At 35.2% G+C, this 72,089-nt stretch overlaps 2 protein-coding genes and 4 pseudogenes across 2 annotated transcripts; all 6 read left to right on the top strand.

The window, feature by feature from the left end:
- The first annotated feature begins 8,405 nt into the window (after positions 1–8,405).
- Positions 8,406–9,350, top strand: LOC123827708 (olfactory receptor 5AS1-like). Its single transcript, XM_045852147.1, has one exon. The coding sequence runs from the start codon at positions 8,406–8,408 to the stop codon at positions 9,348–9,350; it is 945 nt and encodes a 314-aa protein (XP_045708103.1).
- Positions 9,351–15,944: 6,594 nt separating this feature from the next.
- Positions 15,945–16,933, top strand: LOC123827706 (annotated as a pseudogene).
- Positions 16,934–27,182: 10,249 nt separating this feature from the next.
- Positions 27,183–28,198, top strand: LOC123827711 (annotated as a pseudogene).
- Positions 28,199–41,794: 13,596 nt separating this feature from the next.
- LOC123827705 (olfactory receptor 5AS1-like) lies at positions 41,795–42,829 on the top strand. The gene has a single exon (XM_045852146.1). It carries the CDS (start codon positions 41,795–41,797, stop codon positions 42,827–42,829), a length of 1,035 nt encoding a protein of 344 aa, XP_045708102.1.
- Positions 42,830–49,639: 6,810 nt separating this feature from the next.
- LOC123827704 lies at positions 49,640–50,628 on the top strand (annotated as a pseudogene).
- Positions 50,629–51,391: 763 nt separating this feature from the next.
- LOC123827703 lies at positions 51,392–63,076 on the top strand (annotated as a pseudogene).
- The last annotated feature ends 9,013 nt before the right edge of the window (positions 63,077–72,089 follow it).

Below are 72,089 nucleotides of genomic sequence, written 5' to 3'. Positions count from 1 at the left end.
TCTCCGAGAAACAAATGTAGTATTCCTTTTTTTAATATGCATTTTTTAAGATTATTTATTTATTTATTTTTAGAGCTGGGAAGGGAGGGTGAAAAAGAGAGATAGAAATATCAGTGTGTGGTTGCCTCTTAGGTGGCCCCCATTAGCGACAGGGCCTGCAACCCACGAATGTGCCATGACTGGGAATTGAACCTGGGATGCTTTGGTTCACAGCCCAAACTCAGTCCACGGAGCTACACCATCCAGGGCTACCAATGTTGTATTTCTAAAAATTACTTTTATGTTCAGCCAATATAATGACAAAAATGTTGAAACTGATATTTATCCTAGTGTCATAATTGGCTAAATTACCCCTAATATTAAAAGGTAATCTAATTTATGAAAACACACACAAAAATTCTATTCAGTAATTGCTTCCACCTCTTTGGGGTTGTCTCACATTGAAATATTAAATATTTCCCATAATTATTGCCAATAATAGTGTATTTAGGAGCACATGGTCATCACTAAATACAATGAAATAGCACTCTTTAAAATTAAAATTTATGTATGATGGATAATATGCATTTATAATTCTAAATACTGGAAGAGCTAATTTTTAACAGGTCAATTTTTCCTTGTAGAGCCTCATACAAGACAAGAACATCAACAGTTTTCTCTAAAACAGAGAAAAAGCCAAATATGTGAATTGCCACAATTTGGAAAGGTAGCACAGGGCCTTACTTTCCTCAGGCTTCCCTTGAGCTGTGTTAGCAAAACTGAGTGTTCACAGAATTTTGGGGATTTTGTCCTCCAAAGGCCCTAAGTCAAATATGAGCATAAGTCAGAAGAGTAATAGAAAAGACCAGATTTCCTCTCTCTCCAGGTAGGTGTTGTATTTAGTGTTGTAACAAAGAAGTTACAAATGTGTTTCCTGAAAGCTTTTTAAAAACAACAGTTCTCAATACATGCTGTGAGTGGAATGTGCAGTAAACTAATCTGCCTCAAATACATTCCAATTATTGAGATGATTAGTGGCTTTATTCCATATTTCCTCAGTTCTCTATATTTAAAGCTTCATACATCTATCTATGTACATGTAATTATACCAACCACAAGACCTGAATTTACTTAAGGGAATTCTTTAACATCTAAGATTGACTATTACAAACCATTGAATTTTCCTAAACCTGAAGAAAGATTAAGGATTTTTTGGCCCTATTATCAGAGCTAATTATTGGACTCAAAAATTTATTGTATATAACAGACTTTACAGCAAAAGAACACACCATGGGGAATGCAGTCCAGATGAAAATTGTCATTTATTAAATTATGACTAAAGGAAAAAATATAGAATCAGTGAAATAAAAAGTCACCATCAAAGTAAAAAAAATGTTGTGTGCCCACCAGTAAATGAGGGGAATCAAAAATCTGTGGTACATTCACATAATGGAATACCACATAGCAGAAAGAAAGAAGGAGCTCCTAGCCTTCACTGTAACATGAATGGAACTGGAGAGCATTGTGCTAAGTGAAGTAAGCCAGGTGGTGAAAGAGAAATACCATATGATCTCATCTCTAAGTGGAACCTAATCCACAAAACAAACAAGTGAGCAAAACAGAACCAGAGACATTGAAATAAAGAACAAACTGACAGTAACCAGAGGGGAAGAAGGAGAGGGAAAATGGGAAAATAGAGGAAAGGTCATCAATGAACATGTATGAAGGACACACAGACAAAGCCAAAGATGGGTTGAATTGAGGGTGGGAGGTGGTATTGAGTCAGGCGGGGATGGAGTGGTGAGAGGAAAATGGAGAAAACTATACTTGAACAATAATAAAAAAAATAACAGTAAAGTACATCAAAGCAAAACTAACTAAATAAACTAAACCAAAAAATGCAAAGAACTAAAAACTATTTTAGTCAAAAGCCATTTGTCTAATGGGTGAACAGATAGTCCAGTCTCTATTTTCTTTACTTGTTTTACTTTGAATACACAGCAGTTACTTAGAGATGATCTATGGTGTGACAGACAGTTCTTACATATTTTCCTATATATTTTTTCACAGCTCACTTCTTTCAGAGAGGTTGATCAATGAAACTAAAGCTAGAAAACTAAGCCTTAGACTCTGAATCAAAGCTTAATGTGAAAAGTGACTAGTCATTCTTTTTAACCTCTGGATTTTCAGTAAAAGGGATGACACCAAAACTATTTTGTAGTTTGACTTGCAGTTTTTGAATTGAATTGTTATTAAATGTAAACATCAGCATGAAGGGTAGAAATCTGAGTTCATGTCTTTCTCACTGTCCCTTCCATAACAGGGAACTATTGTTCCCTCCGCATGGGATGGAGAATGCCATTTTCACAGGTGTTCAGTTAAAATAGATTCAACCATCAAGTTAATATGAGACATGTTCTGCATTATTTCTTTCTCTTCTTGGAAACTTTCAAAGAATAGTAGCATATTATATTTTCCTGTTAGTCCCACAGTAAAGAAAACTTTCCTTAAGCATCATTTAACCAAGTATTCCTCAAATTCATTAGCCATCAGAACCTTACTTTTCATGTATCTTGGGTAATGTATAAAGCCTGACTAAAATTAATTTAATTATCTGTCCTTTTGTGGATAAAAAGCTAGGTTGATATGTGAGTTAATATGCCAAAACCATATGCATTGTCCTGAAAATTAGGTTTGAGATTTTTTAATGGAAAGAATTGAAATATATTAAAAAGTTTCCTCATTCAATCTTAATTTAAAAAAGATCTCATGTAGACTAATATAAGCCATTGAATAAAAAATGCTATAGGAAATCAGATGATGAAGTGATAAATATCTGTTGAAGTAGCAAAGAATGACTTCCTAGAGCAAGCAAGTTTTAACAAATAAGTCATATTTTCATGAGAGAAAATATTTGATTATTTGTACTCTCTTCTCTGGACACCCTTGAATTGCACATTTCATTTTTATACATAATATATTATGTGTCATTAAATGCTCTATATATATCTGTGTACATACAACAGACACACATATTTACATATGTATCTATTGTTATTGTTTAATGCATTTGTCATGTGTGTTCATTGTCAAAGTTAAAAAGATGTCACAGAGAAAATTTTTCTAGATGTCTCAGAAATTTACCTATTAAATATTGAGTGTGTGTGCTTGATGTTAATGAGTGCTGTTCCTTGAAATATGAGGCCCTTGCCTTGTGTTCTGGGGTCTGGACTATACTGTTATCCAGGCTCCAGCTCTTGAACTCTGTCAAACATTCCTATTAGGGCTCTCCAAGTGTATTTTAATTTCTTGAGGGGCTCCTATGTGGTGCATAATGCCAACTTCTATCTCCTGGTGCAACTTTGAGCCAAGTAAACTTTTGAATCAGGCTAAGTTTTTATACTTGCGATAAATGGATTTACTGTGCATTATTATTGTTGATGTAAAACTATGCTGTTTTCTAAAGAAACTAGCGAATTGAATTCACATATTTAAGCTGTATCTTTGGTTATATTTCTTTTTTCTCTTATCTTCCTGCAGACCCTCTGCAGAGGAGTAACATAAATGGCTGACAGAAACGCCAATGTGGTCACAGAATTCATCCTCCTGGGCTTGACTGACAGCCCAGAACTGAATGCTGTCCTTTTTGTGCTGTTCCTCGTGATCTATCTCATTACTGTGGTGGGCAACGTCTGGGTTATGGCACTCATTATGGCTAGTGCCCAGCTCCATTCTCCAAAGTACTCTTTTCTTTGCCAGTTGGCTTTCTTAGATTTCTGCTATTCTTCAGTCTGTATCCGTAAAATGTTAGTGAACTACATAACAGGGCAGATGGTCATCTCCTATCTCGGCTGCCTCCTCCAGTATTATTTCGTCAGCATGCTCCTGACCACTGAATGCTTCCTTCTGGCTGCAATGGCATATGACCAGTATGTTGCCATTTGCCATCCCCCTTCACTACAGAGGTCTCATGACTCCCACATTGTGCATGTACCTGGTGACTGCTTCCTACCTTCTAGGTTGTGCTAACTCACTCACTCACCTGAGTAGCTTGCTCAGTCTGTCTTTCTGTGGGTCCAATGTCATTAACCATTATTTTTGTGATATTCCATTGCTCTTTCAACTTTCCTGTTCTGACACCCAGGACAGTGAGGTTTTGTTTTCTGTCCTCTCTGGAGCAACATCAGTGACTACCTTTCTGATAGTGGTTAGTTCCTATCTGGGAATCCTCCAGACTGTCCTGAAGGTACACTCAACAAGGAATATATGTAAAGCTTTCTCCACATGTGCCTCCCACTTAATGGTAGTGACTCTCTTCTATGGCACAGTAATATTTACTTACCTGGGAGCCAGCTCTCACTACCAACAGGATAGTGCCAAAATCCTGCCCGTGTTTTACACCCTTTTGCTGCCAATACTAAATCTTCTGATATAGAGTGTGAGAAACACAGAAGGCAAACAAGCAATGACAAGAATGATTATGAGAAAAATATTTGCTTGGTATCCATACATTTTCAAGCAGAAACATTTAAGAAATATTTACTGATGCTACAGGCAGGTACATTGTTAACTACCTGTGGGGCTTGGAGAAAGGGAGGATGGTATTTTCAAGGATTTTAGAACATGGCCATTAGACCAAAAATCAAGAAAACAGAAGCATATTAAATTAAAAATAAGGGTGAAATAAAAGGAAATGAGTATCCTAAAATATAAAATTACAAATGAAGGTATTATTTAGGGATGTCATGGTAAAACCAGGAGGAATCCAGATGTCTTCAGATATTTCTTACTCAAGCAGGAAATTGTTAAGGTGAACTTTCTCAATAGTTTTAGGCTATAATATAAAAGAACAACAAAAAGGAACTTCTCAAGTGTAGTAAGTCCTTATTTATATACAAAGATACTTTTTCCAACAGTCACTAAAGGACCATATACACAAGCAAGTATTTACCTGAAATTTGCTTCATTTGTTTCTGCACTTTGTGGTGATGTTGTTTCTCACAAGGCTTTTTGCTTTTGGGAATTAAACCAGTCATTTAATGGAATTTAATGGTATGTCAGTGAGTATGGTCTCTTTGCTTAGATCTATTACCAGCCTAAAGGTAGGTGTTTGATTCTGTTGCTATTAAAATACTGTTAGAAGTGCAAGGCTGTTAATAATATATATGAATGATGTGTTAATATACAGCTATATCTATATATCAATGTCTGTATATCTATCTACCTGCACACAGTTTGTTTAAGATTAAGGCATTAAGGTGTTGGATTCAACTTTAATTCATAGTGGCCAAACAACATAATATATGTAGGTATGAATACTACATATTTAAATATTCAATTTTTTTGCAGGGTTAAGCAACACAGTGATAAAAACATATTAGATAGAGAAATATGGAATTGAAAAGGTCAGGGCACATGTTATATTTCACTCATTATTGAAGAAAAGTCACAAAAAGAAGAGAAAGGAGAGATTAGATTTGTTTTTTAGAGGTTGAAGGAATACAGTTGTAAGAATTTTAAAAGTTTTACACTAAATGTACTTGAAAATCAAAGAAATATATCTTTAACAGTATCTTGATTACTTAGAATCTATATGAAAGCACATTTTGACTCAATGTAATGAGATTTTATAATACGTAACATACCAAGATCAAGTGAAATGTGAAAAAAATTATTTGGAAGATTCAACCCAAAGATGGATGAGAATTTGGTGAGACTTTGTAGGGAGCAGTTTCAGTATGAGAGAAATGGTTATGTGGTTAACCTCTAAGTGTTTTGTTTAGTTTTGTTTTTTCCTTAAAATTAGGCATTCTGCTAATGACTGTTAGATAGACTATAACTTATGAATTTTAAAGAGCCAGAAGGCCTGTTTTTGGCACCATGCTCTATTTTCAGAATCATAGATATTTGTTATTGAATGGAACCTTATAACCTGTTCAGAAAACCAAGTACTGAGGAGAAGAAAGAAACAAAAAGTTATATTTATATGTATAAATGGGCCTTATCACTCATTGGGTAATTAGTGGCATTCTGAATTCCAGCTCTCAGTTCTCTTTACCTGCATATGGTGTTAAATAGGAATTTTTACCACTGTGAGATATCTAAGAAAGTCTGAGTGAGAGACACATTTATACTTTTATCAGACATCTGACCATTTTATATTTCACCCAAGAAAACTAGTATTTTTAAGTTTCATTCAAATTTCTCAAATCCAGCATTTTAAACTAATCTCACTGCTATTCTTGTATTCAATTTCTATTTTTATATATTTTTTCTCTGGATAAAAGTATTTTGATATATTCGGGCAAACGAGACAATAGCTGGAAGTGAGACAAATAACATTAAAATAAGTTTCCTCTTTTTTGTATCATTGCTACTGTCTCAGTTCAGGTCCCCATTTTCTCTAACCCTAACTCATGATAAGTCTTCTGACTTCTTCCATTGCCTAGTTGCCCTTTAATACATTTCCATTTTTACTATCATGATTCATTCGTTAGTGACACATATTTTCTCTCCTTTTAATAAGAAATCCAAATTCTTTGGGCTGCTCATACAAATCATTTGATTTTACATCCACTCCTATTGCCCCTTCATTCTCCAACCACATACTTTAGATTCTGTGTAGGAAGTGGCTTACTGTTTTCAATTTAGCAGGGTGTAAATTTTTTACTCCCTACCCAAGCCTTGCATATGGCTTTATTTAGAATTCTTCCTCCTGCAGTACAATAATCATTCTCAAAGACCAATAAGAAGAATTTCCACCTCTTTAAAGATTTTTCTGAAAATTTCCTCAAGAATATTGGGCTCCATCTTCCATTGTTCTATCATTGAACATTGTACTATAAAAATGAATTATAAATTTTTGTTTTCACTTCCAACTCCTCTTCTGGGCTGTTCATTCTTGTAAGGAAAAGACTGCATCTTATTCATCTTCATAGCTTCAGGATTACTGGAAAAGTCAGTATCACATAAGAGGTGCTCATAGTAGGTCATTTATTACTGCCACAGATTATTTTCTTGCTTATAATGTATTAGCATATTTGATATTGAAATGTAAATAAATAAATTAAAATAATTTTAAAAATTCAAAGTTTTTCCATCTAGTCCAGTTAAAAAACTCAGCCACTGGTTGGAAGCAGGTTTTCAATATTTAAAGTGATGAGTATACACATAGTAAACAAGCATGAGGAAGCACCCCTCGTGTATAGTAATGAAATAAATATTAATAAGATAACTTGTGATTTATTAAAACTCTATTAAATATAGATCTTGGGAAGATGTAAGTGTAGGAAAAATTATGATGAAACCAATCGTGAGGGGAAATGCTCAGAGAAATAAAATTTTTCCTGACCAGTTTAGAATGCCTCACAGAGATATGTAGAGGAAAGTTGTAGTTTTGGCCCCAAAATACTACCTGTGGGTATTCATCTAAAGGAAACAAATCAATGTGTATTCTGCATGACATTTAAAAATGAAACAATGAAAACTTATGATTAATGGAATTGCCCAACAGTGGAGAAAATAATAAATGTGGATTAATGCCTGTAATAGATTACTATAATGTTATTTGTACTAAGAACACAAAACAAATAATGATTGACCACCTATTATATTATCAATAAAACATGTAAGGTGTTTTAAATACACGTAATTTAATATTATCTTCACAAACAAATGGGGCAGGTATTATTATCATAACTTTGTAGACATGGACATGGGATCAAAGAGATTAAGACATTTTCACTCGGCCATAATGCTAGTTACATAAATGTTCTATGACTATCTGCTGCTTTTTCCTCTAACCATCAGAGAGTTGTTAAATAACTTTATGGTCACTTGATCAATAAGTATCAAAGGTAAGATTTGAATCCAGTGAACTCTTCCATAACAACTGGGCTCTTAACTGGTGTGCTAAACTACCTTCCAAGATCACAGATATTCTTCTCTAGAATTATCTGGTTTGCAGGTGAGCTCCTTTTATTTTTCCCTGGGACTTCTCGCAACTCTACATTATTTTACATGGAAGAATATGACTGTAGAATTGAAAAACTTGAGATTTGCCTCTAAGAATTTTGCCAGTCCTCTTAATTCTAGCAGGTTCTTTCAACTGAGCCACACTCTTTCCCTTTCAGGTTGTAAGGAGCAAATTCACCTCTTGATGCACAAAGCTTCTGAAGTGTTACCACATCTCAAAACACCACCTCTGAAAAACATCTTCAGCTATCAACTATAACCTCTGTATAGAAAATGATGAAAATGAAAACAAACCAAATAGGTCATGAAAAATGTCATGACTATGATTTTATTATCATTCTATTTGTTGCTTTAGAAGGGTCAAGAAAGATATTATGGGTTCATTGGTCACTCAAGTGAACTCATGTATGCTGATACCATCTATTCTGGATGGGAAAAACAAGAAAAGAAAGATGTTGAAAAGTAATTATAGCATGCTAACTGAGTTCCTACATGTTGGATTCACCGATTATCTACCTCTCAGAGTCACTTTATTCTTGGTATTTCTCATAATATACACACTAACTGTGGTGGGAAATACGGGCTTAATAATCCTAGTTAACATCACTTCAAGCCTACAAACCCCCATGTATTATTTCCTCAGTAACTTGTCTTTCTTAGAAATCGGCTACTCCACAGCAATCACTCCTAAAACACTGGTGAATTTCTTAACATCCAGGAGAATCATGTCTCCCTATGGCTGTGCACTACAGATGTTTCTCTTTGGTTGTTTTGCTGATGCTGAGTGCCTTCTCCTGGCAGCAATGGCATACAACCGCTATGCAGCCATCTGTAAGCCACTGAGCTACCCTACACTAATGTCCAGGAGAGTCTGTGCCTGCTTCATTGTGCTGGCGTACTTCAGTGGAAGTGTGACTTCAGTGGTGCACGTCTGCCTCACATTCACACTGCCATTTTGTGGCTCCAATGTTGTCAACCATTTTTTTTTTGGTGACAGCCCACCTCTCCTGGCTTCATCATGTGCAGACACCCATGTCAATGAGCTTCTGCTCTTTGTCTCATGTGGCTTCATCCAGACTAGCACTTTCGTGGTCATATTCACCTCCTATGTTTGTATCCTCATCACTGTTTTGAGCATCAAGCCCTCATTCTCCACCTGTGCTTCCCATCTCATGGCAGTCACCTTATTCTATGGATCACTCCTGTTCACCTACTTACCTCCTGCCACCAGTTACTCTCTAAACAGTGATAAGATAGTGGCAGTGTTTTGTATGGTTGTTTTCCCCATGTTCAACCCAATCATCTACAGTTTCAGAAACAAGGATGTAAACAATGCCCTCAAACAAGCAATTAGAATGAAAGTGGATTTTCAGATGAATGAGAGCTTAAGTCACTGAACAAACTTTAAGGCATGGCCTGCTCTTCCAGTTTCATTATCGGAACTGTGCAGATGTGTCAACTGTTTTGAATTTATCTCCAACAATAAAGATACCTTTCCAACCTCACTCTTTTAAAATGTTTTTGTCCTCTCTCATGTTCCCTGTGAAATTATTCTATTCTGAAACATTCCTGAACTAAAAGAAATAATAGTCTTTACTCTCCAGTTAGCTTTGCACATTGATTTATCATACTATACTTTATCATTTTGTATTGAATGTATATGGTGACTTGTCTGTCAATGTCCTCATATTAAAAGTTCCTTGGCAGGAACAGATATATATTGGTTTATTTTTCAATAATTATATAACACCTGGTATACAGATATTTTGAATTATTCTTTTAATTTTAGTGTACTCTATGTTTAAAAAACATTGAAGAGAATATTGTCAAATGAGCTGACTTCTAATCATTCCTTTATTGAGTAGGGGGCATAAGTTTGCATGAGGAAGAACATTGGCTTTTTTAATAGGGACCTATTTAATGTAAGAGTTCCTTTTCATTTTCCAAGATAATTTAGTTTAAAATAAGCAAACAACAATGTATTTGAAAACCATAAGTTATCATGAGCTTATCTAACTCTGAACATGTAAAAGCAGCACACTTGACATTTTGGGCCAATACTTCTTTCTTGGGGGTGCAGGTATAGTGAAGAGAAGCCCACCCTGTACATTTTAGGGTGCTTAGCACTATCCCTTGTTTCTCCTCAGTAGTTGCCAGTAGCAATCCACCTACTTATGACAACCAAAATGTATCAAAATGTTGCCAAAGTTCTCTTCAGAGGCAAAATTTTTCTTGGGATGGAATCACTCATCTTGCTCAGCATCGTTTCTTTGACCATTAGGCAAATACAGCCATTAGAGGGAAGTCACTGCCTGCACATAAGTCAGAATAATAATTTGGGAAGAACATCTCAGATGTGATTTTGTTCATCTTGTTCTGCATTATCACCCTAATTCCCATTTATTTCTAAGATCTACTCTGATAATATCCAAAAACACAGTCAATTAACACATAATTTTAATAAAACAAATATAAAATTAAAGTTGAATGTATGTTTTACAAAATAAACCACACTTGAGAAGAAGTTAGAAGAAGGTAAGATATTTATGACAATTACATGTCACGAGATTTATTTCTCTGCTTCTATGAGGAGAGAGGTTGCTGTGAAGCTGTATTATGTTTTTAATCATAAAAATAATACACAAACTTAAAATACTACAACTGGTGTTTCCTTGCCCTGGCTGGTGTAGCTCAGTGGAAGAGCATGAGCTGTGAACCAAAGGGTTGTTTATTCGATGCCCAGTCAGGGCACATGCCTGAGTTGCAGGCCAGGTCCCCAGTGGTGGCCACATGAGAGGCAACCACACATTGATGTTTCTCTCACTCTGTTTCTCCTTCCCTTCCCCTCTCTTTGAAAATAAATAAATGAAATCTTTCTAAAAAATAAAATAAAACTGGTGTTTCCTTTATAAAATTATGTGCATTTAATTGAGGTCATGAATAAAGTGTATGGGATAACTGCACGTTTATTTCATTGACATTGAGCATTGGGGTGGGGCAAGTGAGTGAATGCAGAGTTGAATAATGCCAATTTTTCTAGTGTGATCAGACAAATAATCTGCAGATCATATTTAAAGAATATTTATCTTCAAAGGAATACATTCATAAATTTTTTCTCAGAAATAAAACTATTTTTTGACACAGATGAGCTAATGTTTGCCACATAGATGGCATAAAGAGGAAGATACGAAGTATTAATTGAGATTCCAACTTTTTCTGGGCTGCAAACACTGTTAAGTATGCTGGAGAAGTCTCTCAACATTTAACTGATACTTTGCTATTAGTTCTAATGAAGTTTTTTCTCTTATGCTATGGTAATATCTTTCATTTTGTATCTAAAGACATGTTCATGTTTCATCAGTATCTTCAGAACCATATAATAATGTCATAATTCTTTAAATTTGTACAATATTTGGATTGACCCAAGATTTCACACTTTATTTATCTGCCTACATTAGAACTTACTCTACTATTATGCTAAAATACCCAAGACATGTTAATGAATTGAGAGCAGATCTATACAAAACCATCTACAACATTTTCCAAAGACACAGATGTTTATATTATTTGTATGATTCAAGAGAGCTAAATATAAAATTATATAAAAAGCTAGTACACCTATGTGAAATATATGCAAAATTTCCACACTGTCCACAGATCCATGACACTTGTTGAATTATTAGACAGAGGGAGAACATACATTTTATATAAATTCTCCAAAAGGATAGAACACAGTTCAATTAATTCTATGTGTGTGTATACTCATAGCACTTTTATGTGAATGATTGTTAAACTATTCCGGATGTGATGTCATGCATAATTTACGTGAATTTTACAATGGATCAGTGAGGTAGCCACAGCATGCATGAATGTACCCACTTTAAAACAGAGAATCCAGCTTCACGTATTTCATCATCAGAACATCCAAACACTTGTCTGAGCAACATGCATGGGATTGGAACACATTTCTTTAATTCTTGCAATGGCATTTAGTCTCTGTATTGTGCTTTACTCAAGATGTTTGACTTTTAGGAAGCATGTTCATTTTTAAAATTGTTTGATTTCCAAAAAGGGTACATTTTATTCAAGTGAAAGCAGAGGCATCTACTGAATAACCTTTGAGAGCACCTGGTACTCTGATTAGCCCCAGTCCCAAGACACCTGAGAAGATGCTAATGATCCAACCTGTGGACATCTGAGATTCCATCTACACCAAGAGACACAGGTTGTGTCACCAAAAGAAAACAAAGCACACATAAAAATCACTACCCTCAGTAATAAGCCCTTTAAAGAATCATGATAATGTGGTCTTCTCTAGATACTCTGCTTACTCTTGCCTTTTCTGAGTTGTGAGTATGTTTAAGAGGTGATGATGAGGGTCTATTTTGGTTTTTGATATTTTGTGTTATCTCCACACTGCAAAAATTTCTTACCAGCTATTATGATTCCCAAAAAGACAGAAAATTTCCTAACCTGTGGTTTATTTTTCTTTCATATGTTCTTATTTTGTGAAAAGGGCAAAATTTTTCCATAATATCTCTATTTAATATCTGTGTATGTGAGAATGTCTGCATTTTATGTATTTAATAGTTGGTTTATATAGAGTCTAAAGCTACTTGTATATTTATGGCAAATTTCCGATATTCTATGCAAAATGGGATATCTGAGAACTGTCATGCATTTTAGCATATCACAAGGAAAATGATTTCATTCCAATCTTACATGATCATAATTTTTGGAAACCTTTTACATCCAGTTTTATTTTCTGATTCCACTAGTGATATTTGAAGAATTATTTTTAATCCCTGGACTATCACGATGCCTGCCCTATTGGCAAAAAATGTGGGTGTGCACACAGACACTCGAATCCCTGAGCACAAGACTGTTTTTGCCACAACAAGGTGTTAGTTCTTCCCAATACAACTTTGGTGGGCTTGAATAAAATAGTCCTCAAATCAGGATGCTTTGTTTTTAAGTCAGACTATCTAAGCTATGTAGTTTTGGATTTTTCAGTATGTCAAGTTTGTTGTTGATAGTGGGTTTTTAAATATTTTATCTGTGATGACTGTTTGTTAAATGTTCTGTTTGTCATTTGTTTTTTTTATCTTTAGACAATTTTAATCATAAATAACTCAGTATACATTACTTTGCATTATTGTACATTAATTTAAAGTATAAGTTTATGTACTTATAAATTTACATATACATATAACATACTTCATATAACAATCAGTTATATATTTATTTGTATATAATACTCTAAAATAACATGAGAAATACTATGAACAGTAAAGGATATATAATATACATTAAAATAAATTCATTTATAAATATTATGTTAACATAACAATATTTTGTGGCCAAACTGCATGAGACCATATAGCAAATTCAAGTTGGGTTAATGACCATGCACCTACAGTGTAGCAAGCTCATTATACTGAAAACCATTAGCTCTGTTGATAGGCATTTGCTTGGGTTCACTTTTCAGTAGAATGATAAATGCTGTACACTTTATGGTTTCTCTCACCAACATCTTTATCAGCAACTGTGTCCTTGATCACTCATTATTCTGTGTTTTCAAATGCCTTTTTGGAGTCATAATTCAAAATAAATGAGTATAAATGAATTTCATATGTTTTAAATAAATACCTTTTTTTCATCCTGGCATTTCAAGATATTCATCTGACAGTTGGGAAAACTGCATTTGAGCATACTCTTACACTATTAAAATGTGATTCAGGTATTTGTTTCCCTAAGAGAATTCTCATGCTTACCAGTATTCTAAAGCAGCCTGTTATTTTATCAGGAAGGTTACATGCAGGAGTATCAAAGCCCAGCATTTAGTGACAGAAGGAATCTGTGTTCTAGCTGTCATTCTAATGGCATAAGAGAAAATTATACCTTGATCCCTGGTAATGCTTTTCTGTATTTATAGTTTCCTATTGTGAGCTTGATAGATAAAGCTGTTACTAGAAATCCTACTACCAACTTTTTGAAGTCCTGTCTGTTTCAAATGTGTCCTGGTGTTGTTGAGTCTTGTCCATCAAAATCATGTCAGTTCACATACATTATGTGAAATCTATGGTAGTTCAATTGACAAGAACCCCAATTTTTCCCTTTTTTCTCTAAACAATCAATGGGAAAATTATATGAACTCTGTTGTGTTACTTTTTTAATGACTTATTGTAGAGAAGCAAAATATACAGCCGATGAAGGGCAGAATTATATTGGAACTCAATCTTGCCTAGCTCTAATATCCTCCCATGATGTGGTGTTCCCACTACCTTAAGGAGCCTTGGAGAAGAAACAGTGTGTCATTAAAAAGCACACAACATTTCCTTCACCTCCATTTTTTTAAATTGAGCTTATTTCTGGGTTCTGTATTTTTACATTCTGCTTTTATTACACATGTTTCTTTATGGCATTAAAAATGTTTCATTAAAAAAAATTCTTGCCACTTTCAATGTTATTCCCTCTTTTTCTAGGATACCGTTAATATGGATTTGTTGTGCTTCCCAAATCAACCCATCTAAAATAGAAACAGGATTATATATAAATAATACATATATATTAAAATCTCAGTTTTTGAGGTATCAGCTGGTATACTTATAGAATAAATATTTTGGTTTTGATTTAAAAGTACCCTGAAGACAACATCCCAAACTCACCCAAATCCTGACCTCAGTGGAGTTCCATTTCCATGAGAGCACAACTCATTCACCCTTCCTGAGGTGTCTGATGCATAACACACTTCTTTGCATAAAAAGCATGGTTGTTATTTTAAGCCACTAATTTTTGATGACTTGTTATAGTAGTAATAGGAAAGTTATATACTATATGGTAGAGTATCTACCATTACTTACTATTTACCATCCCATTCTTGACTCTTCTTCACAGTACTTATCATCTTTGTGGGCAGTATATCAAAAAGCATCTGTTTTCTTAATAAAACATAAGCTCTTTCAGAGCCTGACATTCTCCTTATTCACTGCTTCATCTTTAGCAAACAGCATTTTTTCGGCACAGAGTACTAATTAATATATTTTGACAGGACATATGAAAGTATACATGAATGAATTTATTACTATTTAACCATAAATATTGTTGTATGAATATTATGTCATCAAAAACAAAGTGAAACTAAGTTGAAGCCTACCTTTTTGAAAACAGAACATATCTGATATAGTTGTGTCATGAGAGAGATAATTTTGTTATCTCATAGTAACACTTTTCCTCTCTTCCCTTGGTTTCTGGATTTGTTGTTTTAATACTGAAGAAAACCAAAGATGTGAGAGTGAAGTGATGCAAATAGCAAAAGGAATAACTTTTCAGTTAAAGTACACTGCTATGTTTTGATTGGCCTTACTAGTAAATAGCAAATAAAAAGATTGTTCTAGCCCTTTTTCCTGTCTCAACTCTTTAGAGAGCACAGTCATTGATCTCCCAAGCAGAAGGTGAAGCAAAAAAGTTCTGATGCTTGAGATTTGTAAAGGAGGGGGTTGGATACTGTGAAAGTGGGTTTCATAAGTAAACTGGGTGTGAAAAATAGGAAGAGTTCAGGCACAGGAAAACAAAAATATTGCTGTCACAGAATTTCATTCATTTTGTGGTTCATTTGATCAGAGGACTTGTAATAACCATAGAATGAGCCAGAGGTCTGGCACAAGGCATATCTGAGTGTGAATATCAGTTTCAACAATTAATACTTTCATGATCAAAGAATTTCTTTATCCCAATTTCATGTTGCACAAACTGAGAAACGAAGAATAAAATAACTCTAGTTGCAGTGGGGTTAATCATTATAGATGGGTTATCTAGTACACAGAAAGTCCACTGCTTGAAGTTAATTTCTTCTCTTTCTCTAACTACAGGCTAAACCCAAATTCTCCTTGATATTATGGATACTGGATCATGGAGGAAATCATCATTTCTTTTTCATTTTAGTGATACTATTTTGTCCTGAAACTAAAGAGCTGAATAAACCTGCAAGCATGGCAGGTTGGAATCACACAGGTGTGAAGGAATTCCTTCTGGTGGGTTTAACTGAAAATCCTAATTTGCAGATTCCTCTCTTTTTTGCTTTTTCACCCTTATTTATTTCATGACCCTGGTGGGTAATTGGGGGATGATTGCCTTGATCAGGTTCAATGCCCAGCTTCATACTCCAATGTACTTCTTTCTCAGCAACCTCTCTTTTTGTGATATCTGCTACTCTACTGTCTTCACCCCTAAGATGCTGGTCAATTTCTTATCAAAACACAAGTCCAGCACATTTTCTGGCTGTGTTCTACAGAGTTTCTTTTTTGTAGTCTATGTAACTACAGAAGCTATCCTCCTGTCCATGATGGCTTATGACCGTTATGTAGCAATAGCTAATCCTTTGCTGTATACAGTCATCATGACCCAAAAAGTTTGTATTCAGATGGTCCTGGCATCTTACTTGGGTGGGCTCATTAATGCACTGACACACACAATAGGGCTGCTCCAGCTGGACTTCTGTGGTCCAAACATTGTGAATCATTACTTCTGTGACATCCCCCCTCTTCTCAAGCTCTCTTGCTCTGATGCACGTAACAATGAGATGCTGGTTTTGATCTTTACTGGGATTCTTGCAGTGTTCACTTTCATCATCATCATGGTCTCTTATTCCCGCATCATCATTGCCATCCAGAGAATTCGCTCAGCTGAGGGGAGGCGCAAAGCCTTCTCCACTTGTGCCTCCCACCTGACTGCTGTGACCTTATTCTACGGGTCTGGAACATTTAGTTACATGCAGCCAAGCTCTCGGTATTCCCTGGAACAGGAGAAGGTCTCTGCTGTGTTTTACAATTTTGTGATCCCCTTGCTAAACCCACTGATTTATAGCCTAAGGAATAAGGACGTGAAAGATGCAGCAAAAAGGTCAATATGTGGAAAAGAGCTCCAACTTCCCTTCTTTTTGTCTATGGCCTTTTCAAACATAACATTAACCTGCAAATAGATACTTTCTTTAAATTTAAATAGGATCCAAGTTGAACTACAACCAAGGTATCTTCCTACATGAAATGTGAGACATGAATGACAGTTACCTATTTTGAAATTTGTGTTGTTCTTAAATCTCTTCTGTTAGTTTAAAACATTTTGAAAAAGCATACATGGGACTAGAAACTATTATGCTAAGTGGAATAAGCTAGTCAGTGAAAGACAAATACCATATGATCTCATTTATAACTGGAGTCCAGTGAACAAAATAAACTTATGAGCAAAACAGAACCAGAGACAAGGAGACATGGTGCAGACTGACCGCTGTAAGAGGAGAAAAGGGGGATGGCAGAATAAAGGGGAAGGGATTAGTCAAAGAACATGTATGAGTGATCCATAGGCATGGACAACAGAGTGGAGACTGACTGAGGGAGTAAGTGGTAGGCTTAGAGGAGTGGAGCAAAGAGAAGAAATTAAGGCAACTGTAATAGAATAAACAATAAAAATGTTTCAGATCAAAACTTAGGAAAACATAGGAGAAAGGGCTTATAAAATGGTAAAATATTTTTACTTTTGGATGGATGGAGTAGCTTGTGATTAAAATCACATTTGTGCAAAAATAACAAGAAAAAGAAGACATGATACAGATTTTATCTGTTGATAAAATGAAGTAGCTCTTACAGAAATGGGGTGGTTCAGAACTCAGGGAGGTCTAGACATGGAGAGGTGAGCTGACTTTCATCTCACTGAGTCAGGGCACTCTCAGAAAGGCAGGCCTGTGGTGCATGGAGATTTCTGCAAGCTCTCAGAAACCAGTAAAGCTTGTGGCAGGTACTTTGTAGGTTTCTTCATATGTGATGATATTTCCTTTTAGGGTGTTAGCCATACTCTGGGCCAGAGAAGACCTGGGTCAAACACATAAAGAGAGACAGACAGACCGTGGATGACAGACAGGTGATAGATAGATGGATGGATACCTATTTGATAGATAGGTAAGCAGGTAGATAGATAGATACATAGATACATAGATGATAGATAGATGATAGATAGATAATAGATAGATTGATAGAGATAGACAACAGAGAGACAATAGATAATACATGGACAGACTTAAAAGGAAAACTTCTGAAATCAGGGAGGGGGGATTGGTGGTGTCCCAAACAATACAAATATTAAATAGTTTGATGGAGGACCTTCTGAATCTGAACTTGTGCCCTGTGACTGCTCTTGGGAAAAGAAAAACACTGGAGCTGTATGTAAGCAGTTACATAGGCTCAAAGATGGATTGAATTATATATAAGCTTAAACACACAGTTATTTTGTCCCACAAGAAATTGGAGGGAAGAGGGTGAGTGGAGAGTGCACGAAACTGGTTTGGGCCACAGAGGTAGGCTGAAATCTCCTTGTACTCTTGCTGTGCTTCGAAGACACACAGTCCTGCTAGCAGGGAGTCAGCAACAAACGTAATGTAGGTATCCCAAAAACACCTGCGAGACTTTGATGCTGTTCTAAGTCGGACACAGAAGTGCTAGAATTTTCCTTTGGAAGCACAAGATTCAGACTCCAGACATTCAGACTGAGCCAGAAAGACAGAGTGAAATTGTCCAGGCTGTATGGGCTTGTTTGGTGATGTCCCACCACAGCTAAAGGCCTGGGTGATGCAGGAGGCCAGCCCCTTCAAGGCATTTGCTGTGGTTTGAAGATCTACAAAGCAAGAGGCTAAGTTCACACCTCCAAAGAGTTAAAACTGAACTTCCTTCTATTTTTAAGGGCATGTGAAAAAGCAGAGTGAGGGCCAGAGACCCACCTCTTAACACCTTGGGAAATCTGCACAGTGGAAACAGGAACAAATCAGAAGAAATATGAGCTCTTTCTCCAAAGTCCAGTCTCTGTTCAATTAGTAATTGATTACTCATCTACCATCTCTTCCTCAATGCCTTTTTAAAGAGAAAAATGAAACACTCCTCCTTGGAAAGTAATATCATCTCCAGATTCTATGAAACTTGTGTTCATATGAAAGAGTGAGAAAGTGTAAAAACCTGCAAAAAGAACCACAAAGCATAGATGAGCTATATGGAGAGCTACAAAAAGACTTCAAAAATATTATGATTAACATATTAAAGAAAATGAAGAAAAAAGAGAAAACATTCTAAGATGAAATATTTCAAGAGAGAATTAAGTAAATTTAAACAGAAGCACTCTATAATGTGCTTCTATGAATTTGCTGTTTTAGAAACCTCTGCTAAGTGGAATCATGCTGTGACTGGCTTCTTTCACTTAGTGTAATGTCCTTCAGGTTAACCCATGTTATCACAAATGGCAGGATTTCCTTCCTTTTTAAGGTTGACTAATACCTTACTGTATGAATATACCACCTTTTCTTTAACCATTCACCTGATGATGGGCATTTGGGCTGTTTCCCTATCTTGGTTATTGTTAAGAGTGCTGCAGAAGACATTGAGTGTAAGTAACTCTGGGTGGTGGGGGAGGGATAGGGAGCTCTTGTTCCATGAGTATAAAGTTTCAGTTGTGCAAGATGGGCAATTCTAGAGATCTGCAGTATAATGCACTGTTCATTGTTAAAATACTGTAATGTGTCCTTAAAATGTGTGAAAAGGTTAGATCTCCTAGGAAGTGTTCCTATTCCAAGAAAACAAAACAAAGAGACATGAGGAAACTTTTAGAGGTGATGACTGTGTTTATCACCTTGACTTTGGTGATGGTTCCCCAGGTGTGTGCATATGTCCCAATGCACCAAATTCTATATATTAAATATGTGTAGTGTTTTGGACATCAATTATATCCATTAAAGCTCTTACAAAAGCAGAAACAAATGGTGTTATGAAAAAATCCCACAGAAGCTGAAAATAAGAACTCAAAAGAAGAATTTAGAGAGTATCAGACAAACCCTAAGATAGGATTAAGAATTTGAAACACAAGCCAATATAAATTAATCTAAACTAAAGCACAGAGAAGAAAAACATTAGAAGATAAAGCAGAGTATGAGAGATACATGTGTGATATAGTGAAAAGGTGTGAAATACATGTAGTTTAAGTCCCAGAATAAGAAGAGAGAATAGATACATAGAATATTTTAAGACAAAAAGACTAATTTTTTCAAAGCTGATAAATCTTCAACAGATATATTCAAGAAGGGCAGAATATCAAAGTCAACAAATGCAGAAAAACCCACATACACATGCTTCATAGTCAAAAAAGCAACAGGATGATATAGGGCCAATTTTTCAAAGAAATTATAAAATGTGGGGCAAATGAATTGACATTTTTAAAGTATGAAAGGAAAAGAAAGTAAATGTTGACAATTCTATTTCCAGGTGGAAAATCTTTTAAAATAGGCAGGAAAAAATAAAGATATTATCAACAAGCAAAAGCTGAGAGAATCTTTCTGACTATATAATAAGAAATAGCAAAAAAAGTTTTAAGCAAAAATAAACTATTCCAATGTAAATATAGAAGATAATAAAGAGAAGCATCCACAAAGGTAAATATGCAAAAATATTTAAAAATATTGACTGAATAAAAAGTATAAACTTCAAGTTATAAAGTAAGGCATGGGGTATGAAGCACAGCATAAGGGGTAGAGTCAGTAATATAATAACTATCCGTGTTGACGGACGTGCACTAGTATATAAATATCTAATCACTATGTTATAAATGTAACACTAATATAACATTATATGTCAAATATAATAAAAAATAAACTGAAAAATATTTACTGATTAAACCCACACTAAAATTTATTTTCTACACAAATTTTAACTGAGTGAAGCAAAATATAGGATGAAAATGACAAAAATGGTAGAAAAGAGTAAATAAACTGTTGAAAGTTTTTTCCCAGTGTTAGGTGTGGTAAATTACTATTTTTAGGAATATCCCATTCAGCCAGTCTTCAGTTGGTTTTCAGGTTGACTTTTCTATATTTTAGTTTTAATTCCAGTTTAGTTCTGGGAAGAGGTGAGTGTAACTTCCACCTACTCTGCTGCTATCTTGGATCCTCTTTAAAAAATTTTGAATAACAAAAAGACATATTAAAATTTATCTTGCAAGCTATACAAGCTTTAATCAAAATACCTAGATAAAAGACTAAGAAGATCAAATTTAATAGTGACATCTTGATTAATTTAATAGCATACTACAAGGAAGGAATAAAGGTGAGAAGGAAAAACATAAATGAAACAGAGATGCTCCATGAAAAATCAGCTCTGCCAATTATTATGTACAAAAACAAAGATTAGAAAACTCAATCAAGGTTTATTAATCTTGACATTATTGCCATTTTAGACTCAGAGCATTTTTGTTGTGTGGGCACCCTGTTCCTTGTGGGTTAACACAAGACAGCAGCAACATCCCTCATCCCCATTGAGGACAATCCAAAATGTCCCTAGACTTTGTCAAATATGCCCTGCAGCAGGGTGGGGGCAAAATGGCCTAAACTGAGAGCCAATGTGTACTGTTTATAGGAGATACAAGGACACAGACACATTGAAAGTGAAAAGAAAGAAAAAGTTACTTAGGGAAAGCTGGTGTCATTGGGTTCACATTTGAGAAAATCAAACATGAAAGGGATTATATTTTGCTTGCTTGTTTGTTTTGTTGATTAGTATCAAAATAGAGACCAAACTGACCATAACCAAAGGGAATCGGGGAGGGGGCTAAATGGGGGAACAAAAAAAACGGTCATCAAGGAACCTGCACAGAGGACCCATGGACAAAACCAAAAGGTGTAGGACTGAGGGTGGGGGAAAGTGGAGACAACTGTGCTTGAACAACAGTAAAAAAGTAAGAGATACACTATGTGAAAATTAAAAAAATAAAAAAGCTTCTAGGCAGTATTTAAAAAAAGAAGAAAAAAATCATGAAGTGAAAATTATTATTTTTAAAAAAGAATAATTCTTAGTGTTAAAACAAAAATAATTTTGTTTGGATTTACCTATTAATTTGCTTTAAAATATTTTTAGAAAGCTTATGAAAGTGAGATAGTAAATTTCATAGATCTAGCTGGAGGTTTTAAAAAGCTCTCTGAGATAATTGAAAGATCAAGCCCAATAAAAAATAAAATCACAACATGAACAATTTAGTTGACCTGGTTGAAATACATGGACCACCATGCCACACTACAGAATACTCATTCTCTAAATGCATATGAAACATTAAAACTTGACTATTGAAGTGTCATAAAATTTTTTCCTCTGATCACAGTATATTTATTTATTTATTTATTTTGATCACAGTAAATTTAAATAAGAAAAGTCAAGTAATCAATCTTTGTAAGTTTGCAGATAAATATACATATTCACAAATAAACTAAGTTTTAAAAATCAATATGGGAAATTTTTGAAATAAATCAAATTGAACAAAGTAAGAAGAATGAAAATAAATAAAAATAGAATATATAAATTAGAAATTACATGGCAAGAGAAAATCAATAACATCATTCTTTTAAAGGAATAATAAGTGATGAAACTGTAGCAAAACTGATCAGAAAAAAATGAGTAAAAACAAATTACTAATGTTGTTATAAATGAAAAGAAAAATACCATTAGAGTTTCTATCACTATTAAAAAGTTTATAGGATGAGATCTTAGCTGACATAAAAAGTTTCTTTTTATGGAAATCGGACAGAGCAACAAGACTTACCAAAACAAATACACACAAGAATATCCAAATATTTCTAAACATGCAGAGAGACTGAATTTATAATGATAAAACATATCCTAAAAGAAAACACCAGCTTTTCATGTTTCTCTGGTGATATGTTCCTGCTATATAGGCAATAAGAAATATCATTTGAAGATTCTTTCAGAAAGGAAGAAAAGGAAAAGAAAACTGATTTTATGGAACTGCTGAAAACACTGATCTCAAAACCTGAAAAGGACATTGCAAAGAGAGATAATTGCAGGTTGGTGTATCTTATGCCAGAAAAGCCAAAATTCTATAGAAAATATTTGTAAACATAAAGAAGGGCTTATTCTAGGAATAGATGGTAGTTTTGGCTGACCTAAAAGGAAAAAGAATATAAGTATCATAAGAGATGCAGAAAATATCTATACATTTTAATATCTAATAGTGATAAAAACTCAGCAAAGTACTTATAGAATATAAATACAATATAGCTAATGTTATAATGTTAAGAAGATATCCAGCATTACCACACCCATGCTTGATTTGGGAGCAAGATGGGAATATTCACAGTAACCACCTCTATTTGAAATTATACAGCAGATCCTAGGCAGCACATACAGTCTAGAAAACAGTATTGCCCTCAATAGTGAGCATTTTTGTTTCTGTACATTTGTCGACAGACACATTCATCTCTAAGCAGAAGTCCTGGGACATGAGCCAGGCACATACTCAGCTTAATGCCAGACAGTTCTCCAAAGTGCCTGCTCCATTTTCATCCACTTTGAGAAATGTATGAGTAAATTATTTTATTCATTTGGGTCCACATATAAGTGAGATCATGATAGGAGACTCAAGAGTTGGAAAATTTTAGTTTAAGTAAATAGTTAATAAGTCTAGTAGGTAATGCCTGTGTTAAAGCTTTTGTTTCAGAAACTACAGATAAGGCCCATCCTGGTTCCTGGGAGGGACAGCCAACCTCCTGGGGCACTGCTAAAGACCATTGCCTGGGGACAAGTGGAGGCATCCAGGCCATTGTGTTCCAGGGAGGGACACACAAACACCTGCCCCTGGGAACAGCTAACTGCCCAGAAGAGAATGCTGCAGTTTCTCTCACCTAATTCTTCCTGAATTTCAAAACCCCTCACCGCACTTTGTTTATTCTCTGTTATAGAAAACGTTGGCCTGGAAAGAAATTGTAAGACAATTTGTTTTAGGGTGCAAACCTGCTGTCTTCACAGATTTCCCAACCTCTGAATAAAGTGCCCATAAAGATTCAATTCCTGTCTCTGCTTATTGGGTTTAAGAGGCAGAAAGAATGCCAATGTCTTTTCCATTTTCAATCAGATGGTATTTGTCTTTCGCAAACTGACTTATTTCACTTGGCATAATGCTCTCCAGATCCATCTAGACTATTGCAAAAAGTAACATTTTCTTCTTTTTTGTACCTGAGTAGCAGTATTTCATTGTGTAAAGGTACCATGGTTTTTTCCCCCACTCATCTACTGATGGGCACTCAGGATGTTTCTGGATCTTGGCCATTGTAAATGACCCTGCAATGTGATGGATGCATATTAACAAATATATGCCAATTCTTTTTAAATAATACTAATAAAAATTTTTATGTGTAAAATTCAATTACAGAACTATATTCTAAATATAATACTTTTATTCAATATCAGTTTTAGTTAACATCACTTTTGTTACTAATAAAGCCATTAGGTCTGGATTTGGGGACACATTTAGGTATCTAATGATTGCTATGAAGACTTTTTAAAAACATGCCTTTAAACATGGTATTGCATGTACTTCAAAGAAATGATAGACCTATTGAAGATAAAGGACCTGACATGTACTTTTTGAATGTAAGTATTTGCTGTTTTCTTTTCAACTGAGTTTCTATATACATTGCTTTTATGTAATTTTTTGTACTTAATTTATAATTTTCTAAGAGAAAAAAATATTGGTCTGAGCATTTAAACTCTTTATATTAATTATGTATATTTCTTATATAATTCTTTATATATAGATTGGGAATCAATTATATGTTTTAAAAGAAACACAATGCACCAGATACTTAAAATGCTCTTGGCCTTTTACAATAATATCACAATTTGGCCTAACATATGCTTAGAACATAAACTAATTCTTACTTCTATCACTGCCCCATTAGCTTATAATTTAGGGCTTTAGGAAATTTGCATTTAAGGGAAAATATTTTATTTTTAGAAAAAAAAATAAAGAATGTAAGAGAACAGTATGAAATATTGCTACCCGAATCCCTCATCATTAATTTTAGGGTAAAGGCAAAAATCCCAAAATGTTCTGTCAGCAAACACATGCTAGAATGAAGAAGTAAACATTCAAGAGATAGACATCCATGTTCAGTCAAGTCAGTCTTGTGGAAGCAATAGATTTAATGTTCTTTTCTACCATTCTCAAAACCCAAGGAAATAAAGGGATAGCATTGCTTTCATCAGGTCTTACTGTACTACCTGAAATGCTATGTATGTTTGGGTTTTGATTTTGCTTGTGTGTGTGTGTGAGAGTGTGTGTGTGTGTGTGTGTGTGTGTGTGTGTTTCTGACTATGTGGCCCAGATCATGTGTTCTGAAAAGCTTCCCTTTTTAAAGCACAAAGCAGGCATCATTAGTAATTCTATTGCATTTTTTCAGAGACCTTATAGTCAGTTTTTTACTTATCCTTGCCCCATATTTTCTTCTACATATCATTACAATCAAGAAATTAAATGTCTTAAGGGAACCATTAAATTCTTGAGATTTTCTTAAATCCCTCAAGAAGCACACAGGAACTACACACATTCAAAATACCCTTTTAATCAGAAGATTACCTCCAGGGACCCTACTCCCCTTAGACTAAGGTAAACACAGAACTGAATGTGTTATCCGAATCTATCTTCTGAGATGATTGTGTTTGGATCATCTCATGCTTGCTTTCTCAACCTGGAGGTTACTTCTTTGGTTCTCATATATTAAACATGAAGCTGGAATTTCAATTCTGTTACCTAGAAGGTCTATCATTCACTTAATTTATGAATGACTATAAACATCAGACACATTGAACTGTTGTTTTATGTTTTGTTTTTGTCTTTGTTTGGGAGGTAATGCACAGAAATAAACCATGGGAATGAGAGATTATGAAATTCTTGCATGAGCTAAGGTGTTGGATACCTTTTCTTCCTTTGGTAAATTCTATTCCCTTACTTCAATATCCCGTCACATACATCTTGCATATAAGTGAAAAATACAAAAATGAACATAAAGATGGGAAGGAAGATAATGCCCAGATTGTAATCTGATAAACACTTCAAATGATGAGGAGTGGGAGCAGTTTGGAATTTGGCCACTTATTCCTACTCCTCACCCTAAATTATTTCATTTTCTACATGAACATCAAAACTGGTATGCAACTTCTAATGGGACAATGGAAAAGCAATGTTTTAATTCAGTTTTAAATATCCTTTCCTAAAGGATTCATTGCAATCCATCATAACTACATATTTGCTTGGGGATTACTCACCCTGTCAGCAACTAAGTCTAACATAGGCATCTGCTCATTGATTATTCTTGTGGTAATCTGGCACTGGGTTCTTTTATGAGTTTCTACTTACTCTCCTCAAAAGTAGTGTCTATGTCTCATAAGTGAATAGATGAACCCACCCAAATCAACATCCTTTATTTCATGGAGGTAAAGCTACCCTACTGTAAACCACTTAAAATATTTGTTTTATTTTGATATAAATGTGAAAACTATAGTTAAGTTATTCAGATAAAATGAAATAAAAACCAAATTTGTATTGACTTAGTAGGAAAGACATTGCATATTATAAGAAATGGATCACAACATAAAAAATACTGTGAGGAAGTACCTATACATTTTAAAGGTTTGTTTTATTTTATGGGTTTGCTCTGCTTTTTCTCAGAAAAAGTTTAGACTCTGTTCCCTGAGTTTCCAGCGTGATAATTTCTGTTGGACATGAAAGACCAATTACAAGCTCTTGTTATTTTCTCTGCTTCATATCCCAGCTCAGAGTGCCCTCTCCCCTTTTCCCAGTGGGCAGTCTTCTCCAAAGCCAATGCCCTCTGGCTGTTTCCCTAAGGATGGCTCAGAGATGGTGGAAGTCAGGACCCTGCCTTTCATTACATCAAGTTTTAAAAATGTGGAGTATCAACAAAAGAGAAAGGTATATGTCAACTATCTTGCTTTCAATGCCATAGTAGAGTTTGTTCTTTCATCCTGATATATTTGACATCAGCACTTTTAAATCCAAAATGGGCAGTTCAAAATAGTTTCATGGCAACATAGATTAAAATTTCAACTTTGAATAGTGTGCTTTCTAAACTGGATTTCTTTACATATTTTAGAATGAAATTTACTCATTTCCCACCCCTTTCTCATTAAAACCAGCATTTTAAATGCACCCTGAACCTGGAATGTTAATGTTTTCCTTTTTCTTCATGGGATTTCCTTATAGAACAGGAAAATCAGCACTGCTTGAAAAGACTAGAGACTTTCTAGTTAAAATTTTCTAATTTTACAGATAAAACAACCAGAGCAGAAAAGACAAGAACTCAAGCCACACAAGCTAGTTAGGGAGTATCAGTAGTCTGGGTGGTGCAGAATGATTATTCTCCATTTATTCCCATCTTCTTATCATTAACAGGTTTCGAGAAAAAAAACCACATGGCTGATGTTAATTTGACCATGGTTACTGAATTTATCCTTTTGGGGCTGACAGATCGTGCTGAACTGAAAGTGTTCCTCTTTGTGTTGTTTCTGCTCATCTATACGATTTCTTTGGTGGGGAATCTAGGAATGCTCTTTCTAATCCACATAACTCCCAAACTTCAAACACCTATGTACCATTTGCTAAGCTGCCTGTCATTTGTTGATGCCTGCTATTCCTCAGTCTTTGCACCCAAAATGCTGCTGAACTTCTTTGTTGAATGGGATACAATTTCTCTTTCTGCATGCATTGTGCAGCATTTTTTTTTTCGGGTCACTTGTTACCACTGAGGGTTTCTTGTTGGCAGCAATGGCGTATGACCGCTATATGGCCATTGTGAACCCTTTACTTTATACAGTGGCGATGATGAAAAGAGTTTGTGTTGCCCTGGTCATTGGATCATGTGTAGGAGGTTTAATCAACTCACTGACACACACAATCGGCTTGGTGAAATTGTCTTTCTGTGGGCCCAATGTCATCCATCACTTCTTCTGTGACCTTCCCCCACTGTTGAAGCTCTCATATTCTGATACATCCATGAATGAATTGTTGGTATTAATCTTCTCTGGTGTTATTGCCATGATCACTTTCTTGACTGTGATGATCTCCTACATCTTCATCGTTGCTGCTATCCTGAGGATCCGCTCAGCAGCAGGGAGACACAGAGCCTTCTCTACGTGTGGGTCACACCTCACAGCTGTGACTTTGTTCTATGGCTCTATAAGTTTCAGTTACATTCAGCCAAGCTCCCAATATTCCTTAGAACACGAAAAGGTGGTATCTGTTTTTGTATACCCTTGTCATTCCTATGTTAAACCCGTTGATTTATAGCCTGAGAAACAAGGAGGTGAAGGATGCAGTGAAAAGGGCTATAGAGATGAAATGTTTTCCTTGTTAACTTTATACCATATGTGTCCTAAAGTAATACACAAACAAGTGCTTTTGATAATGATATCTCTATGAATTTATTTAAACTTTGGTCCCAAAGGCATCTTAGAGTTTGTTTAATTGGAACCCTCTGTTTTACAGTAGAACAAAAAGACTATGAAGAATTACATGTTATAGTACACATACCTGGTCATTGTGTAAACTAACCTAAAAACTATATGAAGATCTAAGTTAGTTATGTCTGGACAATTGTTGACATTTTAATTCTTGCATATGGGTAGAAATGAACATATATATATAAGGATATATAGACACAAAATACAAAAATAGAGAGATACAAACAAAATTTATAAACAATAAAATATATTTTAACTTGGTCTGCTTTCTGCACAGAAAACAAATAGAATACTTTCAAGCAAAAAAAATATCACATTGAGTTGTTCAACAAAACTGAGAGATGCATGATCTTGAAATTAGCCTATACTCTTTCAGTCAGATATGGTTCAAAAGAAATCTAAACACTGGATGACACTCCAGAAAAAGAACTTGGTACTAGATTACCTCAACACTCACAGTAGTAAGTCTAAATCAGCAGTCCCCAATATCCCCCATCCCTGTCCCTGGTTTCTGCTGGCATTACTGCCTGAATTTTGCCTCCTGTCTCCCTCCCACCCCAACCTCAGTCTGTGGAAAAATTGTGTTCAATGAAACTTGTCTCTAGTGCCAAAAAGGTTGGAAATTGTGGGCTAAACCCTTTCCTTATTCCTGGACCCAGTTTACATTACCACACATGCAACTGAACAGGATGGAATGCCACTATTTTACCATTTCACGTGAAAGGGCCCCTAATTCTCAGATAAAACTTACCCTGAAAAATTTTAGAAAGGATGCCTCCATGGTAATTAGGGAATCATTAATAATCAGATGAATTTCCTCCTTTTCTTTAAGGATTTTCCAATATCTTAAAGAATATTTTTAAGGATATTCTTTAGACATGAAACAGAAAATTTCCTGAAGGTGTTCTAGAGAGGGGAAATATGTGAAACCGATTGTTTTCCCTTTGATTCAAACTATACATGCAGGTAGAGAAGATACAGTCAGCCCATAATTACTGATTGATCCATGGTGATCTTTTTTCCCTAACTTGTAAAATTTCCTATGTGGAAAATAAATATGGTATACTAGAGGACATCTTCATCTACAAATAAAATTAAATTTAATTTTGGGGGTTTGCTTTAAATACTGAAATAAGTACAGATCAATAAGCTAATCAGCACAATGGGACAGCTCAATGCTCTATAAATATTAGCTCATGTATTTACATAGCAACTAGATTGAAATTCTTTTCTCTCAGTGACAGCCAAAATCAAAAACATGAATGGCTCCCATATCCGTGAAGGGAGCAAACAGAAACACATATTATATTAGAAAATTATGCAAAGTAATTCATATAAAAGTTAGCCTCTTAGAATGAGAAAACAACATCACCACCATCAATGCTGAGAGCATCATATAACATTCATGTAGCTCTTCATCATTTTCTAAGACCATTTAATGCATTATTTGAAAATTAGGCCCATAAAGCTCTATATATGTGACTTTTATGTATGGTACATTCATGCAAATGTACTTGCAAAATGGAAGTTTTTATTTTAAGAATAAAATACAAATGTAAAAATAATAATTAGTAAACATGCTTTTATATAGTTCTTCAAACTTTTCAAAAGCACTCAATATCTTATATTTTTGAGTATGAAACACAAGCAATAACATACAATCAAGCAGATTAAAACTCAGACAAATAAATCAAAGTGTAATTTTATTAAATTCTCTTACAATATACACTCTGTAAAAGAAGGGTCTGGCCCACAGGGTGCAGATACAATAATAATTTATTAAGTGAGCATGTGTAGGGGAGGGGATTATTTTATGAAAAATGTGTTTAGATTTTTTCAAATACTGACATTAAACTTGTACTAAACTTGTATTATACTATTATACAGTAACTGGATGCTAAGATGAGAAATAAATTCTCTCTTCTAGGGAGAGAAGTTGTAGGGGAAGTTGCAGGGTGGAAATTGAAAAAGTAATACACCCTACATTCATATTCTGAGAATAAATGAAGCTCCAGTCAAAGAAAGATTCAAAATGTCCTTAAATGATAAGTATAATTAGTTCATGGGAAATAAATGAAGACTTTTTCTATAAAATATCTGATGCTATGTCATCAATTGTCATGTGCACAGATAAGAATTGAGAATGATACTTGTAGCTCCAATTCCCTCACTTCTTACATAAAATTGGTTACTGTTCAACCTCAACACTGGAGAAATCAGGACTCAGTAGAGGTCTGTCTCACAAAGTTTTCTTCTGAACCTTCAGAGAATCTATATCAAATATGTGTCCATTTTCTATTTCATGTGTGCAGCCTTGGGGCTTGTGATTTGGAAACTGGCCTGGCTCATCAGGAAAATGAGTTGCTGGTAGCATGAGGGTTGGGTGTGGCTCCATCTGCATGGTGGGGAGGTTTGACACTTACTGAGAAGAAACCCATAAGCCAATGCAACGAAATTGACATTCCTAAGATTTGAGATTTGGTCTTGTTCTGTGAGCACACAATGATTATATAAACCGAAGCTTCAATGACAGTTTTCAGTTGTCCTCAGTCAAATTGGCCTCTGGACAAATTCAAACTCCCAGAATCATGGGCACCTAAGGATCATACTGCCATCCCATCTAATCCATACTCTAATATAAAATAGTCCCTACAATACTCTCATGGTTGTCTACATTCCCTTACAAAATCAGCATTTATTAAATTTTACCAATTCTATGATCACTTTTTAAAATTTAAGCAAGACATGAATCACTCCTTAGAGTTTATGTCAATTGGTTTTACATGTTATGAAGTCTTAGAATTCACATATTCTCATTTTTCATCTTAGGCTTCTGACATGTTAAGGTTTTGCTAGAATATGATCCTGAGTCAATTTTTTGTCATTCTGGGTATTTCCTAACATTTCCACTATTCTTTATGCAGTACGGTTTCAAATCCCATTACGTTCACTTCTTACTGTGTCAATGTCAAAAGGCTGAATGCAATAAATGGTGAGAAATGATTTTTAAATCACAAAAGTATTGTATCAAAATTATTGTTCTAACACTTCCTAAAGTGAAAACTTGGAGAATTTCTTTAATTATTCTGAGCTACCCATAATATCAATCATGTGATTTTGGAATATTTAATTAAATAAAAGCACATAATGATTGGACACAACAATTGTGAAATGCCTGGAAAATACTAGGCATTTAGGCATTTAATAAATAGGAACAATTCCAGCTAGGATCCTTCTTTACATTTGATTGCTAAAGGAAAAGGAATACTCTTGTTAATAAAACTAATTTTAATATTCCCTGAGTATTAGTCTGTTGTCATGATTGCTTCATTTTAAAATGATTGTAAATTTTTACCACCTTTTATATCTGTGTGTTTTGGTTTGGATGAAGTCTGACCTAGCTCAGTGACCTATGTGTTGTGATTTGCCTCTTGCCCCTTTTAAAATGTAGCCTATTATTTTGCCCTGTATTTATTCCCTTTTATATTTTTATTCTTTTCCCCAAGTAACCAATGTAGTATTTCTAAAAATTACTTTTATGTTCAGCCAAAATAATGACAAAAATGTTGAAATTAATATTTCTCTCAGTGTCATAATTGACTAAATTACCCCTAATATTAAAAGGCAATCTAATTTATGAAAACACACACATGAATTCTATTTAGTAATTGCTTCCACCTCTTTGGGATTGTTTCACATTGAAATATTACATATTTCCCATAATCACTACCAATAATATTGTTTAGAAGCACATGGTCATCAAGAAATAAAATGAAATAGCACTCTTTAAAATTAAAAATTATGTATGATGGATAATATGTGTACATAATTCTTAATACTGAAAGAGTTCATTTTTAATAAGTCAACTTTTCCTTGTAGAGCCTCATATAAGACAAGAACATCAACGGTTTTCTCTAAAGCAGAGAAAAGGCCAAATGCATCAATGCTACAATTTGGGAAGTTAGCACAGGGCCTTATTTTCCTCAGGCTTCCCTTGAGCTGTTTTAGTGAAGCTGAGTGTTCACAGAATTGCTGGGGATTCCATCCTCCAAAGACCATAAGTCAAATATAAACATAAGTGAGAAGAGTAATAGAAAATAACAGGTTTCCTCTCAGTCCAGGAGTTATATTTAGTGTTCTAACAAAGAAGTCACCAAGGTGTTTCCTGAAGGCTTTTTAAAAACAACAGTTCTCAATACATGCTGTGAATGGAATGTGAAGTAAATTGATCTGCTTCAAATACATTCCAATTATTGAGATGATTAGTGGGTTTATTCCATCTTTCCTCAATTCTCTATATTTAAAGCTTCATACATTTACGTACCAATTGCAAGAGCTGAATTTATTTAAAAGAATTCTTTAACATCTAAGATTGATTATTACAAACCATTGAATTTTCCTAAACTTGAAGAAAGATCAGTGATTCATTTGGCCCTATCATCAGAGCTAATTATTAGATTCAAAAAAGTATTGTATATAACAGGCTTTACAGCAAAAGAAACACACCATGTGGAATGCAGTCCAGATGAAAATGATCATTTATTAAATTATGACTAAAGAAACAAATATAGAATCAGTGAAATAAAAAAATCATCAAAGTAAAAAAAAATGTTTGGTGCCCACCAGTAAATGAGGGGATCAAAAAACTGTGGTACATTCACATAATGGAATACCACATAGCAGAAAGAAAGAAGGAGCTCCTTCCTACCCTTGGCAGCAGCATGGATGGAACTGGAGAGCATTATGCTAAGTGAAGTAAGCCAGGTGGTGAAAGACAAATACCTTGTTATCTCACCTATAAGTGGAATCTAATCAACAAAACAAACAAGTGAGCAAAACAGAACCAGAGTCATCGAAATAAAGAACAAACTGACAGTAACCAGACAGGAAGGGGGAGAGGGAAAATGGGGGAAAATAGAGGAAGGGTCATCAATGAACGTGTATGAAGGGCACACAGACAAAGCCAAAGATGGGTTGGATTGAGGGTGGGAGGTGGGGATGAGTGAGGTGGGGATGCAGTGGTGAGAGAAAAATAGAGACAACTGTACCTGAACAATGATAAAAAAATTAAAGTAAGTGAAAGCAAAACTAACTAAATAAACTAAACCAAAAAAAGCAAAGAACTAAAAAAATTAATTTAATCAACAGCCTATAGGTGAATAGAAGGTCCAGTCTCTATTTTCTTTACTTGTTTTACTTTGAATACACAGCAGTTAGAGATGGTCTATGGTGTGGCAGACAGTTCTTACATATTTTCCTATATATTTTTCACAACTACCTCTTTAGGGATGTTTACCAATGAAACTAAGTTAGGCTAGGAAACTAAGCCTTAGACTTGAAATCACAGCTCAATGTGGTGAAAAATGAGTAGTCATTCTTTTTAACCTCTGGATTTTCACTAAAAGGAATGACAACACAACTATTTTGTAGTATGACTTACAGTGTTTAAATTGTTATTAAATGCAAACATCAAATCGCTGGTAGTAAAGGGTAGAAATCCAATCCCATGCCTTTCTCACTGTTCATTCTATATCAGGGAACTATTATCCCCTAGCTATGGGGTGTAGAATGCCATTTTCATAGGTGTTCAGTTAAAATACATTCAACCATCAAGTTAATATGAGACCCTACCCTTGCATATGGCTTTATTTAGAATTCTTCCTCTTGCAATACAATAATAATTCTCAAAGACCAATAAGAAGAATTTCCACCTCTTTAAAGATTTTCCTGAAAATTTCCTCAAGAATATTGGATTCCATCCTCCATCGTTCTATCATTGAACATTGTAGTATAAAAACGGATTATAAATTTTTGTTTTCACTTCCAACTCCTCTTCTGGGCTGTTCATTCTTGTGAGGAAAAGACTGCATCTTATTCATCTTCATAGCTTCAACATTACTGGAAAAGTCAGTATCACATAAGAGGTGCTCATAGTAGGTCATTAATTACTGCCACGGATTATTTTCTTGCCTATAATGTATTAGCATATTTGATATTGAAATGTAAATAAATAAATTAAGATAATTTTGAAAATTCAAAGTTTTTCCATCTAGTCCAGTTAAAAAACTCAGCCACTGTTTGGAAGCAGGTTTTCAATATTTGAAGTGATGAGTATACACATAGTAAACAAGCATGAGGAAGTGCCCCTCCTGTATAGGAATGAAATAAATATTAATAAGGTAACTTGTGATTTATTAAAACTCTATTAAATATAGATCTTGGGGAGATATACATGTAGGAAAAATTATGATGAAACCGATTGTTCAGGAGAAATGTTCAGAGAAATAAAATTTTGCCTGACCACTCTAGAATGCCTCACAGAAATATGTAGAGGAAAGTTGTAGTTTTGGCCGCAAAATACTACCTGTGGGTATTCATCTAAAGGAAACAAACCAATGTGTATTCTGCATGACATTTAAAAAATAAACAAAGAAAACTTATGATTAATGGAATTGCCCAACAGTGGAGAAAATAATAAATGTGGATTAATGCCTGTAATAGATTACTATAAATTATTTATACTAGGAACACAAAACAAATAATGATTGACTACCTTTTATATTATCAATAAAACATGCAAAGTGTTTTAAATACATATAATTTAATATTATCTTCACAAACACATGAGTCAGGTATTATTATCATAACTTTGCAGACATGGACACAGGATCAAAAAGATTAAGACATCTTCACTTGGCCATAATGCTAGTTAATATTTTTGGACATAAACTCAGAATTATGGTTCCCAAATCTAAACATATTTAACTACAGTGTTGAGTCTTCATTTGAAAAGTTATAATTACAAATATTTGGAAATTTAAAAGCACTGAAAATATGTGCGACAGAGTCTTTTTTAAATTAAACTTATTGGGGTGATGTTGATTAATAAGAGTGTATAAGTTCCAAGTGTTTTCTTAACAGAGAAATGTCAGTGTGCACATGAAAGTAGAATATGTTGTCAGACCCTGATTCTCAAATACCATCCTCCCTGGGGAAGTGATTGTTTCTGCAGCTGAATCTGGAAAAATATAACATGTGCCTGGAACATATTGTGCAACCAGAATTTAAGAAGTAGAAACAAGCAAACACAAATGACAAGAACATGTCCAAAAAGCAAAGTACACAGGAACTATTTGGTGATGGTTTCATTAGCAAAGCTAGAACAATTGGAGCAAGAAAAATGATGGTAGTATTGGATAACAATGCCAAAGAACAAAATCATCCTCAGCTAGTACACATTGGTCAAACCAGCTAACTCAATAAACACAAACATAGAAAAGAATGAAAAACTCTTCTTCACAGAATTATATCAGTGAAAATACATGGAGCTCAATCTAGGTAGGTCAGTTGGTGAGAGTGTCATCCTGATAGGCCAAAACTGCAGTTGCAATGCCTGGTCAGGGCACATACAGGAATCAACAAATGAATGCATAAATAAGAGGGACAACAACCCAATGATGGTGTTCATTTCTCTCTCCCTTCCTCTCTCCAAAATCAATAAATTTTAAAAAATTAAAAAATAAATGAAAAGAAAAGATATTGAAAAAATAAGGGAAGGAAATTTACTACCAAAACACCAGGGTAATAATTGGTGCAGACAACATATTGATGGATGCCATTAAGTATAAATAAAATAGTACATACTCTAATTTTTTTCCATATAAGGTGAGACATATTTATTTATAGCTATAGTTCTATAGATATAGTTCTGTACCACTATATAAGTTTATTACAATGTGAAGAAATTGAACTCTACATAAAGAAGTCTGGCAGACACTACTTTAACCACTTTTCCATCTGCCTGAATCTCACTTGCTCCAGATATTTTTATGGCTCTCTACTTCACTTTTACCAATGTGACCCCACCACTGCAGATGTTCCTGAAAAATAATTGTTTTTAAGAGATGAAAGTTCAGCTGACTTTAGGCACTTTGTCCATTTTGTTTTTCTCTGCAGCTCTTACCTCCATTGACATTACAGTTACCCTTCCCCTCCTTAGAACAACACTCTTCCTGCTCAAACAGCACAGCCCCTTCTACAAGACATACCCTCTGTCTGAATGAACACTTCCTCCCATATACTATACCTAAAGGATTCACTCTTCTCTCCTGAAAATATTTGTCTAAATGCCAATTTTATTTATCCTCACCTAAAGACATTTTTAATATCATATTTTATTGTTATTCTATTACAGTTGTCCCAGTTTTTTCCCACTTTGCCTTCCTCTGCCCTCATCCCAACTCAGCCTCCCATAGTCAATCTCCACACTGTTGTCCATGTCCATGGGCCCTTCATACATGTTCTTGGTCTAGTCCCTGCCTCTTCTTTACACCATTATCTCCCCCCTCCCCTCAGGTCACTTTCAGTCTGCCCCATGTTCCCATGCCTGCAGTTCTATTTTGTTCATTACTTTATTATTCATTAGATTCCTCTTATAGGTGAGATCATATGGTATTTGTCTTTCACTGACTGGCTTATTGCACTTAGCATAATACTCTCCAGTTCCATCCATGCTGTTTGTTGCAGAAGGTAGGAACTCCTTCTTTCTTTCTCCTAGCTAGTATTCTTTTGTATAAATGGACCACAGTTTTTGATCTACTCATTTACTGATGGACCCTTAGGCTGTTTCCAGCAGTTGGCTCTTGTAAATTGTGCTGCTATGAACATAGGGGTGCTAAGTTCTTTTAAATCAGTGTTTCTGGATTCCTAGGATATATTCCCAGCAGCATTATTGCTGGGTCAAAAGGCAGTTCCATTTTTAGTTTTTTGAGGAAATTCCATACTGTTTTCCACAGTGGCTGCACCAGTCTGCATTCCTACCAACAGTGCACTAGGGTTCCTTTTCTCCACATCTCACCAGTACTTGTTGTTTGCTGATTTAATGGTGGCCGTTTGGACTGATGTGAGGTGGTTTGGTTCCTGGTCAGGGCACATACCCAAGTTATGGGTCTGATCCACCATGGGGGTGGGTATAAGAAGGCAGTAAAGCCCTGGCTGGCATAGCTCAGTGGATTGAGTGTGGGCTGCAAACAAAGTGTCGCAGGTTCGATTCCCAGTAAGGGTACATGGGGTTTTAATTTGCATCTCCCTGATGACAAGTGATGTTGAGGATGTTTTGTCATGTCTATGGGTCATCTGTATGTCTTCCTTGGAGAAGTTTCTATTCAGATCCTTTGCCCATTTTTCAATTGGGTAGGGAGAGACAGAGGTTGGGTGGGGAGAGAGAAAGGCAGAGAACATCAATTAGAAAGGGAAACTTCCATTAATTGCCTTCTTTTTCTTTAAATATTTTATTTATTTATTTTTAGAGAGGGAAGGGAGGAAGAGAGAGAAACATCAATGTGTGGATGCTGGGGTTCATGGCCTGCAACCCAGGCATGTGCCCTGACTGGGAATCGAACCTGCGACACTTTATTTGCAGCCCATGCTCAATCCACTGAGCTATGCCAGCCAGGGCTTTACTGCCTTCTTATACCCACCCCCATGGTGGATCAAACCCATAACTTGGGTATGTGTCCTGACCAGGAACCAAACCCTTGATGCTTCAACCAGCTGAGCCACACTGGGCAGGGGGAAATGCCAACTTCTTACTGAAACCTACCTTGATCATAATTTATGATTATTTCCTCATGCCCCTATTTCAGAACTCCTATAATAATTTACATTTTATTGATTTTTATATTACTTTCACCTTCTTAACATGTTGTATCACTAATTTTGTAATTCATTTTGTATCTCCATGCCTCAAATTTATAATCTATAAGTATTATAAATGAGAAAACCAAACATTCATATCAACATTTGAATCTTTCTTTCCTAGAATCTATTAACTCCTTTATAGCTGTTGATGACAATCTATAGATTTCAATGAATTTATAAAATTTAGTATAAAAGGAGTTACCATTTCTAATTGCAATGCAATACAATTTGAAATTAATATTTTAAAGAAAACTAACTTTTCACTTGAAAATTAAACACATATAATGAGAAAATAATCTTAAGTAGTTCTAAGTTATATAAAAATTTAAAAAATTAATGTTCTTATGTATATAATGTATCACAATGTGAATAATTAATATTATGAAATGTGAGTTAAAAATAAAGTGACATGCAGATGAAATGAAATTGTTCTGGGATTTGATTCTCTCACTCAGTAAACCTTCTAAACAGGTTTCAGGTCTCTTGGGGTCTCAAGGAAGGAAAGGCAGACTCTGATGCCATAACCTGCTTATAGATAAAAGATACTGATTTACATCACTAGTGGATAAACAAGTCATTTGTTGGATGCTCCTGTGGATGGGACTTAGTCACCCAACCTAAAATATAAGGTGTGGACTAGATTGCTGAGGTTCTTTCTATCATTAACATCCTATTTATAGGTAATATCAGATAACATTCTTACAGCAGTAGAAAATATTTCAACATCACAATATGGTCATATTTCAATACCATAGTATTTTGGTTATGAAGTGAGACCCGGAGTTTTTCTATTTATAGCATGGCAATTTAAGTACATCTCTATACCTCAGTTTCACCATCTATGAGGGCAGAAATAATAATATTCATCTTATGGTACACTATAAGGATTAAACAAAATGATGCACTTCAAATGCTTAGAAAATATTAAGACCCACTCACAAAAATGTTACTTCTTATTTTTTGCGTTCATCATCGTCATCATCAACAATGCAGATAACTGTGTATTGTAGAAGAATATAAAATGGCATTAGTTCATAGAAACCTTAAAGGAAAACTACTCAAAGAATAAAAATTATGGTTTGCCTTTGTTGTGATAGTGCTGATGGTTATAATTTGTTTCTCTTTGGTGTGAATTTGTGCAGTTTTTACTTTTTAGGTCCGTTCATTAGTTTGTTGTTTCCAGTGAGGACATGAAACATGTTTTAATGAACTTGCCTGATTTTTAAAATTTCTATTAATAATATCTAAGCAAGTATAAACTAGAAAATTTACTAGAAAAGGTTACTAGAAAATTATGAAGCTCTAGAATATGCATAGTCTCATTTTCCCCCCAAAATGATGGTTCCGCACAATACATAAACTACATCTGATTGTAGAAATGAGGATGTGATGACATAAAGATGACATGACTTTTAGTAGAAGTGTTTTAGAGGCCAGGTCTCCAGACATTTACTTACTTGTTGATAATCTTCCTTGTTATATTCTCTTCTGGACCTGTGATACCAAACCCAGCCTCACAGGCACGCAAACCAGGTGACCTGGCAGCCTCAGTGTAGATGTTGTTACTCTTGTAATAAAAACTGATGATGATAGCAATACCTTCCTAGGTAAAATTTTTGAAGACCAGTGGCATAGAATCTCGTAAATTTGGTATGCTTTCATTTTTTATTGATTCTAGAAGAAACATTTTTAATGATTATTGAGTTCTTAACCATTAAACATGTGAAAATTCCATATATAGTTTAATATGCAATGTATTACAGCAAATTAATTACAGATCTTTTAACCATTGAATTAATCTTTTAAACACTATTTCAGAAAATCAATCTTAAATGACATTTGCATGGGAGAGACACATGAGCTTATTTTTCTCTTTTATTTTAAGTGTGGATTCCTTCACTATAGTTCCAAACATCCCCTTTCATCTTTTCCCAGTCCAGTTCTTTCTTTTTAAGATCTGGTTTCCAAAGACTGACCTCAGTGCATCTAGAAGACTGCAGGTTATATTTGGGGGAGTAGGGGGATTTCTGAGATTTACCAGGCATGGCAGATAGAATAGAGATTCATTATTTATTGTCTTATTATTCACTACAGTGTTTCCCACTGAAATCACTTCCAACACTACAAATTTTGGAATACTTGCTGAATATTCTCCTATAACTTATTTCTTCTTTGCACCCATTCTGCTTCTTTCTTGATGATTTCTCCTGGCTATATAATATATGTTTTCCCACAGTGCCCCAGTTTAGAAGTCTATTAATAACTACAGATATAGGTGTTTTTCAAAATACTTAATGTTTCTGGGACCTCACACCAGACATTGTCATACCTTGGAGGTAGAAAAGTGTGACAGACTCCGGACAGCAGATTTCTGCCTTGTTGTGGCTGAAAGAGAACATGAATGCACAGGTGACAGCAATCCTGTGGAGAAAAAGGGAACAGCATGGCTACTCTCTCAAGGGGAGAGAGAGCCTATGACTGCCTCGGCCACTCTCTCCAAAGGAGAGCACCCTGACCCTTGCCTAGACAGGCTTTTATTGGTTTTCTTGGAGCTTACATCAGAGAAAGTTTTATCATCTATTGCATAGAACATTGTTGTCCACATTTTAGGTACAATCAAGGAAATGAAAGTAACATGCAGAGGGGAATGGCGGTGAGCTGATTAGCTCTGTCCTTGGGTGAATTCTCACAGGCTTTGGGAATTACTTTGAAGACAGAGGATACACATTTGTTAATTTAGACCAGGGTGATGGAGTTTTAGCAAGACCAAGCCATAACAATGTGTATGCATTTTCTAAGCCTGATTCCCACAGGAAAACTTGGTTTGAAGGTCTGGCTCCTGCCCACCACTTTGCTTCTGAAGATTTTCCATACAGAGCTGAGTCACTTTTGCCAGACTGAAACAAACTGGTCCCCTACAGGAAAGAGACATAAACTACACAGAGGAAGAAATATAAGCACATTTTAAAATATATTGATGTTAAGCAGTGCATTTGCACACAACACACAAACAAAACCTCAAAGGCTTTTCTTTATAGGGAAGTCAGATTGTGTATCCTCAATGCCAGAGATTAGATAAAGTTGAGAAAACAGCCTTACTATTTCAAACTACTGGTTAAGTAATTAAAAAGTAATTCAAAGGTCAATTTATTTGTTTACATAAGTTTTATTTTACAAATGGTTCCTTTAGCAATTATTATGTACCAGTTGCCTAAATTTTCTATGACTATCTGCTGATTTTTCCTCTAACCGTCACAGAGTTGTTAAATAACTTTATGGTCACATGATCAGTCAGTATCAAAGCTAAGATTTGAATCCAGTGAACTCTTCCATAACAACTGGGCTCTTAACTGGTATGCTAAACTATCTTTCAAGATCACAGATATTCTTCTGTAGAATTATCTAGTTCACAGGTGAGCTCTTTTTTATCCTGGGACTTCTCTCAACTCCACATTATTTTACATGGAAGAATATGGTTTTAGGATTGAAAAACTTGAGATTTTCCTCTAAGGATTTTTCCAGTCCTCTTAATTCTAGCAGGTCTTTTCCATTGAGTCACACTCATTCCCTTTCAGGTTGTAAGGAGCAAATTCACCTCTTGATGCACAAAGCTTCTGAAGTGTTACCGCATCTCAAAACTCCACCTCTGAAAAACATCCTCAGGTATCAACAATTACCTCTGTAAAGAAAATGATGAAAATGAAAACAAACAAAATAGGTCATGAAAAATGTCACGACTATGATTTTATTATCCTTCTATTTGTTTCTTTAGAAGTGTCTATAAAGATATTATGGATTCATTGGTCACACAAGTGAAGTCATGTATGTTGACACCATCTATTCTGGATGAGAAAAACAAGAAAGGAAAGACATTGAAAAGTAATTATAGCATGCCAACTGAGTACCTACTTGTTGGATTCACCGATTATCCACCTCTCAGTGTCACTTTATTCTTGGTATTTCTCATAATATATACACTAACCATGGTGGGAAATACAGGCTTCATAATCCTAGTTAACATCACTTCAAGCCTACAAACCCCCATGTATTATTTCCTCAGCAACTTGTCTTTCTTAGACATCAGCTACTCCACAGCAATCACTCCTAAAATGCTGGTGAATTTCTTAACCGGGAAAACCATCCCTCCCTATGGCTGTGCACTACAGATGTTTCTCTTTGGTTGTTTTGCTGATGCTGAGTGCCTTATCCTGGCAGCAATGGCATACAACCACTATGCAGCCATCTGTAAGCTACTGAGCTATTGTACACTTACATCTAGGAGAATCAGTATCTGTTTCACTGTGCTGGCATACTTCAGGGGAAGTGTGACTTCAGTGGTGCACGTCTGCCTCACATTCACACTGCCATTTTGTGGCTCCAATGTTGTCAACCATTTTTTCTATGATATCCCACCTCTCCTGGCTTTATCATGTGCAGACACCCATGTCAATGAGCTTCTGCTCTTTGTCTTGTGTGGCTTCAACCAGTCTAGCACTTTCGGGGTCATATTCACCTCTTATGTTTGTATCCTCATCACTGTTTTGAGCATCAAGCCCTCAGGTGACAGAAGCAGAACATTCTCCACCTGTGCTTCCCATTTCATGGCAGTCACCTTATTCTATGGATCACTCCTGTTCACCTACTTAGGTCCTCCCACCAGCTACTCTCTAAACAGTGATAAGATAGTGGCAGTGTTTTATATGGTTGTTTTCCCCATGTTCAATCCAATCATCCACAGTTTCAGAAACAAGGATGTAAACAATGCCCTCAAAAAAGCGATGAGAAGGAAACTGGATTTTCAGATGAATGAGAGCTTAAGTCACTGAACAAACTTTAAGGCATGGCCTGTTCTTCCAGTTTCATTATTGGTACTGTGCTGATGTGTCAACTATTTGGAATTTATCTCCAACGATAAAGATAACTTTCCAACCTCACTCTTTTAAAATGCTTTTGTCCTCTCTCATGTGCCCTCTGAAATTATTCTATTCTGAAACATTCCTGAACTAAAGTAAATAATAGTGTTTACTCTCCAGTAAGCTTTGCACATTGATTTATCATACTATTCTTTATCATGTTGTATTGAATGTATATGGTGACTTGTCTGTCAATGTCCTCATATTAAAAGTTCCTTGGCAGGAAAAGATATATATTGGTTTATTTTTCAATAACTATATAACACCTGGTATATAGATTATTTTGAATTATTCTTTTAATTTTAGTGTAATCAATGTTTAAAAAACATTGAAGAGAATATTGTCAAATGAGCTGACTTCTAATAATTCTTCTATTGAGTAGGGGAACATAAGTTTGTATGAGGAAGAACATCGGCTTTTTTAATAGGGACCTATTTAATGTAAGAGTTTCTTTTCATTTTCCAAGATAAGTTAGTTTAAAATAAGCAAACCACAATGTCTTTGAAAACCATAAGTTGTTATGAGTTTATCTAACTCTGAACCTGTAGAAGCAGCACAATTGACATTTTGGGCCAATAATTCTTTCTTGGGGGTGCAGGTATAGTGAAGAGAAGCCCACCCTGTACATTTTAGGGTGCTTAGCACTATCCCTTGTCTCTCCTCAGTAGCTGCCAGTAGCAATCCACCTACTTACGAAAACCAAAATGTATCAAAATGTTGCCAAATGTCTCTTCAGAAGCAAAATTTTTCTTGGGATGGAATCACTCATCTTGCTCAGCACTGTTTCTTTGACCATTAGGCAAATACAGCCATTAGAGGGAAGTCACTGCCTGAACATAAGTCAGAATAATAATTTGGGAAAAACATCTCATATGTGACTTCATTCACTTTGTTCTGCATTATCACCCCAATTTCTATTTATTTCTAAGATCTACTCTGACAGTATCCATAAACAGAGACAATTAACACATAATTTTAATAAAATAAATATAAAATTAAAGTTGAAAATATGTTTTATAAAATAAACCACACTTGAGAAGAAGTTAGAAGAAGGGAAGATATTTATGACAATTACATGTCATGAGATTTATTTTTCTGCTTGTATGAGGAGACAGGTTGCTGAGAAGTTGTATTATGCTTCAGTCATAAAAATAATACACAAACTTAAAATAGTACAACTGGTGTTTCCTTGCCCTGGCTGGTGTAGCTGAGTGGATGAGCATGAGCTGTGAACCAAAGGGTTGCTGATTCGATGCCCAGTCAGGGCACATACCTGGGTTGTCGGCCACGTCCCCAGTGGTGGCCACATGAGTGGCAACCACACATTGATATTTGTCTTGCTCTGTTTATCCTTCCCTTCCCCTCTCTTTGAAAATAAATAAATAAAATCTTTTTTTAAAAAATAAAATAAAACTAGTGTTTCCTTTAAAAAATTATGTGCATTTAATCGAGGTCATGAATAAAGTCTATGGGATAACTCTGTATGTTTATTTCATTGACATTGAGCATTGGGTGTGGGGCAAGTGAGTGAATGGAAAGAGTTGAATAATGCCAATTTTTCTAGTGTGATTAGACAATCTGAAGATCATATTTAAAGAATATTTATCTTCAAAGGAATACATTTATAAATTTTCCTCAGAAATAAAAATATTGTTTTTGACACAGATGAGACAATGTTTGCCATATTGATGGCCTAAAGAGGAAGATAGGAAGGAAGTACTAATTGAGAATCCAACTTTTTTTGGGCTGCAAACACTGTTAAGTATGCAGGAGAAGTCACTCCATAACTTATGACTGATACTTTGCTATTAGTTCTAATTAAGTTTTTTCTCTTATGATATGGTAATATCTTTCATTTTGTATCTAAAGACATGTTCATGTTTTATCAGTTTCTTCACAACCATATAATAATGTCATAATTAATTAATTTTGTACAATATTTGGATTGACCCAATATTTCACACTTTATTTATCTGCTTAAATTAGTACTTATTCTACTATTATGCTAAAATACCTAAGACATGCTAATGAATTAAGAGCAGAACTATACAAAACCATCTACAACACTTTCCAAACACACAGATGTTTATATTATTTGTATGATTCAAGAGAGCTAAATATAAAATTATATAAAAAGCTAGTACACCTATGTGAAATATATGCAAAATTTCCACACTGTCCACAGATCCATGATGCTTGTTGAATTATTAGACAGAGGGAGAACATATATTTTATATAAATTCTCCAAAAGGAGAGCACACAGTTCAATTAATTCTATGTGTGTGTATACTCATAGCACTTTAATGTGATTGATTGTTAAAATATTCAGAGCATGATGTCATGCATAATTTATGTGAATTTTACAATGGATCAGTGAGGTAGCCACAGCATGCATGAATGTCCCCACTTTAAAACAAAGAACCCAGCTTCACTTATTTCATCATCAGAACATCCAAACACTTGTCTGAGCAACATGCATGGGATTGGAACACATTTCTTTTAATTCTTGCAATGGCATTTAGTCTCTGTATTGTGCTTTACCCAACATGTTTGACTTTTAGGAAGCATGTTCTTTTTTAAAATTGTTTGATTTCTAACAGGGGTACATTTTATTCAAGTAAAAACAGAGGCATCTACTGAATAACTATTGAGAGGACCTGCTACTCTGATTAGCCCCAGTCCCAAGACACCTGAGAAGATGCTAATGATCCAACCTGTGGACATCTGAGATTCCATCTACACCAAGAGACACAGGTTGTGTCACCAAAAGAAAAGAAAGCACACATAAAAATCTCTGCCCTCAGTGATAAGCCCTTTAAAGAATCATGATAATGTGGTCTTCTCTGGATACTCTGCTTACTCTTGCCTTTTCTGAGTTGTGAGTATGTTTAAGACGTGATGATGTGGGTCTATTTTGGCTTTTGATATTTCCTGTTATCTCCACACTGCAAAAACTTCTTACCAGCTATTATGATTCCCAAGAAGCCAGAAAATTTCCTAATCTGTGTTTTATTTTTCTTTCATATGTTCTTATTTTGTGAAAACGGCAAAATTTTTCCATAATATCTCTATTTAATATTTGTGTATGTGAGGATGTCTGCATTTTATGCATTTAATACTTGGTTTATATAGAGTCTAAAGCTACTTGTATATTTATGGCAAATTTCGGATATTCTATGCAAAATGGGATATCTGAGAACTGTAATGCATTTTAGCATATCACAAGGAAAATGATTTTATTCCCATCTTACATGATAACAGTTTTTGGAAACCTTTACATCTAGTTTTATTTTATGATTCCACTAGTGATATTTGAAGAATTATTTTCAATCCCCCGGACTGTGCCCTATTGGTAAACAACCTGGGTGTACACACAGACACTGGATTCCCTGAGCACAAGACTGTTTTTGCTACAACGAGCTGTTAGTTCTTCCCACTACAACTCGGGTAAAACAGTCTTCAAATCAGCATGCTTTGTTTTTAGTCAGACTATCTAAGCTTTGTAGTTTTGGATTTTTCAGTATGTCAAGTTTGTGTTGATAGTGGGTTTTTAAATATTTTATCTGTGATGACTGTTTGTTAAATGTTCTGTTTGTCATTTGTTTTTTTTTATCTTGTAGACAATTTTAATCATAAATCACTCAGTATACATTACTTTGCATTATTATACATTAATTTAAAGTATAAGTTTATGTACTTATAAATTTACATACATAAAACATACTTCATATAACAATCAGTTATATATTTATTTGTATATAATACTCTAAAATAACATGAGAAATACTATGAACAGTAAAGGATATATAATATACATTTAAATAAATTCATTTATAAATATTATGTTAACATAACAATATTTTGTGGCCAAACTGCATGAGACCATATAGCAAACTCAAGTTGGGTTAATGACCATGCACCTACAGTGTAGCAAGCTCATTATACTGAAAACCATTAGCTCTGTTGATAGGCATTTGCTTGGGTTCACTTTTCAGTAGAATGATAAATGCTGTACACTTTATGGTTTCTCTCACCAACATCTTTATCAGCAACTCTGTCCTTGATCACTCATTATTCTGTGTTTTCAAATGCCTTTTTGGAGTCATAAATCAAAAATAAATGACTATAAATGAATTTCATATGTTTTAAATAAATAACTTTTTTCATCCTGGCATTTCAAGATATTCATCTGACAGTTGGAAAAACTGCATTTGAGCATACTCTTACACTATTAAAATGTGATTCGGGTATTTGTTTCCCTAAGAGAATTCTCATGCTTACCAGTATTCTAAAGCAGCCTGTTATTTTATCAGGAAGATTACATGGAGGAGTATCAAAGGCCAGCATTTAGTGACAGAATGAATTTGTGCTCTAGCTCTAATTCTAACGGCATAAGGGAAAATTATACCTTGACCCTTGGTAACGCTTTTCTCTATTTACAGTTTTCTATTATGAGCTTGATAGATAAAGCTGTTACTAGAAATCCTACTACCAACTTTTTGAAGTCCTGTTCGTTTCTCATGTTTCCTGGTGTTGAGTCTTGTCCATCAACATCATGTCAGTTCACATTTATTCTGTGAAATCTATGGTAGTTCAATTGCCAAGAACCCCAATTTTTCCCTTTTTTTCTCTAAACAATCAATGGGAAAATTATATGATCTCTGTTGTGTTATTTTTTTAATGACTTGTTGTAGATAAACAAAATATACAGCAGATCAAGGGCAGAATTATATTGGAACTCAATCTTGCCTAGTTCTAATATCCTCCCATGATGTGGTGTTCCCACTACCTTAAGGAGCCTTGGAGAAGAAAAAGTGTGTCATTAAGAATCACACAAATTTCCCTTTACCTTCATTTTTTAAAATTCAGCTTATTTCTGAGCTCTGTATTTTTACATTCTGCTGTTATTACACACATTTATTTACTGCATTAAAAATGTTTCATTAAAAAACAAAAAAGTTCTTGCCACTTTCAATAAGTTATTCCCCCTTATCCTAGGATACAGTTAAATTTGGACTTGTTTCGCTTCAAAATCCACCCATCTAAAATAGAAACAGGATTATATATAAACAATACATAAATATTAAAATCTCAGTTTGTGAGGGGTGAGCTTATATACTTACAGAATAAATATTTTGGTTTTGATTTAAAAGTACCCTGAAGACAACATCCCAAACTCACCCAAATCCTGACCTCAGTGGACTTCCATTTCCATGAGAGCACAACTCATACACCCTTCTTGAGGTGTCTAATGCCTAACACAGTTCTTTGCATAAAAAAGCATGGTTGTTATTTTAAGCCAATAATTTTTGATGACTTGTTATAGTAGTAATAGGAAAGTTATATACTATATGGTAGAGTATCCACCATTACTTACTATTTACCATCCCATTCTTTACTCTTCTTCACAGTACTTATCATCATTGTGGGCAGTATATCAAGAAATGCCTGTTTTCTTTCTTTTTTTTAAAAAGATTTTATTTATTTATTTTTAGAGAGGGAAGGGAGGGAGAGAGAGAGAGAGAGAAACATCAATGTGTGGTTGCTGGGGGTCATGGCCTGCAACCCAGGCATGTGCCCTGACTGGGAATCGAACCTGCAACACTTTGGTTCGCAGCCCGAGCTCAATCCTCTGAGCTATACCAGCCAGGAAAATGTCTGTTTTCTTAATAAAATATAAGCTCTTTGAAAGCATAACCTTCTTCTTATTCACTGCTTAATCTCTAGTAAACATAATATTTATTTTTGGCACAGAGTACTAATTAATATATTTTGACAGGAGGTATGAAAGTATGCATGAATGAATTTATTACTATTTAACCATAAATATTGTTGCATTAGTATTCTGTCATATCAAAAACCACGTGAAACTAAGTTGAAGCCTACCTTTTTGAAAGCAGAACATATCTGATATAGTTATGTCAGGAGAGAGATAATTTTGTTACCTCATAGTAACACTTTGCCTCTCTTCTTTTGGTTTCTGGGTTTGTTGTTTTAATACTGAAGAAAACAAAAAAATGTGAGAATGAAGTGATGCAAATAGAAAAAGGAATAATTTTTGGATAAACCACACTGCTATGTTTTGATTGGCCTTACTAGTAAATAGCAAATAAAAAGATTGCTCTAGCCCTTTTTCGTGTCTCAACTCTTTAGAGAGCACAGTCATTGATCTTCCAAGCAGAAGGTGAAGCAAAAAAAGTTTTGAGGCTTGAGATTTGTAAAGGAGGGGGTTGGATACTGTGAAAGTTGGTTTCATAAGTAAACTGGATGTAAAAAATAGGAAGAATTCAGGCACAGAAAAACAAAAAAAATTGCTGTCACAGAATGTCATTCAATTTGTAGTTCATTTCATCAGAGGACTTGTAAACACCATAGAATGAGCCAGAGGTCTGGCACAAGGCATGTCTGAGTGTGAATATCAGTTTCAACAATTAATATTTTCATGATTTAAGAATTTCTCTATTCCAATTTTATGTTGTGCAAACTGAGAAACGAGGAATAAAATAACTCCAGTTGCAGTGGGGTTAATCATTATAGATGTGTTATCTAGTACACAGAAAGTCCACTGCTTGAAGTTCATTTCTTCTCTTTCTCTAACTACAGGCTAAACCCAAATGTTCCTTGCTATTATAGATACTGGATCATGGAGGAAATCGTCATTTCTTTTTCATCTTAGTGATACTATTTTGTTCTGCAACTAAAGAGCTGAATAAACCTGCAAGCATGGCAGGTTGGAATCACACAGGTGTGAAGGAATTCCTTCTGGTGGGTTTAACTGAAAATCCTAATTTGCAGATTCCTCTCTTTTTGCTTTTCACCCTTATTTATTTCATGACCCTGGTGGGTAATTGGGGGATGATTGCCTTGATCAGGTTCAATGCCCAGCTTCATACTCCAATGTACTTCTTTCTCAGCAACCTCTCTTTTTGTGATATCTGCTACTCTACTGTCTTCACCCCTAAGATGCTGGTCAATTTCTTATCAAAACACAAGTCCAGCACATTTTCTGGCTGTGTTCTACAGAGTTTCTTTTTTGTGGTATATGCAACTACAGAAGTTATCCTCCTGTCTATGATGGCTTATGACCGTTATGTAGCAATAGCTAATCCTTTGCTGTATACAGTCATCATGACCCAAAAAGTTTGTATTCAGATGGTCCTGGCATCTTACTTGGGTGGGCTCATTAATGCACTGACACACACAATAGGGCTGCTCCAGCTGGACTTCTGTGGTCCAAACATTGTGAATCATTACTTCTGTGACATCCCCCCCCTCTTCTCAAGCTCTCTTGCTCTGATGCACGTAACAATGAGATGCTGCTTTTGATCTTTTCTGGGATTATTGCAGTGTTCACTTTCATCATCATCATGGTCTCTTATTCCCGCATCATCATTGCCATCCAGAGAATTCGCTCAGCTGAGGGGAGGCGCAAAGCCTTCTCCACTTGTGCCTCCCACCTGACTGCTGTGACCTTATTCTACGGGTCTATAACGTTTAGTTACATCCAGCCAAGTTCTCGGTATTCCCTGGAACAGGAGAAGGTCTCTGCTGTGTTTTATACTTTGGTGATCCCCTTGCTAAACCCACTGATTTATAGCCTAAGGAATAAGGACGTGAAAGATGCAGCAAAAAGGTCAATATGTGGAAAAGAGCTCCAACTTCCCTTCTTTTTGTCTATGGCCTTTTCAAACATAACATTAACCTGCAAATAGATACTTTCTTTAAATTTAAATAGGATCCAAGCTGAACTACAACCAAGGTATCTTCCTACATGAAATGTGATATATGATTGATAGTTACCTATTTTGAAATTTGTGTTGTTCTTAAATCTCTTCTGAAAGTTTAAAACATTTTGCAAAAGCATACATGGGACTAGAAACCATTATGCTAAGTGGAATAAGCTAGTCAGTGATAGACAAATACCATATGATCTCATTTATAACTGGAGTCCAGTAAACAAAATAAACTAATGAGCAAAACAGAACCAGAGACAAGGAGACATGGTGCAGACTGACCGCTGTAGGAGGAGAAAGGGGGATGGCAGAATAAAGGGGAAGGGATTAGTCAAAGAACATGTATGAGTGATCCATGGGCATGGACAACAGAGTGGAGACTGACTGAGGGAGTAAGTGGTAGGCTTCGAGGAGTGGAGCAAAGAGAAGAAATTAAGGCAACTGTAATAGAATAAACAATAAAAACGTTTCAGATCAAAAGTTAGGAAAACATACGAGAAAGGGCTTATAAAATGGTAAAATATTTTTACTTTGGATGGATGGAGTAGCTTGTGATTAAAATCACATTTGTGAAAAAATAACAAGAAAAAGAAGACATGATACAGATTTTATCTGTTGATAAAATGAAGTAGCTCTTACAGAAATGGGGTGGTTCAGAACTCAGGAAGGTCTAACATGGAGAGGTGAGCTGACTTTCATCTCACTGAGTCAGGGCACTCTCAGAAAGGCAGGCCTGTGGTACATGGAGATTTCTGCAAGCTCTCAGAAACCAGTAAAGCTTGTGGCAGGTACTTTGTAGGTTTCTTCATATGTGATGATATTTCCTTTTAGGGTATTAGCCATATTCTGGGCCAGAGAAGACCTGGATCAAACACATAAAGTGAGACAGACAGACCGTGGATGACAGACAGGTGAGGGATGGATAGCTAGTTGATAGATAGGTAATAGGTAGATAGATAAAGAGATAGATGATAGATAGATAGATAGATAGATAGATAGATAGATAGATAGATAGATAGATAGAGATAGACAGAGAGACAATAGATAATAGATGGACAGACTTAAAAAGAGAACTTCTGAAATCAGGTAGGGGCTTTCGGTGGTGTCCCAAACAATACAAATATTAAATAGTTTGATGGAGGACCTTCTGAATCTGAACTTGTGCCCTGTGACTGCTCTTGTGAAAAGAAAAACACTGGAGCTGTATGTAAGCAGTTACGTAGGCTTACAGATGGACTGAATTATATAGAATCTTAAACACACAGTTATTTTTCCCACAAGAAATTGGAGGAAAGAGGGTGAGTGGAGGGTGAACTAAACTAGTTTGGGCCACAGAGGCAGGCTAAAATCTCCTTGTACTCTTGCTGTGCTTCGAAGACACACAGTCCTGCTAGCAGGGAGTCAGCAACAAACTTAATGTAGGTATCCTGAAAACACCTGCCAGAATTTGATGCTGTTTTAAGTCAGGCACAGAAGTGCTAGAATTTTCTTTAGGAAGCACAAGAAGATTCAGACTCCAGACATTCACACTGAGCCGGAAAGACAGAGTGAAATTGTCCAGGCTGTATGGGCTTGGTTGGTGATGTCCCACCACAGCTAAAGGCCTGGGTAATGCAGGAGGTCAGCCCCTTCAAGGCATTTGCTGTGGGTTGAAGATCTACAAAGTAAGACACTAAGTTCATACCTCCAAAGAGTTAAAACTGAACTTTCTACAGTGTTTACCAGAAGATGAGAAAGAGGGAGGGAGAAAGAGAAAGAGACAAAGGGAAAGGCCCACATCTTAACACCTTGGGAAATCTACACACCTGAAACAAGTCAAAGGAAAAAGGAACTCTGACACCAAAGTTCAGTCTCAGATCAATTAATAATAGAGCTAACACACAGCATCTCTTCCTCGATGGCTTTTTAAAGAGAAAATGAAAGCTTCCTCTTTGGAAAGTAATATAATCTCCAGTTTCTATGAAACTTATATTCGTATGCAAGAATAAGAAAATATAAAAAACCTGCAAAAAGAACCACAAAGCATAGAAGAGCTATATGGAGAGCTACAAAAAGACTTCAAAAATACTATGAGTAACATATTAAAGAAAATAAAGAAAAAAAAGAGAAGACATTCTAAGATGAAATATTTCAAGAGAGAATTAAGTAAATTTAAACAGAAGCACTCTATAATGTGCTTCTATGAATTTGCTGTTTTAGAAACCTCTGCTAAGTGGAATCATGCTGTGACTGGCTTCTTTCACTTAGTGTGATGTCCTTCAGGTTAACCCATGTTATCACAAGTGGCAGGATTTCCTTCCTTTTTAAGGTTGACTAATACCTTACTGTATGAATATACCACTTTTTCTTTAACCATTCACCTGATGATGGGCATTTGGGCTGTTTCCCTATCTTGGTTATTGTTAAGAGTGCTGCAGAAGACATTGAAGTGTAAATTACTCTGGGTGGTGGGGGAGGGATAGGGAGCTCTTGTTCCATGAGTATCAAGTTTCATTTGTGCAAGATGGGCAATTCTAGAGATCTGCAGTATAATGCACTGTTTATTGTTAAACTACTGTAATGTGTCCTTAAAATGTGTGAAAAGGTTTGATCTCCTAGGAAATGTTCCTACTCCAAGAAAACAAAACAAAGAGACATGAGGAAACTTTTAGAGGTGATGACTGTGTTTATCACCTTGACTTTGGTGATGGTTTCCCAGGTGTGTGCATATGTCCCAATGCACCAAATTCTATATATTAAATATGTGTAGTGTTTTGGACATCAATTATATCCATTAAAGCTGTTTAAAAAAACAGAAACAAATGGTGTTATGAAAAAAAATCCCCACAAAATCTGAAAATAAGACCACAAAAAAAGAATTTAGAGGGTATCAGACAAACCCTAAGATAGGATTAAGAATTTCAAACACAAGCCAATATAAATTAATCTAAACTAAAGCACAGAGAAGAAAAACATTAGAAGATAAAGCAGAGTATGAGAGATACATGTGTGATATAGTCAAATGGTGTGAAATACATGTAGTTTAAGTCCCAGGATAAGAAGAGAGAATAGATACAATGAATATTTTAAGACAAAAAGACTAATTTTTTCAAAACTGATAAATCTTCAACAGATATATTCAAGAAGGGCAGAATATCCAAAGTCAACAAATGCAGAAAAACCCACATACACATGCTTCACAGTCAAAAAGGCAACAGGATGATATAGGGCCAATTTTTCGAAGAAATTATAAAATGTGGGGCAAACGACTTGACATCTTTTTAAAGTATGAAAGGAAAAGAAAGTAAATGTTGACAATTCTATTTCCAGGTGGAAAATCTTTTAAAATAGGGCAGGAAAAAATAAAGATATTATCAACTGGCAAAAGCTGAGAGAATCTTTCTGACTATATAATAAGAAATAGCAAAGAAAAGTTTTAAGCAAAAAATAAACTAGTCCAATGTAAACACAGCGGATAATAACGAGAAGCATCCACAAGGGTAAATATGCAAAAATATTTATAAATATTGACTGAAGAAGAAGAACAAACTTCAAGTTATAAAGTAAGGCATGGGGTATGAAGCACAACATAAGGGGTAGAGTCAGTAATATAATAACTATGCATGTTGATAGATGGGTACCAGACTTACTGTAGTATATAAATATCTAATCACTATGTTATAAATGTAACACTAATATAACATTGTATGTCAAATATAATAAAAAATAAACTGAAAAATATTTACTGATTAAACCCACACCAAAATTGATTTTCTACACAAATTTTAACTGAGTGAAGCAAAATATAGGATGGAAATGACAAAAATGGTAGAAAAGAGTAAATAAACTGTTGAAGGTTTTTTCCCAGTGTTAGGTGTGGTAAATTACTATTTTTAGAAAGATACCATTCAGCCAGTCTTCAGTTGGTTTTCAGGTTGACTTTTCTATATTTTATTTTTAATTCCAGTTTAGTTCTGGGAAGAGGTGAGTGTAACTTCCACCTACTCTGCTGCTATCTTGGATCCTCTTTAAAAAATTTTGAATAACAAAAAGACATATTAAAATTTATCTTGCAAGCTATAAAAGCTTTAATCAAAATACCTAGATAAAAGACTAAGAAAGATCAAATTTAATAGTGACATCTTGATTAATTTAACAGCATACTACAAAGGAAGGAATAAAAGGTCAGAAAGGAAAAAACATAAATGAAACAGAGATGCTCCATGAAAAATCATCTCTGCCAAATATTATGTACAAAAAACAAAGATTAGAAAACTCAATCAAGGTTTATTAATCTTGACATTATTGCCATTTTAGACTCAGAGCATTTTTCTTGTGTGGGCACCCTGTTCCTTGTGGGTTAACACAAGATGTCAGCAACATCCCTCATCCCCATTGAGGACAATCCAAAATGTCCCTAGACTTTGTCAAATATGCCCTGCAGCAGGGTGGGGGCAAAATGCCCTAAACTGAGAGCCAATGTTTACTGTTTATAGGAGATACAAGGGCACAGAAAGATTGAAAGTGAAAAGAAAGAAAAAGTTACTTAGGGAAAGTTGGTGTCACTGGGTTCACATTTGAAAAATCAAACATGAAAGGGATTATATTTTGCTTGCTTGTTTGTTTTGTTGATTAGTATTAAAATAGAGACCAAACTGACAGTAACCAAAGGGAACGGGGGAGGGGACTAATGGGGGAAAAAAAAATGGTCATCAAGGAACCTGTACAAAGGACCCATGGACAAAACCAAAGGGGGTAGGACTGAGAATGGGGCAAAGTGGAGACAGCTGTGCTTGAACAACAGTAAAAAAGTAAGAGATACACTATGTGAAAATTAAAAAAATAAAAAACCTCTAGACAGTATTTAAAAACATATCCTAAAAGAAAATACCAGTTTTATATGTTTCTTGGGTGATATGTTCTTGTTATATAGGCAATGAGAAATATCGTTTGAAGATTCTTTCAGGAAGGAAGAAAATGAAAAGAAAAACTGATTTTATGGAACTGCTGAAACACTTATCTCAAAACCTGAAAAGGACATTGCAAAGAGAGATAACTACAGATTGGTATAGCTTATGCCAGAAAAGCCAAAATTCTAAGGAAAATATTTGTAAGTATAAAGAAGGGCTTATTCTAGCCCAAGACTCTATGGGCAATTAATATTTGACAAAGGAGGCAGCAACATAAAATGGAATAAAAATAGCCTCTTCAACAAATGGTGTTGGGAGAACTGGACAGCCACATACAAAAAAATGAAACTTGAGCACCATCTTACACCATATACAAAAATAAATTCAAGGTGGATAAAAGACTTAAATATAAAATGTGACACCATTAAAGTCCTAGAGGAGAACATAGGTAGGAAAATCTCAGATATTTCACGAAGAAACTTTTTTTACTGACGTGTCCCCTAGAGCAAGGGACATAAAGGAAAGAATAAACAATTGGGACCTCATCAAAATTAAAAGCTTCTGCACAGCTAAAGAAAACAGTATTAAAATTAAAAGAGAACCAACTGTATGGGAAAACATTTGCCAATGATACCTCAGACAAGGGTTTAATCTCCAAAATATATAAAGAACTTACAAGACTGGACTCTAAGAAGACAAGGAATCCAATTAAAAAGTGGGCAAAGGACTTGAACAGACACTTCTCCAAGGAGGACATACAGAAAATCCAAAGACACACGAAACGATATTCAATATCGCTAGCTATCAGAGAGATGCAAATTAAAACCACAATGAGATACCACTTCACACCAGACAGAATGACCATCATAAACAAAGCAACAAACAACAAGTGTTGGAGAGGTTGTGGAGAAAAGGGGACCCTAGTGCACTGCTGGTGGGACTGCAGACTGGTACAACCACTATGGAAAGCAGTATGGAACTTCCTCAGAAAACTAAAAATGGATCTGCCTTTTGACCCTGCAATCCCACTGCTGAGACTATATCCTAAGAACACTAAAACACTAATTCAAAAGAACCTATGCATCCCAATGTTCATAGCAGCACAATTTACAATAGCTAGATGCTGGAAGCAACCAAGATGCCCATCAGTAAATGAATGGATCAAAAAACTATGGTACATTTACACAGTGGAATTCTATGCAGCAGAAAGAAAGAAGGAGCTCCTACCCTTTGCAACAGCATGGATGGAGCTGGAAAACATTATGCTTAGCGAAACAAGCCAGGCAGTGAAAGACAAATACCATATGATCTCACCTTTAACAGGAACCTAAATAACAAAACAAAGAAACAAGCAAAATATAACCAAAGACACTGAAATAGAGGACAGGCTGACGGTGACCGGAGGGTGGAGGAGAGGGAATTTCAGGGGACAGTGGGAAGGGTTCACAGGAACAAACTTAAAGGCCACATGGTCATAAACTAAGGGGAGGGTGGTAATGGGAGGGAAGTGGGGAGGATGGGAGGGGGGACTGGATTGGGAGTAAAAAGGAGAAAACTGTATTTGAACAATGATTAAAAAATAATTAAAAAAAGAATTCTAAAAGAGAAAAAAAAAAGAAAGGGCTTATTCTAGAAATAGATGGTAGTTTTAACTGACCTAACAAGGGAAAAAGAATATAATTATCATAAGAGTTGCAGAAAATATCTATACATTTTAATATCTAATAGTGATAAAAACTCAGCAAAGTACTTATAGAATCTAAATACAATATAGCTAATGTAATAATGTTAAGAAGATATCCAGCATTACCACACCCATGCTTGATTTGGGAGCAAGATGGGAATATTCACAGTAACCACCTCTATTTGAAATAATACAGCAGATCCTAGGCAGCACATACAGTCTAGAAAACAGTATTGCCCTCAATAGTGAGCATTTTTGTTTCTGTACATTTGTTCACAGACACATTCATCTCTAAGTAGAAGTCCTGGGACATGAGCCAGGCACATATTCAGCTTAATGCCAGACAGTTCTCCAAAGTGCCTGCTCCATTTTCATCCACTTTGAGAAATGCATGAGTAAATTATTTTATTCATTGGGTTCCACATATAAGTGAGATCATGATAGGAGACTCAAGAATTGGAAAATTTTAGTTTAAGTAAATAGTTAATAAGTCTAGTAGGTAATGCCTGTGTTAAAGCTTTTGTTTCAGAAACTACAGATAAGGCCCATCCTGGTTCCTGGGAGGGACAGCCAACCTCCTGGGGCACTGCTAAAGACCATTGCCTGGGGACAAGTGGAGGCATCCTGGCCATTGTGTTCCAGGGAGGGACAGACAACCAGCTGCCCCTGGGAACAGCTAACTGCCCAGAAGAGAATGCTGCAGTTTCTTTCACCTAATTCTTCCTGAATTTCAAAACCCCTCACAGCACTTTGTCTATTCTCTGTTATAGAAAACATTGGCCTGGAAAGAAATTGTAAGACAATTTATTTTAGGGTGCAAACCTGCTGTCTTCACAGATTTCCTAACCTCTGAATAAAGTGCCCATAAAGATTCAATTCCTGTCTCTGTTTATTGGGTTTAAGAGGCAGCAAGATTGCCAGTATCTTTTCCATTTTCAGTGAGATGGTATTTGTCTTGCTCAGAGTGACTTATTTTACTTAGCATAATTATCTCCAGGTCCACTTACACTATGACAAAAAGTAAGATTTCCTTCTTTTTTGTACATGAGTAGCAGTATTTCATTGTGTAAAGGTACCATGGTTTTTCCCCCACTCATGTATTGATGGGCACTCAGGCTATTTCTGGATCTTGGCCATTGTAAATGACCCTGCAATTTGAGGGATGCATATTAATAAATATATTGATAGGGGCTTAAGACTTGGGAAAATTTAGCTTAAGGTAAATAGTCATAAATCTAGCAAGTAATGTGTATGTTAAGTTTTTGTTTCAGTAACTACAGATAAGGCCTGTCTTGGCGCCTAAGAGTAAGCAGATGACCTCTTACCAGGAAGAAGCAAGCGACTACCCTTCCCCCTTGGAGGCAACTGTTGAATTTCAAAGGCTTTTGCTGACACCTTGTTTGCCCTCCCCCAATCCCCTTATAAAAGATCTGGCTGGGAAAGAGAGCAAGATGGTTTGTTAGGGTATGAACCCGCCATCTTCTCCGATCGCCGTCCAGCTGAATAAAGTGCCTATAAAAGATTCAATCACTGTCAGTGCTTATTGGATTTGGTAGTGACAGGCAGCCCGAACCCCAGTGTCTTTTCCGTTTACAATATGCCAATTCTTTTTTTAAGATTTTATTTATTTATTTATTTTCAGAGAGGGAAGGGGAGGAGATAGAGAGAGAGAGAGAGAGAAACATCAATGTGCGGTTGCTGGGGGTCATGGCCTGCAACCCAGGCATGTACCCTGACTGAGAATCAAACCTGCGACACTTTGGTTCGCAGCCCGCGCTCAATCCACTGAGCTACACGAGCCAGGGCTACAAATTCTTTTTAAATAATACGAACAAAAATTTTTATGTGTAAAATTCAACTACAAAACTATAACTATTCTAAATATAATACTTTTATTCAATATCAGTTTTATCTAACATCAGTTTTGTTATTAATAAAGCCATTAGGTCTGGATTTCGGGACACATTTAGGTATCTAAGGATTGCTATGAAAACTTTTTTAAAAACATGCCTTAAAACATGGTATTGCATGTACTTCAAAGAAATGATAGACCTATAGAAGATAAAGGATCTGACATGTACTTTTTGAATGTAAGTATTTGCTGTTTTCTTTTCCATTGAGTTTCTACATACATTGTTTTTACAGAATTTTTTGTACTTAATTTATAATTTTTTAAGAGAAAAAAATATTGGTCTGAGCATTTAAACTCTTTATATTAATTATGTATATTTCTTAATTCTTATGTAATTCTTTATATAGAGAGTGGGAATGAATTATATGTTTTAAAACAAACACAGTGCACCAGATACTTGAAATGCTCTTGGCCTTTTACAATAATATCACAATTTGGCCTAACATGTGATTAGAATATAAACTAATTCTTACTTCTATCATCTGCCCCATTAGCTTATAATTTAGGGTTTTAGGAAATTTGCATTTAAGGGAAAAATATTTTATTTTTTAAAACAAAAAATAAAGAATATAAGAGAATAGTATGAAATATTCCTACCCGAATCCCTCATCATTAATTTTAGGGTAAAGGCAAAAATCCCAAAATGTTCTGTCAGCAAACACATGCTAGAATGAAGAAGTAAACATTCAAGAGATAGACATCCAGGTTCAGTCAAGTCAGTCTTGTGGAAGCAATAGATTTAATGTTCTTTTCTACCATTCTCAAAACCCAAGGAAATAAAGGGATAGCATTGCTTTCATCAGGTCTTACTATACTACCTGAAATGCTATGTATGTTTGGGTTTTGATTTTGCTTGTGTGTGTGTGTGTGTGTGTGTGTGTGTGTGTGTTTCTGACTATGTGGCCCAGATCATGTGTTCTGAAAAGCTTCCCTTTCTAAAGCACAAAGCAGGCATCATTAGTAATTCCATTGCATTTTTTAGAGACCATGTAGTCAGTTTTTTACTTATCCTTGCCCCATATTTTCTTCTACATATAATTACAATCAAGACATTAAATGTCTTAAGGGAATCATTAAATTCTTCAGATTTTCTTCAATCCCTCAAGAAGCACACAGGAACTACACACATTCAAAATACCCTTTTAATTAGAAGACTACCTCCAGGGACCCTACTCCCCTTAGACTAAGGTAAACACAGAACAGAATGTGTTATCCGAATCTATCTGCTGAGATGATTGTGTTTGGATCATCTCATGCTTGCTTTCTCAACCTGGAGGTTACTTCTTTGGTTCTCATATATTAAAGATGAAGCTGGAATTTCAATTCTGTTACCTAGAACATCTATCATTCACTTAATTTTTGAATGACTATAAACATCAGGCACATTGAACTGTTGTTCTGGGTTTTGTTTTTGTCTTTGTTTGGGAGGTAACACATAGAAATAAACAATGGGAATGAGAGATTATGAGGTTCTTGCATGAGCTAAGGTGTTGGATACCTTTTCTTCCTTTGGTAAATTCTATTCCCTTGAATATCCCATGCACAGACATCTTGCGTATAAGTGAAAGATACAAAAATGAACATAAAGATGGGAAATAAAGATAATGCCCAGATTATAATCTGATAAACACTTCAAATGATGAGGAGTGGGAGCAATTTGGAATTTGACCACTTATTACTGCTCCTCAACCTAAACTACTTCATTTTCTACATGAACATCAAAACTGGTATGCAACGTCAAATGGGATAATGGAAAAGCAATGTTTTAATTCAGTTTTAAATATCCTTCCCTAAAGGATTTATTGCAATCCATCATAACTTCATATTTGCTTGGGTATTACTCACCCGTCAGCAACTAAGTTGAACATAGGCATCTGCTTATTGATTACTGTTGTGGTAATCTGGCACTGGGTTCATTTATGAGATTTACTTAATGTCCTCAAAATTAGTGTCTATGTCTCATAAGTGAAAAGGTGAAGCAACCCAAATCATCATCCTTTATTTCATGGAGGTAAAGCTATCCTACTGTAAACCATTTAAAGTATTTGTTTTTATTTTGATATAAATGTGAAAATATAGTTAAGTTATTCAGATAAAATGAAATAAAAGCCAAATTTGCATTGACTTAGTAGGACAGATATTGAATATTTTAAGAAATGGATTGCAACATAAAAATATTATGAGGAAGTACCAATACATTTTAAAGGTTTGTTTTATTTTATGGGTTTGCTCAGCTTTTTCTCAGAAAAAGTTTAGATTCTGTTCCCTGAGTTTCCAGGGTGATAATTTCTGTTGGATATGAAAGACCAATTATAAGCTGTTGGTATTCTCTCTGCTTCATATCCCAGCTCAGAGTGCCCTCTCCCCTTTCCCAGTGGGCAGTCTTCCCCAAGCCAATGCCCCCGGCTGTTTCCTAAAGATGGCTCAGAGATGGTGGAAGTCAGGACCCTGCCTTTCATTACATCAAGTTTTAAAAATGTGGAGTATCAACAAAACAGAAAGGTATATATCAAATATCTTGCTTTAAATGCCAAAGTAGAGTTTATTCTTTCATGCTGATATATTTGACATCAAGTACTTTTAAATCCAAAATGAGAAAGTCAAAAGAGTTTCATGGTAACATAGATTAAAATTTCAACTTTGAATAGTGTGCTTTCTAAACTGGATTTCTTTACACATTTTAGAATGAAATTTACTCATTTCCCGCCCCCTTCTCATTAAAACCAGCATTTTAAAAAGCACCCTGAAGCTGGAATGTTAATGTTTTCTTTTTTCTTCATGAAATTTCCTTACAGAACAGGCAAATCACCACTGCTTGAAAGGACTAGAGACTTTCTAGTTAAAGTTTTCTAATTTTACAGATAAAACAACCAGAGCAGAGAAGTCAAGAACTCAAGCCACACAAGCAAGTTAGGGACTATCAGTAGTCTGGATGGTGCAGAATGATTATTCTTCTTTTATTCCCATCTTCTTATCATTAACAAGTTCTGAGAAAAAAAACACATAGCTGATGTTAATTTGACAATGGGTACTGAATTTATCCTTTTGGGGCTGACAGATCGTGCTGAACTGAAAGTGTTCCTCTTTGTGTTGTTTCTGCTCATCTATACGATTTCTTTGGTGGGGAATCTAGGAATGCTCTTCCTAATCCACATAACCCCCAAACTTCAGACACCTATGTACCATTTCCTAAGCTGTCTGTCATTTGTTGATGCCTGCTATTCCTCAGTCTCTGCACCCAAAATGCTGTTGAACTTCGTTGTTGAATGGGATACAATTTCTCTTTCTGCATGCATTGTGCAATATTTTTTTTTCGGGTCACTCGTTACCACTGAGGGCGTCTTGTTGGCAACAATGGTGTACGACCCCTATATGGCCATTGTGAACCCTTTACTTTATACAGTGGTGATGACAAAAAGAGTTTCTGTTGCCTTGGTCATTGGATCATGCGTAGGAGGTTTAATCAACTCACTGACACACACAATCGGCTTGGTGAAATTGTCTTTCTTTGGGCCCAATGTCATCCATCACTTCTTCTGTGACCTTCCCCCACTGTTCAAGCTCTCATGTTCTGATACATCCATGAATGAATTGTTGGTATTAATCTTCTCTGGTGTTATTGCCATGATCACCTTCTTGACTGTGATGATCTCCTACATCTTCATCATTGCTGCTATCCTGAGGATTCGCTCGGCAGCAGGGAGACACAGAGCCTTCTCTACGTGTGTGTCACACCTCACAGCTGTGACTTTGTTCTATGGCTCCATAAGTTTCAGTTACATCCAGCCAAGCTCCCAATATTCCTTAGAACAAGAAAAGTTGGTATCTGTTTTCTATACCCTTGTCATTCCTATGTTAAACCCATTGATTTATAGCCTGAGAAACAAGGAGATGAAGGATGCAGTGAAAAGGGCTATAGAGATGAAATGTTTTCCTTGTTAACTTTATACCATATGTGTCCTAAAGTAATACACAAACAAGTGCTTTTGATAATGATATCTCTATGAATTTATTTAAGCTTGGGTCCCAAAGGCATCTTCGAGTTTATTTAATTGGAACCCTCTGTTGTACAGTAGAAGAAAAAGGCTGGAAAGAATTACATGTTATAGTACATATACCTGGTCATTGTGTAAACTAACCTAAAAACTATATGAAGATCCAAGTTAGTTATGTCTGGACAATTGTTGACATTTTACTTCTTTCATATGGGTAGAAATGAACATATATACAAAGATATCTAGACACAAAACACAAAAATAAGAGATACAAACAAAATTTATAAACAATGAAATATATTTTAACTTGGTCTGTTTGCTGCAAAGAAAACAAATAAGATACTTTTCAAGCAAAAAATATCACATTGAGTTGTTCACCAAAACTGATAGATTCATGATCTTGAAATGAGCCTGTACTCTTTCAGTCAGATATTGTTCAAAACAAATCTAAACACTGGATGACACTCCAGAAAAAGAACTTGGTACGGGATTACCTCCACACTCACAGGAGTTAGTCTAAGTCAGCAGTCCCCAATATCCCTCCTCCCCGTCCCTGGATTCTGCTGGCATTACTGCCTGAATTTTGCCTCCTGTCTCCCTCCCACCCAACCTCCGTCTGTGGTAAAATTGTGTTCAATGAAACTTGTCCCTGGTGCCAAAAAAGTTGGAGATTACAGGTCTAAACCATTGCCCTATTCCTGGACCCCGTTTACATTACCACACATGCAACTGAACAGGATGGAATGCCACTATTTTACCATTTCACATGAAAGGGCCGCTAATTTTCAGATAAAACTTACCCTGAAAAATTTTAGAAAGGATGCCTCCATGGTGATTAAGGAATCATTAATAATCAGATAAATTTCCTCCTTTTCTTTTAGGATTTTCCAATATCTTAAAGAATATTTTTAAGGATATTCTTTAGACATTAAACAGAAAATTTCCTGAAGGTGTTCTAGAGAGAGGAAATATGTGAAACCGATTGTTTTCCCTTTGATTCAAACTATACATGCAGGTAGAAAAGGGACAGTCAGCCCATAATTACTGATCATTCCACTGTGATCTTTTTTCCCTAACTTGTTGTAAAATTTCCTATCTGGAAAATAAATATGGTATACCAGAGGACATCTTCATCTACAAATAAAATTAAATTTAATTTTGGGGGTTTGCTTTAAATACTGAAATAAGTACAGGTCAATAAGCTAAGCAGCACAATGGGAAAGCTCAATGCTCTATAAATATTCACTCATGTATTTACATAGCAGCTAGATTGAAATTCTTTTCTCTCAGTGACAGCCAAAATCAAATAAAAGAATGGCTCCCATATCTGTGAAGGGAGCAAAGAGAAACACATATTATATTAGAAAATTAGGCAAAGTAATTCATATAAAAGTTTTCCTCCTAGAATGAAAAAACAACATCACTACCACCAATGCTGAGAGTATCATATAACATTCATCTAGCTCTTCATGATTTTCTAAGATCATTTAATGCATTATTTGAAAATTGGGCCCATAAAGCTACACATATATGACTTTTATGTATGGTACATTCATGCAAATGCACTTGTATAGAAGTTTTTATTTTGAGAATAAAATACAAATGTAATAGTAATAATTAGTAAACATGCTTTTTTATAGTTCTTCAAACTTTTCAAAAGCACTCAATATCTTATATCCTTGAGTATGAAACACAAAGAATAATATACAATCAAGTTAATTAAAACTCAGAAAAAATAAATCAAAGTGTAATTGTAATACATTCTCTTACATTATACACTCTGTAAAAGAAGGGTCTGGCCCACACGGTGCAGATAAAGTAATAGTTTATTAAGTGTGTATGTCTGAGAGAAGGGATTATTTTATGGAAAAATTGTTTAGAATGTTTTCAAATACTGACCTTAAACTTGTACTAAACTTGTATTATACTATTATACAATAACTGAATGGTAAGATGAGAAATAAATTCTCTCTTCTAGGGAGAGAAGTTGTAGGGGAAGTTGCAGGATGGAAATTGAAAAAGTAATACACCCTACACTCATATTCTGAAAGCAAATGAAGCCCCATCAAGAAGATTCAAAATATCCTTAAATGATAAGTATAATTAGTCCATAGGAAATAAATGAAGACTTTAGTATAAAATATCTGATGCTATGTCATCAATTGTCATGTGCACAGGTAAGAAGAATTGAGAATGATACTTGTAGCTCCAGTTCCCTCACTTCTTACATAAAATTGGTTTCTGTTCAACCTCAACATTGGAGAAATCAGGACTCAGTAGAGGTCTGTCTCACAAAGATTTCTTCTGAACCTTCAGAGAATCTATATCAAATATGTGTCCATTTTTTATTTCATGTGTGCAGCCTTGGGGCTTGTGATTTGGAAACTGGCCTGGCTCATCAGGAAAATGAGGTGCTGGTAGCATGTGGGTTGGGTGTGGCTCCATCTGCATGGTGGGGAGGTTTGACACTTACTGAGAAGAAACCCGAAAGCAATGCAATGAATTGACATTCCTAGATTTGAGATTTGGTCTTGTTCTGTGAGCACAGAATGATTATATAAACCGAAGCTTCAATGACAGTTTTCAGTTGTCCTCAGTCAAACTGGCCTCTGGACAAATTCAAACTCCCAGAATCATGGGCACCTAAGGATCATACTGCCATCCCATCTAATCCATACTCTAATATAAAATAGTCCCTACAATACTCTCATGGTTCTCTACATTCCCTGACAAAATCAGCATTTATTAAATTTTACCAATTATATGATGACTTTTTAAAATTTAAGCAAGACATAAATCACTCCTTAGAGTTTATGTCAATTAGTATTACATGTTATGAAGTCTTAGAATTCACATATTCTTATTTTTCATTCTTAGGCTCCTAACATGTTAGGGTTTTGCTAGAATATGATCCTGAGTCAAATTTTTGTCACTCTGGATATTTCCTAACATTTCCACTATTCTTTATGCAGTATGCTTTCAAATCCTATTATGTTCACTCCTTACTTTGTCAGTGTCAAAAGGCTGAATGCAATAAATGGTGAAAGACCACAGATTTTTAAATCACAGAAGTATTGTATCAAAATTATTGTTCTACCACTTCCTAAAGTGCAAACTTAGAGAATTTCTTTAATTATTCTGAGCCACCCATAGTATCAATCATATGAATTGGAATATTTAATCAAATAAAAGCACATAATAATTGGACATAACAATTGTGAAATGCCTGGAAAATACTAGGCATTTAGGCATTTAATAAATAGGAACAATTCCAGCAAGGATCCTTCTTTGCATTTGATTGCTAAAGACAAAAAAATACTTTTGTTAATAAAACTAATTATAATATTCCCTGAGTGTTAGTCTGTTTTCATGATTGCTTCATTTAAAAATGATTGTAAATTTTTACCACCTTTTATGTGTGTGTTTGTTGGTTTGGATGAAGTTGGCCCAGCTTAGTGACCTATGTGTTGTGATTTGCCTCTTGCCCCTTTTAAAATGTAGCCTATTAGTTCATCCTGTATTTATTCCCTTTTATATTTTTTATTCTTTTCTCCAAGTAGTATTTCTAAAAATTACTTTTATGTTCAGCCAATATAATGAAAAAATGTTGAAATTGATATTTATCTCAGAGTCATAATTGGCTAAATTACCCCTAATATTAAAAGGCAATCTAATTTATGAAAACACACACATGAAATCTATTTAGTAATTTCTTCCACCTCTTTGGGATTGTTTCACATTGAAATATTATACATTTCCCATAATCACTACCAATAATATTGTTTAGAAGCACATGGTCATCAATAAATAAAATGAAATAGCACTCTTTAAAATTAAAAATTATGTATGATGGATAATATGCGTATATAATTCTTAATACTGGAAGAGTTCAGTTTTAATAGGTCAACTTTTCTTTGTAGAATCTCATATAAGACAAGGACATCAACAGTTTTCTCTAAAGCAGAGAAAAGGCCAAATGCATCATTGCTACAATTTGGAAAGTTAGAACAGGGCCTTATTTTCCTCAGGCTTCCCTTGAGCTGTTTTAGTGAAGCTGAGTGTTCACAGAATCGCTGGGGATTCCATCCTCCAAAGACCATAAGTCAAATATAAACATAAGTGAGAAGAGTAATAGAAAAAAAACAGGTTTCCTCTCAGTCCAGGAGTTATATTTAGTGTTCTAACAAAGAAGTCACAAAGGTGTTTCCTGAAGGCTTTTTAAAAACAACAGGTCTCAATACCTGCTGTGAATGGAATGTGAAGTAAATTGATCTGCTTCAAATACATTCCAATTATTGAGATGATTAGTGGGTTTATTCCATCTTTCCTCAATTCTCTATATTTAAAGCTTCATACATTTACGTACATATAATACCAATTGCAAGAGCTGAATTTATTTAAAAGAATTCTCTAACATCTAAGATTGCTTATTACAAACCATTGAATTTTCCTAAACTTGAAGAAAGATCAATGATTCATTTGGCCCTATCATCAGAGCTAATTATTAGACTCAAAAAAGTATTGTATATAACAGGCTTTACAGCAAAAGAAACACACCATGTGGAATGCAGTCCACATGAAAATTATTATTTATTAAATTATGACCCAAGAAACAAATATAGAATCAGTGAAATAAAAAACTCATCATCAAAGTAAAAAAAAATGTTTGGTGCCCACAAGTAAATGAGGGGGTCAAAAAACTGTGGTACATTCACATAACGGAATACCACATAGCAGAAAGAAAGAAGGAGCTCCTTCCTACCCTTGGCAGCAGCATGGATGGAACTGGAGAGCATTATGCTAAGTGAAGTAAGCCAGGTGGTGAAAGACAAATACCTTGTTATCTCACCTATAAGTGGAATCTAATCAACAAAACAAACAAGTGAGCAAAACAGAACCAGAGTCATTGAAGTAAACAACAAACTGACAGTAACCAGACAGGAAGGGGGAGAGGGAAAATGGGGGAAAATAGAGGAAGGGTCAATAATGAACATGTATGAAGGACACACAGACAAAGCCAAAGATGGGTTGGATTGAGGGTGGGAGGTGGGGATGAGTCAGGTGGGGATGCAGTGGTGAGAGGAAAATAGAGACAACTGTACCTGAACAATGATAAAAAAATTAAAGTATGTGAAAGCAAAACTAACTAAATAAACTAAGCCAAAAAAAGCAAAGAACTAAAAAACGATTTTAATCAACAGCCTATAGGGGAATAGAAGGTCCAGTCTCTATTTTCTTTACTTGTCTTACTTTGAATGCACAGCAGTTTGAGATGATCTATGGTGTGACAGACAGTTCTTACATATTTTCCTATATATTTTTCACAACTACCTCTTTAGGAAGGTTTACCGATGAAACTAAGTTAGGCTAGGAAATTAAGCCTTGGAGGTGAAATCACAGCTCAATGTGGTGAAAAATGACTAGCCATTCTTTTTAACCTCTGGATTTTCAGTAAAACGAATGACAACAAAACTATTTGGTAGTATGACTTACAGTGTTTTTATTGTTATGAAATGCAAACATCAAATCGCTGGTAGTAATTGGGTAGAAATCCAATCCCATGTCTTTCTCACTGTTCATTCTGTATCAGGGAACTATTATCCCCTAGGTATGGGATGTAGAATGCCATTTTCATAGCTGTTCAGTTAAAATAGATTCAATCATCAAGTTAATATGAGACATGTTCCGTATTTTTTCTTTCTCTCCTTGGAAACTTTCAGGGAATTGTAGTGTATTATATTTTCCTGTTAGTCCCACAGTAAAGAAAGCTTTCCTTAAGAATCATTTAACCAAGTATTCATCACATTCATTAGTCATCAGAACCTTACTTTTCATGTATCTTGGGTAATGTATAAAGCCTGATAAAAATTAATTTAATTATCTGTCTTTCGTGGGTAAAAAGCTAGGCTGATATGCAATTTCATATGCCAAAACCATGTGCATTGTCCTGAAAATTAGGTTTGAAATTTTTTAATGGAAAGAATTAAAATATATTGAAAAGTTTCCTGATTCAATCTTAATTTAAAAAAGATCTCACATGGACTAATATGAGCCATTGGATAAAAAATTCTATCATAAAGCCCTGGCTGGTGTAGCTCAGTGGATTGAGCGCGGGCTGGGAACCAAAGTGTCCCAGGTTCGATTCCCAGCCAGGGTACATTCCTGGTTTGCAGGCCCTAACTCCCAGCAACCGCACATTGATGTTTCTCTCTCTCTCTCTGTCTCTCTCTCTCTCTCTCTCTCTCTCTATCTATCTATCTATCTATCTCCCTCCCTTCCCTCTCTAAAAATAAATAAATAAAATCTTAAAAAAAAATTCTATCATAAATGAAATGCTGAGGTGATAAATATCTGCTGGAGTAGCAAAGAATGACTTCCTGGAGCAAGCAAGTTTTAACAAATAAGTCATCCTTTCTTGAGAGAAAATATTTGATTATTTTTACTCTGTTCTCTGGACACCCTTGAATTGCACTTTTCATTTTTATACAAAATATATTATGTTTTCTTAAATGTTATATATATGTGTGTGTACACACAACAGAAACACATATTGACATATGTATCCATTGTTTTCATTGTTTAATGCATTTGTCATGTGTGTTTGTTATCAAAGTTAAAAAGATTTCACAGCGAAAATTTTTCTAGATGTCTCCGAAATTTACCTATTAAATATTGAATGCTTGTGCTTGTTGCTAATGAGTGCTGTTCCTTGAAATATGAGGCCCTTGCCTTGTGTTCTGGGATCTGGACTATACTGAATCAAGGCTCCAGCTCTTGAACTCTGTCAAACATTCCTATTAGGGCTCTCCAAGGGAATTTTAATTTCTTGAGGGGCTCCTCAAGAAGGTGGCATAATGCCAACTTCTATCTGCTGGTGCAACTTGGAGCCAAGTAAACTTTTGAACCAGGCTAAGTTTTCATACTTGCGATAAATGGATTTACTGTCCATCATTTTTGTTGACTTAAACTATGCTGTTTTTCTAAAGTAACTAGCGAATTGAATTCACATATTTAAGCTGTATCTTTGGTTATATTTCTTTTTTCTCTTATCTTCCTGCAGACCCTTTGCAGAGGAGTAACATAAATGGCTGACAGAAACTCCAATGTGGTCACAGAATTCATCCTCCTGGGCTTGACTGACAGCCCAGAAGTGAATGCTGCCCTTTTTGTGTTGTTCCTCGTGATCTATGTCATTACTGTGGTGGGCAACATCTGGGTTATGGCACTCATTATGGCTGGTGCCCAGCTCCATTCTCCAAAGTACTTTTTTCTTTGCCAGTTGGCTTTCTTAGATTTCTGCTGCTCTTCAGTCTTTATTCCTAAAATGTTACTGAACCACATAACAGGGCAGATGGTCATCTCCTATCTCGGCTGCCTCCTTCAGTATTATTTCGTCAGCATGCTCCTGACCACTGAATGCCTCCTTCTGGCTGCAATAGCATATGAGCAGTATGTTGCCATTTGCCATCCCCTTCACTACAGAGGTCTCATGACTCCCACATTGTGCATGTACCTGGTGACTGCTTCCTACCTACTAGGTTGTGCTAACTCACTCACTCACCTGAGTAGCTTGCTCAGTCTGTCTTTCTGCGGGTCCAGCATCATTAACCATTATTTTTGTGATATTCCATTGCTCTTTCAACTTTCCTGTTCTGACAGTCAGTACAGTGAGGTTTTGTTTTCTGTCTTCTCTGGAGCAACATCAGTGACTACCTTTCTGACAGTGGTTAGTTCCTATCTGGGAATCCTCCAGACTGTCCTGAAGGCACATTCAACAAGGAATATATAGTATTTTAAACTAATCTCACTGCTATTCTTGTATTCAATTTCTATTTTTATATATTTTTTCTCTGGATAAAAGGATTTTGATACATTCTGGCAAACAAGACAATACCTGGCAAGTGAGACAAATAACCTTAAAATAAGTTTACTCTTTTTTTGTATCATTGCTACTGTCTCAGCTCAGGTCTACATTTTCTCTAACGCTAACTCATGATAAGTCTTCTGACTTCTTCCATTGCTTAGTTGCCCTTTAACACATCTCCATTTTTACTATCATGATTCATTCGTTGGTGACACATACTTTCTCTCCTTTTAATAAGAAATCCAAACCATTTGATTTTTTTTGGTTTTACATGCACTCCTATGGCCTCTCTATTCTCCAACCATACACTAAGATTCTGTGTAGTAAGTGGCTTATTTTTTTCAATTTACCAGGGTGTAAATTTTTTACTCCCTACGCTTGCATATCTCTTTATTTAGAATTCTTCCTCCTGCAATACAATAATAATTCTCAAAGACCAATAAGAAGAATTTCCACCTCTTAAAGATTTTTCTGAAAATTTCCTCAAGAATATTGGGTTCCATCTTCCATTGTTCTATCATTGAACATTGTAGTATAAGATCGGATTGCAAATTTTTGTTTTCACTTCCAACTCCTCTTCTAGGCTGTTCATTCTTGTGAGGAAAAGACTGCATCTTATTCATCTTCATAGCTTCAACATTACTGGAAAAGTCAGTATCACATAAGAGGTGCTCATAGTAGGTCATTAATTACTGCCACGGATTATTTTCTTGCCTATAATGTATTAACATATTTGATATTGAAATGTAAATAAATAAATTAAAATAATTTTAAAAATTCAAAGTTTTTTCATGTAGTCCAGTTAAAAAACTCAGCCACTGGTTGGAAGCACATTTTCAGTATTTGAAGTGATGAGTATACACATAGTAAACTAGCATGAGGAAGTGCCCCTCCTGTATAGGAATGAAATAAATATTAATAAGGTAACTTGTGATTTATTAAAACTCTGTTAAATAGAGATCTTAGGGAGATATATGTATAGAAAAAATTATGATGAAACCAATTGTCAGGGGAAATGCTCAGAGAAATAAAATTTTGCCTGACCACTCTAGAATGCCTCACATAAATATATAGAGGAAAGTTGTAGTTTTGGCCT

This window comes from Phyllostomus hastatus, unplaced genomic scaffold (genome assembly GCF_019186645.2).
Source record: "Phyllostomus hastatus isolate PE091 unplaced genomic scaffold, TTU_PhHast_1.1 phas_contig_896, whole genome shotgun sequence".
Classification (NCBI taxonomy): Eukaryota; Metazoa; Chordata; class Mammalia; order Chiroptera; family Phyllostomidae; genus Phyllostomus; species Phyllostomus hastatus.
This window is presented reverse-complemented; position numbering and strand designations above follow the sequence as displayed.

Bases quoted from the DNA above. Each gene is read 5' to 3' on its own strand.
- LOC123827708 (XM_045852147.1), top strand. From the start codon at position 8,406: ATGTTGAAAAGTAATTATAGCATGCTAACTGAGTTCCTACATGTTGGA.
- LOC123827705 (XM_045852146.1), top strand. From the start codon at position 41,795: ATGGATTCATTGGTCACACAAGTGAAGTCATGTATGTTGACACCATCT.